This window comes from Schistocerca piceifrons, chromosome 1 (genome assembly GCF_021461385.2).
Source record: "Schistocerca piceifrons isolate TAMUIC-IGC-003096 chromosome 1, iqSchPice1.1, whole genome shotgun sequence".
NCBI classification, from domain to species: domain Eukaryota; kingdom Metazoa; phylum Arthropoda; class Insecta; order Orthoptera; family Acrididae; genus Schistocerca; species Schistocerca piceifrons.
In genome coordinates this window covers 138031895-138103983 of record NC_060138.1, presented here as the reverse complement: position 1 = coordinate 138103983, position 72089 = coordinate 138031895, and positions in this window count along the sequence as shown.

The following is a 72089-nucleotide window of genomic DNA, read 5'->3' as shown; positions in this document are numbered from 1 at the left end:
TTCAATAAGTAAGTCAACACATTTTTTTTCTCAGCCAATTTTGGTTGAAAAAACCGGAAATTTCTTGTGGAATATTTTCAAACATTCCCGCTTCGTCTCGTATAGTTTCATTGACTTCCGACAGGTGGCAGCGCTGTACGGAGCTGTTAAAATGGCGTCTGTAACGGATGTGCGTTGCAAACAACGGGCAGTGATCGAGTTTCTTTTGGCGGAAAACCAGGGCATCTCAGATATTCATAGGCGCTTGCAGAATGTCTACGGTGATCTGGCAGTGGACAAAAGCACGGTGAGTCGTTGGGCAAAGCGTGTGTCATCATCGCCGCAAGGTCAAGCGAGACTGTCTGATCTCCCGCGTGCGGGCCGGCCGTGCACAGCTGTGACTCCTGCAATGGCGGAGCGTGCGAACACACTCGTTCGAGATGATCGACGGATCACCATCAAACAACTCAGTGCTCAACTTGACATCTCTCTTGGTAGTGCTGTCACAATTGTTCACCAGTTGGGATATTCAAAGGTTTGTTCCCGCTGGGTCCCTCGTTGTCTAACCGAACACCATAAAGAGCAAAGGAGAACCATCTGTGCGGAATTGCTTGCTCGTCATGTGGCTGAGGGTGACAATTTCTTGTCAAAGATTGTTACAGGCGATGAAACATGGGTTCATCACTTCGAACCTGAAACAAAACGGCAATCAATGAAGTGGCGCCACACCCACTCCCCAACCAAGAAAAAGTTTAAAGCCATACCCTCAGCCGGTAAAGTCATGGTTACAGTCTTCTGGGACGCTGAAGGGGTTATTCTGTTCGATGTCCTTCCCCATGGTCAAACGATCAACTCTGAAGTGTATTGTGCTACTCTTCAGAAATTGAAGAAACGACTTCAGCGTGTTCGTAGGCACAAAAATCTGAACGAACTTCTCCTTCTTCATGACAACGCAAGACCTCACACAAGTCTTCGCACCCGAGAGGAGCTCACAAAACTTCAATGGACTGTTCTTCCTCATGCACCCTACATTCCCGATCTCGCACCGTCGGATTTCCATATGTTTGGCCCAATGAAGGACGCATTCCGTGGGAGGCACTACGCGGATGATGAAGAAGTTATTGATGCAGTACGACGTTGGCTCCGACATCGACCAGTGGAATGGTACCGTGCAGGCATACAGGCCCTCATTTCAAGATGGCGTAAGGCCGTAGCATTGAATGGAGATTACGTTGAAAAGTAGTGTTGTGTAGCTAAAAGATCGGGGAACAACCTGGTGTATTTCAATGCTGAATAAAACAACCCCTGTTTCAGAAAAAAAAAATGTGTTGCATTACTTATTGAACTGCCCTCGTACTTATACGTTTGTGACTATTACAGCGCCATGTATCACAAAGTGGAAAAAAGTGTTCCAACCAAAACATTCATATATCTTTACGCACTACACGAATATGTAATAAAATGGGGGTTCCTATTTAAAAAAAACTCAGTTGATATCCTGAACTATGGCAGCGCCATCTAGCGGACCAACCAAAGCGCCATTTGGTTTCCCTCTTCAAGATGGACGAGTTTCGTTCATTGTAGTTTTTTCGTTTGATGCTTATTTCATAAGATATTTAGCCCGGTCACTATCAATGGACCACCATGTATATTGGTAAACTTTCTTCAAGAAGTATTGTAGTAAAGTAATAAGTATGAAACAGTGACATGTAGTGAGATACGATGCAGCAGTCTGTGTGCGAATATACGACGAGGGTGTCCAGCAGTGAGCTACGGTGCAGGTAGCTCCACCGTGGGGCGGCGCTGGCTATCTGTGGAAGGATCTCCGCTGATGGCGCCTGCACACCCATCAGCTGTCCCGGAGTGATCACTCAGCAACGCGCATTAGCCCCGCCGTCCTTAATGTCGCGCCAGCTCCCCGGCTGTCTCCGACCGCACTCCACACTCCACACTCGACGGGCTACCAGTACTGAGTAGGCGAACAGTCGCAAACTGTTAACACCTGCTGCCTTACCCGAGTCTTCAGCGACCGACATTTACTACATTCTCCAAATAGTACTCAGTCCAAAGCTTAGTCGAGAATTTTGTGTATCAGGTAGTCTACATGGCTTAATTTATTTCTTTATTTAAAACGACATTTCAGCTACTGCCATTGTCAGATCTGTAACTAACATTACAGTAACATATAAATGGCAGGTGTTCATTATACACTGAAGCTGGTCTGTATTGGTTTGGTTTGTGGGGTTGAAGGGACCAGACTACAAAGGTCATCAGTCCCAAAGACTGAAGCGCCAAATAAACGGGTATAGGCATGCGTATTCAAATATGGAGATACGTAAACAGAAAGAAAACAGCGTTGCAGTCGGCAACGCCTATATAAGACAAACAAGAGTCTGGCGCAGTCGTTAGGTCTCTTACTGCTGCTACAATGGCAGGTTATCAAGATTTAAGTGAGTTTGAACATGGTGTTATAATCGGCGCACGAGCGATGGGACACAACATCTCCGAGGTAGCCGTGGAGGGGATTTTCCCGTACGACCACTTCACTAGTGTACCGTGACTATCAGGAATCCGAAAAAGCATCAAATCTCCCACATCGCTGCGGCCGGAAAAAGATCCTACAAGAACGGGACCAAAAGGTGACTGAACAGAAGTGTTCAACGTGAGAGAAGTGCAAACCTTCCGCAAATAGCTGCAGATTTCAATGCTGGGCCATCAACAAGTGTCAGCATGCGAACCATTCAAGGAAACATCAACAATTTGGGCTTCTGGAGCCGAATGCCCACTCGTGTAGCCGGCCGGTGTGGCCGTGCGGTTAAAGGCGCTTCAGTCTGGAACCGCGTGACCGCTACGGTCGCAGGTTCGAATCCTGCCTCGGGCATGGATGTGTGTGGTGTCCTTAGGTTAGTTAGGTTTAATTTGTTCTAAGTTCTAGGCGACTAATGACCTCGCATAGTGCTCAGAGCCAGCCCACTCGTGTACCCTCGATGACTGGACGACACAAAGTTTTACGCCTCGCCTGGGCCCTTCATCACCGACATTGGACTGTTGAAGACTGGAAACAATCTACCTGGTCGGAAGAGTCTCGTTTCAAATTTTATCGAACGGATGGAGGTGTATGGGTATGGAGACAACCTCATGAATCCATGGACCCTGCATGTCAGCAGGGGACTGTTGAAGCTGGTGCACGCTATGTAATGGTGTGTGGTCTGTACAGGTGGAGTGATATGAGGCCCCTGATACGTCTAGATATGACTCAAACAGCTGACACGTACATAAGCATCCTGTCTGATCATCCATTCATGCACACGTGCATTCCGACGGACTTGGGCAATTCCTGCAGGCAATGCGACTTCCCACATGACCAGAGTTGCTACAGAGTGGCTCCAGGAACACTCTTCTAAGTTTAAACACTTCCATTGGCCACGCAACTCCCGATGAACATTATTGAGGCTATCTGGGATGCCTAGGAACGTGCTGTTACGAAGAGATCTCCGCCCTCTCGTACTCTTACAGATTTATGGAGAGCCCTGTAGGATTCATGATGTAAATTCCCTCCCAGCAGTACTTGAGACATTAGTCGAGTACTTGCCACGTCATGATGCGAAACTAGTGCGAGTTCGTTTGGGCCCTACACGGTATTAGGCAGATGTACCTGTTTCTTTAGCTTTTCAGTTTATATTACCACGCGACAAAGAACTGAAAAGTTAAAAAACTCACACTCCAAATATGATAAGCTACCAGCAACAAGCATCGCAGTAACGACTGTTCTTTTACACTACCGTTTGCAGGATCATCAGAGAAACACTACGTGCAGCAAGCTAAACGGAGTAAACATGACGTGGCACATGTGCTCCTAATAGACTTTTTCATTCTTTTATTCACTGTATTTCTTCGTTTGCTTTTACTTTTAGATCATTATCACCTACACAAAGTCTTTAATCTTTAATGCTTAACTTGCTTTGAGTAAATCGGATACAACAGTTTTCCTCGAATATACGATGAGAAATAATGAGTCAGAAACGAAGGTTCAGAATTAAACCGTATGTGATATTGCGATAGATTAATTTAAAAAACAGTGAGTATAACAGATAGAGATAAAATCGTTGTGTAGGATACACACTACTAAGTACAGCTAGATAAGTAATAAATTTACGTTACGGACAGAAGTGCTACAAGTACGCCATACTTCTGACATATGCCCTAGAAGACCCGGTTACCGTTAACTTGTGTAAATCAAAACGCAAATTCGTATTGAAAGTTTTTATTAGTCCGGTGAAAGACGTACGGTAATGTTTAAAGCTCTATCTCAGACGGTATTATCGTTACCTTTATTTTTCTCTGAAAACTACAAGGCAGTGTAGTGAAACTTTGCTATCATTATCATAAAATCTGACTTGTATTATGAAAACCAATGTTCCGACATGCCAGTATTCAAACAGTTTATGGAACCCCCTAGCATCGGACATGTCAGTATTCTGATAGAGAACAAAAAAAAATAATAATTGCTCTTCCTATAAATCATGAAAAATTAATTCTCTGTTGCCTGATTGTGATTTTAAAATATTTCCATTGTCCCCTAATTATTTCAATGCTCCTGCACGAAATAGACAAATGGTTCAAATGGCTCTGAGCACTATGGGACTTACCTTCTGAGGTCATCAGTCCCCTAGAACTTAGAACTACTTAAACCTAACTAACCTAATGACATCACACACATCCATGCCCGAGGCAGGATTCGAACCAGCGACCGTAGCGGTTGCGCGGCTACAGACTGAAGCGCCTAGAACTGTTCAGCCACACCGGCCAGTCGAAATAGACAACTTACCTCCTTTTGCCGCTGCGACAGCATAAATATATTGTATCCAATTCAAAAGAAAAGTGCGATCCACGCAGAGAGCAATACACGGTCACAACTACTATTCCCTTGCATTGCCTTTATAGAAATTAAATGATTAGGAGGGATTTATTCAACAAGCCTTACGCAGCGTAAAAAATGACAAATGGTTCAATAAAAACTTTTAATTACTACATTCTGAAAATTAAATCTGCATACACTGATAAACTTTACTCAGACCTTTCTTTTCCTAGGGTACCTGGTTAGCAAAATCTTAATTATTCCCCAAGTCTATAACCAATAATCACATATCTGTTCACAACATAGACATGAATATTGTTTTCGATGTATGCATACACAAATCTGACAGAATCCCTCCAGTGCGCTCGCAAGCAACACCTACTAGCAGCAAAAGGAAAATTACCAAAAATTCTCGATTAATACCAAATTCTCCTCCGGTGTTACTAGCACTTTCAGGGCGGTCTGCGACCTCTTCTGATGTGGCTCCTCTCCATGCCACAAGGCGTCCGACTACCCTCAACTGTTGGCTCGCTACCACTCGCGACAATAATATCTCAGACTCAGAGTTTGTGCATGCACGAAACAGCGGCATCAGTAGCCACCTTCCCAAAAAGAAGGTTTTAACATCCACCTAACAATGTCTCAAACACAGTTGCTGTAAATTACCAAAACCCCTGTCATTACATTGAAGTCTAGAATATTTTCTCTCTGTCACAATTGGGAAACTATAAAATTTAAAGCGAGACAGATAAGACAGCAACCTCCAATAAACAGTTTTAAGTTTTAAAAACACCTGTAATTACATTGAAAAACAGAAGTACAGTCTTTTATAAGTAACAGTGATACTTAAAGGGAGACAGGCAGAAAGACAGCGGCTTTCAATAACGAGCTTTACCAAATTACCTTATTAAACAACCAGATGCAGTTTTTTGGGAGGAGTTGGGAAATCAGTAACCACTTAATGCAATGAGGAAGCTCAGCAAAATTCCTCATATATAACTGACATTAATTATAAAACATCTTTTCGTATGTCGAAACCAAGTGCAGGTTTAATGTTTGAGGGCAGCACAAAACGCACCAGAAAATGAAACAGGGGGGGGGGGGGGGAAGAGACGAGAGACAAAGGCAGTTCACTTAGCTCGGGTAGGACGGGGATGTTCTTCCGCTCTTTAAGAAGGCAAGAGACTGGGCCGTCCCTCTAGCGCCGAACAGGTCATAAACAAATCCAAGTAGTCTGCCCCAAACCACGCTAACATTGAGAGGCACCCACATGCCTTGCTCATACTGTGGCATCAAGCAGTCAGGCCTGCAAGATGAGTGGTCTGCCAAGCGAGTGGATTCATTCTTATTTATCGAGTAACATGAACTCTAGTACTCACACTTAAGTTACAAGTTATCCTCCTATATGATTAATACGCAACGGAAACACGCATCTGACTACCAGTAATTTACAGAACTCTGACTGTACACTACGCACTGGCAATACCACATTTTCTTTTTGTCTTTTATTTAACGGCTTTTGTCAACACGTGGCCACCGCACTGAATATGAATGGCGCACACATTATAAATTCGGGACATTATGACAACATACAATTCGAAGGAAAAGTCCGCCAATCTTTTTCTTTTCACTGTCTTATTTATTCCGACAAATTCTCTAACCTAAACACACAAATTCTATAGCCTACAACAATAACACATGAGAAATTCCGCCCAGTGGGCATGGCTTTACAATGGTGAATCTCTATATTATGGTCTCGTAATTATTTTAACGCTACTGTGCACTTTCTGGCTAGGATGGTGGATCTTTTATTATACCTCACACTTCGACTCTCACAATCATCACCACGAAACTTTCCTCCAGACCGAGCGGTACCGAAGGAACAAGCATAACCCACTAATCTTTTGAACTACCTCGCTACTCTCCCATGCAAACCACACATACCCAAATTACATGACATACACCACACTACAATATGAAATACTACACAGAGAATGGTCACAACATTATCACTTTCAGCTTTCCCACTTCAATTAATATTTATCCCAGTTTCACACGACACTGCCCCACTTTGTAATTCTACTTTCCTACTGTGAACTCTGGAGATATATGCACGTCTTCCTGTGCAATGCAAGCCAAGTGGCGTTGCTGGATAGACGGCCGACTCACCTTGATTCTCTCTCAGAGTTTAAATCTAGCGTCACACGGAATCATATGACACAATTTAACATTAAGAACATCACACACGCGAGTCCTCAACTGATACCATGGACGAGTACTTCTCTTTATCCTTTGTCTCATACACAGATTGAGACTCACACAGTACTCACCACGTGGAAGTACTCGTCTCTAATTTCAAGTCCTGCACACGCCATTTCTTAAATATTTCAACTTATGGTACACACGCTATTTCTTAAATATTTCAACTTATTGTACACTCGCTAGTAATTCAGCTTAACTTAAGCACACGAAAGTATTTCAACTTATTGCTACACGTGGTTTCATTGTGACCGTTGGTCACTTCCGAAGATTACTACAATCCCTTTAACATTACCTGCCTGACATTTAATTCTCCCCACAAAAGTTCCTGAAATAGAGAAATTATTATTTCAAACTACTCTTAAATATTCCACATGCATACCATGTCTCCACTCTTTCGTCATTACGGAGCACAACTAAAACAGGTCTTAACAGCACAAGATCCAGCGGCAGAGTGCTGAAATATGGCCGTTCTCGAGGTGCTCTCGCACCTCTGTCGAAGTGGGGGAAGCACCTTGCTATCGTATTTGTCAGCCACATTTCAGGCGCTCAAAGCTCTGGTAAATTTCATCTCTTTGGTCCCACCAAAGGTGGCCAAAGGATCGACTCAAAGATGATCATATATTCACATTCACTATCTGCGGTTAGCAGACGACCATACATTCATTCATTTCACAGATCTCACCAAACTTGATGTAGGGATTTACTTTGTGGGAGTGCACACGTGATCAATTAAATAAATAAATTGTCATTCTTTCCCACACTCGTATCCGGCTTCGCTGTATTAATTGAAATTGAGTTATTTTACAAAAAAAATGTGTTGTTCTGACAAAAATAATGAAGTATGTTGTACCTATTTTCAATGTTGGGCGGTACTGTACCCTTTCAACATGACCTCTAGGATAAACTACTTTGGGGGACAGACAGTGACCGCTTGTGAACCATACTCTCCACCGTCATCAGGGTTGACCGTTGAGCCCCTCACCATCAAAAGCATCAGGTCGCTCGCACGCTGCCCCCTCTCCATAGAAGAGAAAAGAAAAAAAACAAAAAGTCACTTCCCGGTGCTCATCGACCTCACTGATCACCAATCCGTCCCGCCTCCGTGCTTTTATTGTTAGCATAGGCGCCACTCACGAAGTCCAAAGTGAACAGGCAAAGACGATCCTAGAGGGAGGAAACCGATTGAGTATCGAACCCACATGTCTCACCATTGATGGCAGTGTGTTGGTTATAAGAATGCCAGCTGAGGGCCTACAATCAATCTGTCTGCATAGTGGACCTACACCAGGAGGAGAGATTTCATGTGACAGAAGGACACTCTCGTGGCTATCCCGCGCAGCCTCACTGCAGATCTGTGCGTCAGTCTGGTTATTCGGCCAGTTGTGCTGCCATTCATAAACAACATTCCAGGGTTGATTCCCAAATACCGCGATTGTAACCTGATATGTTCTACAGGGTGTCAACATGTCGCCTCGGTCTTCTCGTTGACCAGGACTGACTCCAGTCGAGCAAATATTGGACATTATCGGACGACAGCTCCACCGCCATCCACAAAAGGCTTAACTGTCCCTGGATTGAACAACCTAGTGCAATAGGCATGGAATTCTGTCGCAAAAACTTACATACAGCACCTGTACAATGCAAGCATATTTGCCTGCTTACATTTAACGATCTGGCGGTCACGCCGGTAATTAATGTACCAACATTTCACAATTGCAATGACTTACCTCTCACATTAAAGTGTGATATTGCAATGTTAACCACTTAAATATGTTAACAAGAAAAAGGTTTTCCCGAAATTTTCATAACTCTACGTTAATACCTTTTTAGCTTGTAATTTTTTCCCGTCAGTATATTTTCTGTAGTTGCCTTGTAATGCTAATCATTCGGATACATACGCAAGTAGTACACTTTAAGTGAATTTGACGTTTGTTGCACGAATTCTTCGTGGGGTTGCATTGTTACTGTCCAGCAGGACGCTTCACCATCCTCCACTGCCCTCTTTGCCTATCTCAGATGTTCTGTACTGTCTTGTCTTTATGAGCAACATACTAAACTTCGTGACCTATATAGTCTGTTCTTGATGTAAGATCACGTGTTTTGTAGATCGAAGTTCTTCCAGTGGCTGAGTTCTGAAACTGGGATCAGTCTCGACGCTGGGAAGACTTTCTCCTCTACTCAGGTTGGCGAAACGAGGCACCAAATCCCTCCAAATTCCCTCTGGAAACTTGCAGTGTCCGCCGGCTAAACTTGGCTGCGGTTGGTGCCCCGCCTCGGGTGCTTCAATCCCTCACACGAGGAACGCAGAATTGGAAGGACATACAGTAATTACGGAAAGAAACTGTCGCGTGAAATCGCTACAAAAGTACAAGCAGATCTACGAGGACGTGCTGGAAAGTAACGCCTCAGAATTTTTAATATGAAAACTGTCAATTTTTTAAAAATATAACAGACTTTATTAAAGTTCTACATCTTCATTTTTCGTATCTACATATTTAGTTCCCTATATAATCACACTAACGTATTTCTCCCAACGAGAGCTGTTTTTAACTATTACGTATTCAGTTAATGATCTTTGACTTCGAGCATGAATACGTGCATATCCTTAAAAAAAGTGTTAGTGATTTTCAAGTTTTTAAAAATTACGAATTGCCTTAATTCTCGTCCATTTCCGTTTAAAAGACTTTCCCTTTTGGTGCCTATTACATTAGCTAAGGAGTATTTCCATACTCTGGTTTTAAAATCTCCAAATAACATCAACTGTAATTTTTATTTTGCTCGCCCATTTTATTTTTCAAAATGGAATAAAATTATTTTGTTTTCTTTTACTTTCCTTGTTCCGGTGAATTTGTTGGTACTACTGTCAAGTACCCTCTGTAAAAGGTCGGTTTTCTAGTCATTATTTGTTCATTAATTAAACTGCATGGATCTACTTTAGATGCCTATTCTTTACTCACAAGTAAGGCCACTCCTACTTGTACCCTAGTGTCTTGCTATTCCCCGCTTAAAAACTCATCACATCATTAACTATCTTTGATCCTTTTAATTTTTTTCCTCATTCCCATTGCACCTAGGGTATGTATTTCCTTGTCTTTCATTTCTTAACTAACTCAGATTCTTTGTTAGCATGCTCTCTAACCTTCCAAGGTGCTATCTTTAAGCTGTCCCTTATTCCATGTCTTTTGTTCCTTGACCCCTCATCCTATGATCGACGTAATGTCTATCCATCCGGTTATTCCTGTGCTGAAGCGCGTAAGTCATTGTCTTTTTTACTAACAGAAGTTACTGGTCTGTAACTATATCTCTAGTCCTGGAGGTCAGAGAACTGTGATCTTGGGTGTTCTTCTCATAGAGAAACTGCTTTCACCAAGGCTGACGAACCTTCTCCGTCGTTGTGGACCAATCTTACTCCTGTTTCCTCTTCCCTTCAAGCAAGCGGTGTGCTGAAAAGTAATGCCTCCGAAGTTCTTATTCTGTTCCCTCTAGCTCTATAGGCCTCCGAATTGTAGCCTGTAACGTAGCGGTGTGTAACGTAACTTTCTTGGTGTGTGAGAAACAGCGAGTTTCTACCATCAGAAAACCTGTCTCGAATTGAAATACTTAGAGGAACGAAAGCTGTGTATGGTGATGAATGTATCGATATCAGTAATGTGCAACGTTGGGTTGTTCGTGCTCGAAATTAGGAAATAGTTGTGCTAACTTCAACGTGTGTGAAAGATCCCGGGATGGATGACCGCGTACGGCAACTGACGAGACTCATCGGAATCGGGATGATGAATTCATCAAAGAAAATCTTCGAATAACACAGACACAACTCTCTGGTATGTGTGGCATATCACGAGGGCGAGTACAAGTCACCACTGCAGAATTGCTGTACAGTATGTGCACGATGGGTGCATAGATTTTTGCTAATGTGTTCGTCAACCTGATGAGCGAAATGACAGTAAATCTGAGTTACACCTGTTGTATAAACAATTTTTAAGAAAGGAGATCGGAAAACAGAAATAATTATCAGCTGGATATAAAGTATATGCAAAGATTTTACTTTAAGGTTAAGACCAATAGCCGAAACAACTTTAACTGAAGATTTCGGAGTGGACATAGATTGAGACGAAGAACAATGAATAAACCATTTACTTTGAAGATGTTGGTAGATAAAAGAAGAAAATTTAAAAATGATACACACATAGCTTGTATCGACTATGACAAGGTGGTTAACAGATTAAACAGAACAAAGCTTTGGTCGGTATAACAAGAAACGGAATTCTGCGTCATCTGATAGGGCCACAAGAAGCTTATAAAATGAAACAAAACCAGAGAACAAAATAAGTAAGAACGACATTATAACTAACCAAGGAGTTAAAAAAGTTGCAAATGGTTCAAATGACTGTGAGCACTATGGTACTTAACAGCTGAGGTCATCAATCCCCTAGAACTTAGAACTACTTAAACCTAACTAACCTAAGGACATCACACACATCCATGGCCGAGGCAGGATTCGAACCTGCGACTGTAGCGGTAGCGCGGCTCCAGACTGAAGCGCCTAGAACCGCTTGGCCACACCGGCCGGCAGAAAGTTGCAATCTCTCTCCAGTTTCTTTAAATTTCTATACAAATGGCTTGATTAAAAAATAGAATGGTGAAACAAAAAATAATAAAGGAATAGAACTAGATCAGGACTACCATGTAAAAAGATTAATGTATGGTACTTTGTGAGTTCAACAACTAATGAGTGTTAGTGGATTGTTATTTGTGTGTGCACATCCCTAGTAGCACAAGCTGCTTTTTAACCGTATTGTTTTTATTTGGGAGAAACCGCTTTTAATTTTTATTTTCATTTTTAACAATCGTGTTTGGAGTGTGCTACATAATATCCACTAAAATGTTAACATGGATGTGCGATGCAGTTATAATGGAACATGACGTATAACAACAAATTGTCTAAATCCTCATTTGTAATGGGAAGTATAAATAATTATACTATATGTACTCTATGTAAAGCCATCACTTTACAGATCAGAGGATGACAGTCTTGACTGTTGAAACCGATAATCTGGAACAAATAGTACTGCGACCTGGGCTACTAAATTTTCTCCAAAACTGGCTGTTCCATGCTACGTTATGACTATGAGGCTTAGATAACAAACAAAGAATGCAAGGAGTACATAAAGATAACTGTGACGTCCCAAATGAAATTCCTCGGATCAGCTAAAGGGTGTAAACTAGAACATGAAACAAATAGCGAAGATATTAGAAATGAATTTAAAATGTTTGCAGTAACAGAAAAAAAATGAACACATGTAGGTAGATATGGAGGCAACATGTAGACATAATGCGGCGAAGCAGATATAAAAAAATTATGGAAGCTATACCTAGAGGAATAAGGGATGTAGGGCTACCCAGAAGGTGATGGGCTTAAGACATTGAAGTTAGAATAGGTTCCTCGAATCTGATCCATGAATGTTGATAACGACGATGGCCATGATTACGATGATGTATACCGAAAATCATATTTTTGTTGCCCCTGGAAATCCTCAGATAGGAACCGTGTCGATGAGACTGGATGATATTTTATAATATACGGATGAACCAGAAGACCATCGCCGACAACGAGGACGAGGACGACGACGACGACGTTCTTAACTCAGTGGACAAACTTCCAGTTGTTGTTCAGGAACACCTTCTGAGTATTTTGGTATAAAGGCCCACGTTTCCCAGATGCTCTTCACAGTGTTACTGCACTTCGTTTGAGTTCTTGCCCCAGTTACAAAACAGTCCTTTAGCACGTTTTCCCACAGTTTCTAGATCTCGTGCAGCTGAGAATTCGTCGGCACACATGACGGGGTGCTGGCGCACTTTGTGTGCCATGTCAGCAACTACATAGAACTACAGTTTGGACGGCAATGGATGGACGCTGTGGTCCTGCTCCGTGGCCAGCTCAATTGAAAGGCATTACACCAAAGGATTTCTTTCTCTGAGTGCATGTAAAGATCCCAGTTCGCGAGGCTGCAGGCATACTTGCATGGACCTGGTTGCTAGGAATATCGTAGCTGCGCAAATAGTAACGACAAACTATTGTGTGAGACAGTCGATGGTGCGTCGCTTTACACTCTCTCATAAGCATGGAAGTCGGAATTTTGAACGATGTCTGTGAGATACAGACTCAGATCACAATTTAGTAATGAGTAGGAGTAGGCTGAAGTTTAAGACGCTAGTCAGGAAGAATGAATCCGCAAAGAAATGGGGAACGGATTTACTAAGGAATGAAGAGAAACACTTGACGTTCTCTGAAGCTATAGATACTGCGATTATGAATAGTCCAGCAGGCAGGACTGGACATATGTGGAAAGCGCAATCACGCAATCACAGAAGTGGGGAAGAAAGCCTTAGGTACAAGGAAGGCCACTGTGAAGAAGCTGTGGATAACAGATGAAATGCTTTAGCTGATCGGCAAAAGAAAGAAGTACAAAAATATTCAGGGAAATTCAGGAATACAGAAAAACAAGTCACTTAGGAACGAAATAAACAGGAAGAGTAGGCAAGCTATGGTAGAATGGCTGCATAAAAAATGTGAAGAAACCAAATAAGAAACGATACTTCGACAGACGAAATACAGTACTACAAGTCACTTAGGAACAAGGTAAACAGGAATTAAAGAGAAACTAAGGCAAAATAGGTGCATGTAAAACATGAAAAAACCTAAAAAAGAAATGATCGTCGGAAGGTCGGACTCACCAAATAGAAAAGTCCACTGGTAACATCCACGGTCCACGGATTCACGAGGTTGTCTCCACACCCATACACGTCCATCAGCTCGATAAAATTTGAAACGACACTCGTCCGACCAGGCAACATATTTCCAATCAGCAGCAGCTCAGTGTCGGTGTTGACAGTCCCAGACGAGGCGTAAGGCTTTGTGTCGTGCAGTCATCAAGGGTACACGAGTGGGTCTTCAGCTCCTAAAGCCCATTTTGGTGATCGTTGAATGGTTCGACCGCTAACACTTGTTGATGGCCCAGTAGTCTATTGAAACCTGCAGCAATACGCGGAATGGTTGCGCTTCTGTCACGTTGAACGGTTCTCTTCAGTCGTCGTTGGTCCCATTCTTGCAGGATCTTTCTCCGGCCGCGGCGATCTCGGAGATTTTATGTTCTACCGTATTCCTGATATTCATGATTCACTCGTAAAATGGTCGTACGGAAAAATCCCCACTTCATCGCTACCTCGTAGATGCTGTGTCCCATCTCTCGCGCGCCGACTATAACACCACGTTAAAACTCACTTAAATCTTGATAACCTGCCATTGTAGCAGCAGTAATGGATCTAACAACTCCGCCAGACATTTGTTGTCTTATATAGACGTGCCGACCGCAGCGCCGTATGCTGCCTGTTTACCTATCTCTATATTTGAATACTCATGCTTATACCAGTTTCTCTGGCGCTTCAGTGTAATTTACATCGGTCCCTCAGAACTTAGAGTACCTATGTATATTGGCAGCACGTGTGATAATCAGAGCACGCAGGACGCGGCACCAGATGCTGGTACCTGGTGTAATCGAACCTGTAGTGGAACGTTGAAAGGGACCTGTAGCCACCTTTCATTAGTCCGGTAGCCCATTTTAACTAGTATTTCTCTTTCCTTCCTTGTTTCTCTTTTCTCATAATTATCATAGTGGTGTGATTGAATGAATGTGGTTGTGTGTCACGTTGCTAGACGGTGGCGTAGTCTGCTGCAGAAAGTCTGCGATAGTCGTACAGATTCAGCAGCAGTTGTACAGAATAGCCAACTCTCGTAGTGATCAAGTAGGCAAAGAGGTTTTCGCTACTTGTGAGAAATCCACCTTGGTTAGGTTGGTGGCGGAAATGGCATCTTTGGGTTTTCCGGGCCACGCGGAGCGTGGAAGAGGCTGGAGAAGAAGCGAGAGGCAGTCTGCCGCCGTTATGGGAAGCGTCCACGGATGTGCTCCAGGCGAAGAAGGGTGAGTTAGACTGACCGCGTGGCGCGTTGTTACTTGGCGAGGGGAGAGCTGTTAGCTTTTGGTCTCGCTTTTGAACTCCGAAAGATTGCGTTGCCTTGTCGCAGCGAGGAATGCAAAACTTTGGCAAATTTTTCTTTTAGTAAATTTCTATAGCAGACTTGGATCCACCGGAAGAGCGCCACACACAGGTGTCGATAAGAAGTGAGCACTCGCTTCTGTATGAATGTCTGTTTGCCTTCAGCTGTGCCTGTATAAGCTTTCATTTTTCTAAATTTTAATAGCTTTGCCTTCTCGTAAATTTTCCTTGCTTTATGTATCTTTCGTCCGTGGGGAGCCGGCCACGTGGTTGAACATTTAAGTTTTGTTGGGCTGCCTTCATCACTAACTGTCCGGTCTCATGTTTGTTTTAAAGAATGTTAACTGTTCATGATTGTGTGATGTGATATTGTTGCAACTTGGCCACGATACCTAGAAATTGCGTCTCCACAAACCACGTGGGCACGCGGGTGTTCTGCAAACGTGTATCGTTTCACGAGTTATTGCGATCAGTTATCAGGCATCAGCAATTGTATGAATGATTCACACCAATGATTTTAGGTGTAGATTATAACGGTGAATGTATCGATGCTTTTCGTTAATATTTCAGGAATTAATGTTATCAGAAATTGTGTACGTGCCTCCTTTTTCATGTCTTAGGAATACATGATTTTATCTACAATTTTCTCTTGCATTCCGAGGTTACGTTTTTGCACCTAAGCCACTCACCTCGTAGCTTTCCCGTTAGCACATCCAACGCGTTTCCTTACGCACAGGTCCAGTGATTAGTCTCCCCTTGTATTTTATAACAAATGCTTTAGATTAAGTCTTATTTTCAGTGTGTTGCTGAGAGCTGATCTTATGCAGTGTTCATGCATTTTATATTTTATTTTAAATGTTTGATTGTCGTGAACAGTGCACGGGCAATACTATTAATTACATCGTATCCACTATGAGCGACATCACAACGTATGCATTTTTGTGAGTTTTTGGTCTGTGATCAAATTAATTTATTTTCCGACTCGACCAAACCTTCGATTAGTTGTATGGTTGGTGGCGACCCTAATCTACTCAAGTTAACTTCACAAGTATTAACATTCCCAATAATAACGTAATAACCCGTAGTATGAGGTTAGTTACAACGTGACCACCTGCAATGAATTGCGCCGCATATCGCGGTTGACGAAGTCTATGCAAAGAGAGCGCCGATGGGCGCCCAGCATTAGCGCGGCTGGAGGGACGCGCGAACGCATGTCGCCGCTTTGTCGCCTTGGCGGCCTCATTAACACGTCGCAATTATTCTGGAGGGTCGGCGTAGGCGGGACCGGCGAGACCGCGGGCTGCTTGGCGGGTGTGTGCGCTACCCGCCTCGTTACCTAGAAGGTAGGCCGGGCCGGGCGTCATAGACGCGCTGACGTCAGCTCCCGCGGCCACGGAGTGCTAGGGGCAGCTAGACGCGGCAGGCAGACAGCGCGGGCAGACCGGCGAAATGTGTCTGCCGGCTTTTTTTCCGCCCGTCTCTCTGCAGTTACAAACTTCGTTTTTTTGAGGGAGGGTGCGCGCGAAGAAAACCAAGTAGTAGGGAAAGCTGCAGATGTGCACAGCTCGAGTTCTCCAAGTTTGCCAGAAAGTCCCTGCCAGGAAGGTTACAGAAAGTGGTGCCGGGCGTCTTTTGCGAGGAACTTTCTTTCATCCACTGGGGTTACAACTACATCTGCATTGTGCTTGCGATGCTTGTGAAAACCAAAATAACACTCCTTGAACATGAGTACTTTTCTGTGTGAGTGGCAGTGTATGTGTGTGTGAGTGACTGTCTGTAATAGTGTTGTGTGTTACTTTATATCCTCTACTCTTCTTGTATAAGCTGCACAAATACTAGGTCAAAGATCATAGGACCGCAATCATTACTGGAGGAAGGCAACATATAAAGTAAAGCTGCAGCAGACGTCACATGATTTTTTAACGATGACATTAAGTGCTGTTGGTTATATTAACCATTAACGACACAGATACTCAACTGCATATGGGTGCATATTATAAAAGCGTATATATGTGTGTATATAAGTATGTACGTACATTTCATGTCTCCTAAACTACTAAATCGATATTAACCAAACTTCGTACACATAGTGCTCAGAGCCATTTGAACCAATACCATCGCTACGTTCACTAAGGCAAGAATGCTTTTATTACATCTAAATTGATAGGATTGTAAATGAATATTACAGTCTGTTTCTCATGCCTTCATTATCTGAATAGAAACTGTGATTTAAAGATTCTCTTCCAAGTTATTTCATCGATGATTCCAAAAAAACAAAATTCTCATTTTTCTGTCGATTGTTTTAACTGATTGTATGTGAATTCGATAGGTCTTAGAAAGAGTTTCAGAATCACGAGAATACAGCAGTGTCGTAATTTTAGAGGCGTTAGCGAAGCCAGTAAAACAGATTAAATTAATAAGAATATCAAACATAAAAACAAAGATCGCTTTTATAAATTATTTGCTAAGAATTTTGTTGAGATTAACTTCACTTATTTCAAATTAAAATATAATCATTTCTTAATAACAGTCATATTTCAACACCGTAGCGATTTTGCTACATCATAAACTGTTCAAATGTGTGTGAAATCTTATGGGACTTAACTGATAAGGTCATCAGTCCCTCAGCTTACACACTACTTAACATAAATTATGCTAAGGACCAACACATACACCCATGCCCGAAGGAGGACTCGAACCTCCGCCGGGACCAGCCGCACAGTCCATGACTGCAGCGCCTAAGACCGCTTTTTATTTTTTTATTTATATTTTTTTTCACCTAGAACCGCTTTTCTTACGTAATGGAGTAACAATAGCAAACATAAACTGTTGCTAGCATTTTTTTTTATAAGACGATGTCCTTTATAAAATAAAATATTTCTGGGAAACGTAAATACGTGGACAAACATAAACTGCTTCTAGCATTTTTTTAAAAATTTATAAGACGATGACTTTTATAAAATAAAATATTTCTGGGAAACGTAAATAAGTGGACTTTTTTTTTACATAATAGTGAAAAAAATATCCTGCTTCTGTCAGTACAAAACAAGAACGGTCGACATTCCTCTTTTGGGTGCGTACCTCCCTAATCCCGTCATACCTCGCGTTGGTGTCGGGTACGCCTTCACGTCTGGTTGTGGATCCTCTCCACTGTCCTGGTCCTTTCTCGTTCTGATACTTATAGTCAATAATTACATTCTCCTACCCGGGACACTCCCTAAAAAATTTGCGTAATATGTTCGATATCTCGGATGTCTCATAAGCTGTGAGTGATATTCTTGAAGTAAGGCCCAAAAGTCGAGCAAATTCTTACTGTCGTCTCGGAAAAGATAACGCACAGTCAAACCTCGAATCCAAGTCACTGCGTTTGTCTCTGTTCGGCGATCACAGGTCATATCTGGGAGAAGTAGTATCCGTGGTTCTATTGCTTACGGCCCCACCCGAAGGAGGAAGGCGATCATTTTTTGGACCAAACACCATACGTCCGCCGAAGGCCCGCATATCAGCCGATGCTCCTCTGTGTCTATAACATTGCACTGCGGACACAGTGGCTCGTCCGCCATATGAATTGTAAGCAACCTGGAACGAGTCACGTATTTCCCATTTACCACCTGATACCACAGTGCGCACGTTCCCGTATCAAGCTGTGGGTGGTGAACTGTACGCCATACCACTGACCACGTAACTGTTGGTTGGCGGCGCTCTACGGCATTATTCGGCCGTCGTCGAGTCAAGATGTGATATATATCACGTGCCGTTGCCGTCCTGGTAGTCGGTAGTTCCATATGTACATAACTGTGTTCCACAAAGAAGGTTCGCATATGGGCAAGCGATGGTGAGATGTGAGCCACCGCTACCGGAGCCGAACGAGAAGGTGGAGCGAGTTCGTCTATCAAGCTGCCCGTCAGACTTGTCTGGTGTCGTGTCCACATCTTTATCATTGTGGTTACATAAATAGCCGCTGCTCGGTCGCGTACGTGGACTAGTCCAAGACCTCCACGACTACGAGGAAGGGTGAGGGTTTCGTATCCGACCTTAAAAAGCAGACCTGTGCTCACAAAATATCCTAGTGCCGCCGGCGGGCCAACACCACCGGCATAGGAAGAACTTGTGCCAGGTGGAGGATACGAGAAGCTAGATAAGTGTTGGCACGGGTGACCCGTTGTATCATATTCAGTGCCCTTAACCTGTGACTTCGGACACTCGCACGAATTGTTTGCAGAAGATGTCTGTAACTCAGTGCCGCCGTGCGTCGAACGTCTGTACTGAAGATAATTCTTAGGCATTTCATCGTGTTGATCCGCTGTAATGGTGCTGCACTTACTGTCGGGAGTCCTCTCCCGATGTTCATCGCACCCGACTTTGCCATGTTCAAGCGACTTCCCGTAGCCATACAATACAAATTAATCCAATGCAAGGCCACTCTTGCCTCGTCGCCTGACCGTGCTAAGAACACTAGGTCATCCGCGTATGTTCTGAATATAAACTTGTTGTGCTTTATGGTCACTCCTTGGAGTCGATTCCGGAGCCCGTAGAGCAGCGGCACGACAGCGATGGCATATAATATCGATGATAGCGGGCGCCCTTGTCTGACTGATCGTGAGATGGTGATGGGCCCCACCAAGCGTCCATTGATGAGCACTTTGCATGCGGCTCCGTGGAGTAGTCTCATGACGACGGTGACAAAACTTTCCGGAAACTTCATTTGCGTCATCACGTCCGTGAGATAAGCATGGCTCAGCCTGTCAAACGCGCGATCGAAGTCTATCGATACCAATGCACCCCGGAGACGACATGTTGTTGCCAGTGCGATAACGTCGCGGTAGTCGCTGAGTGCCGTTTGTATGTTGCCACCTCCTCCAAGCTGGGTTTGGTCGAGTGATATCACTTGGCGTATTACGCGTTTAAAGCGTGCTGCAAGTATCCTGTAGTCGCAATTAAGAAGGGTCAGTGGCCGGTAGGCCTGTATCCCTGTGCCGCCGGATGGCTTGTGGATGGGGATAATCATTCCTTCCACGAAGGAGGGTGGAAGAGGCACGTTGGGAGACATCAATTCGTAGTACATGGCAGTCCATCGTGGAGTCATGAGATCTTTTTTTTTTTGGTCATCAGTCTACTGACTGGTTTGATGCGGCCCGCCACGAATTCCTTTCCTGTGCTAACCTCTTCATCTCAGAGTAGCACTTGCAACCTACGTCCTCAATTATTTGCTTGACATATTCCAATCTCTGTCTTCCTCTACAGTTTTTGCCCTCTACAGCTCCCTCTAGTACCATGAAAGTCATTCCCTCGTGTCTTAGCAGATGTCCTATCATCCTGTCCCTTCTCCTTATCAGTGTTTTCCACATATTCCTTTCCTCTCCGATTCTGCGTAGAACCTCCTCATTCCTTACCTTATCAGTCCACCTAATTTTCAACATTCGTCTATAGCACCACATCTCAAATGCTTCGATTCTCTTCTGTTCCGGTTTTCCCACAGTCCATGTTTCACTACCATACAATACTGTACTCCAGACGTACATCCTCAGGAATTTCTTCCTCAAATTAAAGCCGGTATTTGATATTAGTAGACTTCTCTTGGCCAGAAATGCCTTTTTTGCCATAGCGAGTCTGCTTTTGATGTCCTCCTTGCTACGTTAGTCATTGGTTATTTTACTGCCTAGGTAGCAGAATTCCTTAACTTCATTGACTTCGTGACCATCAATCCTGATGTTATGTTTCTCGCTGTTCTCATTTCTACTACTTCTCATTACCTTCGTCTTTCTCCGATTTACTCTCAAACCATACTGTGTGCTCATTAGACCATTCCGTTCAGCAGATCATTTAATTCTTCTTCACTTTCACTCAGGATAGCAATGTCATCAGCGAATCGTATCATTGATATCCTTTCACCTTGTATTTTAATTCCACTACTGAACCTTTCTTTTATTTCCTTCATTGCTTCCTCGATGTACAGATTGAAGTGTAGGGGCGAAAGGCTACAGCCTTGTCTTACACCCTTCTTAATACGAGCACTTCGTTCTTGATCGTCCACTCTTATTATTCCCTCTTGGTTGTTGTACATATTGTATATGACCCGTCTCTCCCTATAGCTTACCCCTACTTTTTTCAGAATCTCGAACAGCTTGCACCATTTTATATTGTCGAACGCTTTTTCCAGGTCGACAAATCCTATGAAAGTGTCTTGATTTTTCTTTAGCCTTGCTTCCATTATCAGCCGTAACGTCAGAATTGCCTCTCTCGTCCCTTTACTTTTCCTAAAGCCAAACTGGTCGTCACCTAGCGCATTCTCAATTTTCTTTTCGATTCTTCTGTATATTATTCTTGTAAGCAGCTTCGATGCATGAGCTGTTAAGCTGATTGTGCGATAATTCTCGCACTTGTCAGCTCTTGCCGTCTTCGGAATTGTGTGGATGATGCTTTTCCGAAAGTCAGATGGTATGTCGCCAGACATATATTCTACACACCAACGTGAATAGTCGTTTTGTTGCCACTTCCCCCAATGATTTTAGAAATTCTGATGGAATGTTATCTATCCCTTCTGCCTTATTTGACCGTAAGTCCTCCAAAGCTCTTTTAAATTCCGAATCTAATACTGGATCCCCTATCTCTTCTAAATCGACTCCTGTTTCTTCTTCTATCACATCAGACAAATCTTCACCCTCATAGAGGCTTTCAATGTATTCTTTCCACCTATCTGCTCTCTCCTCTGCATTTAACAGTGGAATTCCCGTTGCACTCTTAATGTTACCACCGTTGCTTTTAATGTCATCAAATGTTGTTTTGACTTTCCTGTATGCTGAGTTTGTCCTTCCGACAATCTCATCTTTTTCGATGTCTTCACAGTTTTCCTGCAGCCATTTCGTCTTAGCTTCCCTGCACTTCCTATTTATTTCATTCCTCAGTGACTTGTATTTCTGTATTCCTGATTTTTCCGGAACATGTTTGTACTTCCTCCTTTCATCAATCAACTGAAGTATTTCTTCTGGTTTCTTCGCAGCTACCTTCTTTGTACCTATGTTTTCCTTCCCAACTTCTGTGATGGCCCTTTTTAGAGATGTCCATTCCTCTTCAACTGTACTGCCTACTACGCTATTCCTTATTGCTGTATCTATAGCGTTAGAGAACTTCAAACGTATCTCGTAATTGCTTAGTACTTCCGTATCCCACTTCTTTGCGTATTGCTTCTTCCTGACTAATGTCTTGAACTTCAGCCTACTCTTCATCACTACTATATTGTGATCTGAGTCTATATCTGCTCCTGGGTACGCCTTACAGTCCAGTATCTGATTTCAGAATCTCTGTCTGACCATGATGTAATCTAATTAAAATCTTCCCGTATCCCTCCTCCTCTTGTGATTCTTGAACAGGGTATTCGCTATTACTAGCTGAAACTTGTTACAGAACTCAATTAGTCTTTCTCCTCTTTCATTCCTTGTCCCAAGCCCATATTCTCCTGTAACCTTTTCTTCTACTCCTTCCCCTACAACTGCATTCCAGTCGCCCATGACTATCAAATTTTCGTCCCCGTTTACATACTGCATTACCCTTTCAATATCCTCATACACTTTCTCTATCTGTTCATCTTCAGCTTGCGACGTCGGCGTGTATACCTGAACTATCGTTGTCGGTGTTGCTCTGCTGTCGATTCTGATTAGAACAACCCGGTCACTGAACTGTTCATAGTAACACACCCTCTGCCCTACCTTCCTATTCATAACGAATCCTGTTATACCATTTTCTGCTGCTGTTGATATTACCCGATACTCATCCGACCAGAAATTCTTGTCTTCCTTCCACTTCACTTCACTGACCCCTACTATATCTAGATTGAGCATTTGCATTTCCCTTTTCAGATTTTCTAGTTTCCCTACCACGTTCAAGCTTCTGACATTCCACGCCCCGACTCGTAGAACGTTATCCTTTCGTTGATTATTCAATCTTTTTCTCATGGTAACCTCCCCCTTGGCAGTCCCCTCCCGGAGATCCGAATGGGGGACTATTCCGGAATCTTTTGCCAATGGAGAGATCATCATGACACTTCTTCAATTACGGGCCACATGTCCTGTGGATACACGTTACGTGTCTTTAATGCAGTGGTTTCCGTTGCCTTCTGCATCCTCATGCCGTTGATCATTGCTGATTCTTCCGCCTTTAGGGGCAATTTCCCACCCCTAGGACAAGAGAGTGCCCTGAACCTCTATCCGCTCCTCCGCCCTCTTTAACAAGGCCGTTGGCAGAATGAGGCTGACTTCTTATGCCGGAAGTCTTCGGCCGCCAGTGCTGATTATTTATCAAAATTTAGGCAGTGGCGGGGATCGTACCCGGGACCGAAGACGTTTTGATTATGAATCAAAGACGCCATCCTTTAAATGTACGATAAAATTCTAACGGAAACCCGTCGGGCCCCTGCGATTTGTGCGACGCTCCCATATCAAGCGCTTGCATTATGTCGTCAACTGTGACTTCACCTGTTACCTCCAGGTTGGCCGTCTCGTCGAGACACGCGGAGAGCGTTCGTCGGACCTCAAGAAAGGCTGCCTGATCGTGTTCCGTCCTAGAGATGACCGTAGTGTTCCACAAAAGCGTTGGCACTGTCTTTTTGCGTTGTCATACGGCGATTATCTGGCAGTACGACCGTCTGTATTAAGGTTCTGCGGCTACGTTGTTTTTTTCTGATAACGTGATACATCGACGGTGATTCTCCACGGACTCGTTCAAAGGCCCTTGCACGGATTGTGACACCCTCCAGACGGCGGCGCAGTATGGAAATTATTTGGGCCTGTGCTCGTTTTATACCGTCACGACGCTCCTGTGAAAGTGCTTGTACAGAAAGTTCGCGGAGCATCGTGAAATAAAATTCCGTCGTGTGTCGCCTCCACATCTGCTCTCTTCCGTATGCAATTAACGATCGGCGCAATGCAGACTTAACGCATTCCAGCCACCACTGCAACGTCGTCGGATATGTCTGGAGGCGTCGTTCACACACGTGCCAAGTGTCTTCGATTAAGCGTCTGCACTCAGGTTCCCTGAGGTGTGCTGTATTCAGTTTCCAAACACTACGACTCCTCCACACTCACTGACGACTCAAGGAGACAGTGCATATATATGCTATGTGATCTGAAAAGGCGACAGGCCACAATTCCGCATCGAGGATCTTCGAATGAGATTCATGTCCTGTATGAGTTGCCGCAGCTCCGGGCATGAAGTGTAACGTGGTTGTTGATCTCTTGGTGCGAGCACGCAGTTGAAGTCGCCTCCAAATAAGACATGTTCATATCGATCTAAGAATAGTGTTGCAATCTCCTCTGCGTAAAATCAGGATCAATTGCGCCGTCTGTCGGACCCCGACGGTGCGTAAATGTTAACGACCCGTACTCCCAGCACTGTGAGCGCCAGTCCTCGCGCTGACGGCAGGTACACCACGTCCTCGGCTACTATGCCGCTACGTAGAAGTATCGCTGTTCCGCTTCCGCCGTCGGTAGTAGGTGTAATGTATGTATCGTACTCATATGTATCGGGGAAGCTCTCAACACATACTCCCTGCAGAAGAACGATGTCGACATCTGACGCATGCAACATGTCTCGTAATAATTGCAATTTGACAGATGTTCTCATCGTATTAATATTAATAGAGGCTGTTCGATATGCCTGCCGCTGTTCCTCAGTGCGTTAAGCGCACATGAACGCTTATGTTAATTTGTGTGCCGCTGCTCGGCGACATGCTGTCTGTGCGGCGGTCGGCATCTTCTGCGTGGTTAACATCCGGTGGACGCAGCACTGGCCATTGCGGGTGCGTCGTCGGTCTGTGGGTCAGTATCGGATTCGTCGGCCCAGTTCCTGTGTTGGAGGTCCAGCTCCCGTCGTGTTTCTCCGGCCTGGCTGACCGAAGGCTGTGGCGTTGCTCCGGTGGGTAGAGGGACTACTTCCGTCGGCTTTCCGTCCGGTGTGTCTGTATTCAACCCCTGTCTAGCATGATTCGCGTCGTGCTGCTGTGTGGGAGGTAGAACCTCCCATTGAGCATCCGGATGCACTGTATCGACATTACACCCAAGTCCGTCTGACGTGGACTGCAGTAAGCAGGTATCCGACGGCGCTTGTCGTCGTTTCTTGTGGCGCTTCGGCGATCGTTGTTTGCGCGTGTGCGCCTCCGTTTCCGAGTGCGGAAGTGACTCCCGGTGCTCAGGGACGAAAGCACCTGTGGGCACAACCGTAGGATCAATTTCCATACCTCCTACCGATCCTTTCCGTTCAGTTAAGTGCGTCGTCCTCTCCGGACCGGTAGAAGTGTGTCTCGTTTCGTCACTGGGGGCGGTCTCTGCTGCAGTCGGTTGCCGTAAACTGTCAGGATTCTGTAGCTGGTTATTCTTAAGGATGGGATCTATTCGAAATGCGTCCGCATACGTTAGTGTCAGCGGCGTCAACGTGGACTGAGGCACGGATTCGCCAGTTGGAACTTGCACTATCCTCCGCTGCATACACTCGGAACGGACGTAGCCCTCTTTCCCGCACCCTGAGCATGTTTAGGGTTGTCCATCGTAGATGACTATTGTTGTGGCTTGGCAAGACAGCCAAGCCACTATGAGGAAGCCGAAAGGCACGCGTTTAAGCTCACGCAGGCTGGCGTGAGGTCTGGAAAATGACAAGGAATTGAGACTAGCAAAAAAGGTACGTAGCTTCTGGAATACTTAACTTTAATCCATAATTGGTGAACATCGGTCTGACGGTACATGCATCACAAGATAAATAGCAAATGATAATGGCCCCTTGCTAGGTCGTAGCAAATGACGTAGCTGAAGGCTATGCTAACTATCGTCTCGGCAAATGAGAGCGTAATTTGTCAGTGAACCATCGCTAGCAAAGTCGGCTGTACAACTGGGGTGAGTGCTAGGAAGGCTAGACCTGCCGTGTGGCGGCGCTCGGTCTGCAATCACTGATAGTGGCGACACGCGGGTCCGACGTATACTACCGGACCGCGGCCGATTTAAAGGCTACCAGCTAGCAAGTGTGGTGTCTGGCGGTGACACCACAACTATAGCTCTACATCCGCCGATGAACAAGTACGAGGGTACATGTTGTGTCAGTTCTATTCTGATTTGACGCACCACATTGAGAACGGGGTAAGTTGTGAAGTTGGACCATTTTTTCTCAACGTGGCTAAGCACTCTTCCATATGGGAGTAAGGCGTCAATGACCAAGTCAGACGGAACATCAAAGGATAGTTCGAAAATACGTATGTTTCGTAAGCCCAGTCCTGCGTGATCAATAGTTACTTCTCCAACATGTCCATCAGAGTGACGAAATTTGAGTCCATGTTTAGTATCTCGGATGATTCTGTCACGTACTGCATCGTTAATCAACTTGACGTAAACGACACTGCTTACTATGGAGAGGTGTATTCCGATAAGCTCGTTGTAGTCAAGTTTAACTTTGTCTCGTAGGAATCTTTCGATTTCGTAGGGTTTCGGTCTCGCATATTCATTCGAAAAACTAATCTTGAGAGTCGACTTTCGGTCTGCATGTGCCATTCTATTTCGAGTCGTCTAAACGCGTGAGTAGGCCGAAGAGGTAAACAACAGCGCGAGCGCGAACTTCTCCGGCAGGGACGTAAACAGACGTCCGTGCCGTAGCACCGCCGAAGGCAGACTGTGACCGCTCGGCTAATGCCGCGCGGCCTACATCTTAATCTCACAGCTTACATTCATTTTGTCTTCAAGTGAGAGAATTCAAACAAATTTTATTATAGTAAATTCATTACATACAGAAGTAAAACATTTTCAGAAACAATAAAGTTAAATTGCTCCTTCAGAGCTGCTGACTGCAAATCTTTTTGGAAATTTTTTTTATAAGGGGCTGTCATAAGGTAAGATAAGAACCAGTTTATGACCTAAGGCTGAGGGCTAATAAAACTGTAAGGTAGGCAGTGAAGTGATTGTAGTGTGTGTTTGCCTTCGCTGTGTGTCGAAATAACTGCAAATCGAGCCCCGTTATCCACATATTGCTTTGGGGAGAGGTCCATAATAAATTAGCGATCTTAAAATTAAATTTACGTTCTGTTAGGTTACGCATGGTTACAAATAATTAAACATTCTGTAAGTCAGTATAAAATTTATAGTTTTGAAGTTCAGAGTAAATGCTGATGCTCAACTGAGCGGGAAAAGTCTTCAGTTCCACTGGGAGAAGTGAGCCGTTTTTTGCTGGTGTGGTGGGAGGCCCGGGCAACGGTTCTCTAGTAGTTCGGTCGCTGCAGAAAGAGGCCAGCGCCAGAAATACTCGGAGCGCTGTTAAGTCGGCGAATCAAGCTTCCTTCGGTCATGTAAACCATTATTCTGCATGTGTCAAACATTTCAGGCGCCAAAACAGCTTTCATATTAGATAAAATTGAGATTTTCGTAGTGAAAAACAAATACTTTCCTTGATACCAAAAATTTCAAAAAGTTCGATTACACGCAATTCGTGTACTTTGATATGGAAATTGGTCATAGGTTGCAATCGGTGGGTGCAGTTACAATGGACAAAGAGAAAGAGAGAGAGAGAGAGAGAGAGAGAGAGAGAACGCTACTAGCAGGACTGGAATAAATGTATATCCAGGCAACCATGGGTACTCAGCTAGTTTTATGATATTATCGTTATTATTAATAATCGTTAATTATGGAAATTTTTAGTTTTTACTCGTATTTTTAATGTCCTCTTCTTTGCAGTGTTGCATTATTAATTCACCATCAGACTGTTTGATCACGTGGCGATGTGGCCTGTTTGAGGTGGCGAGAAATATAAGATCCGAGCAGGTTCCGTCATTTCTGCCAATTTTGTGCTTCCCTATGTCAATGGCATCCCGCTATCTTCCTCAAGCCTCTGTTAAATTTGTGCTTTTGTCTTATTCTCGCTCTTTTTTTTAATTTTGGCTCAAATCTAGTTTTTCTTTTTTTACCATCTGCATCTGTCATCCCTTCTTCTAGTGACGTGATTATCCTAATGCCATTTCAAAGTATTTACTCTTTCCACTATGTCCGTCTGATGTCCATTACAGTTCATTATGTACAGGGTGTTTCAAAAATGACCGGTATATTTGAAACGGCAATAACAACTAAACGAGCAGCGATAGAAATACACCGTTTGTTGCAATATGCTTGGGACAACAGTACATTTTCAGACAGACAAACTTTCGAAATTACAGTAGTTACAATTTTCAACAACAGATGGCGCTGCGGTCTGGGAAACTCTATAGTACGATATTTTCCACATATCCACCATGCGTAGCAATAATATGGCGTAGTCTCTGAATGAAATTACCCGAAACCTTTGACAACGTGTCTGGCGGAATGGCTTCACATGCAGATGAGATGTACTGCTTCAGCTGTTCAATTGTTTCTGGATTCTGGCGGCACACCTGGTCTTTCAAGTGTCCCCACAGAAAGAAGTCACAGGGGTTCATGTCTGGCGAATAGGGAGGCCAATCCACGCCGCCTCCTGTATGTTTCGGATAGCCCAAAGCAATCACACGATCATCGAAATATTCATTCAGGAAATTAAAGACGTCGGCCGTGCGATGTGGCCGGGCACCATCTTGCATAAACCACAAGGTGTTCGCAGTGTCGTCTAAGGCAGTTTGTACCGCCACAAATTCACGAAGAATGTCCAGATACCGTGATGAAGTAATCAATCGTTTCGGATCTGATAAATGGGCCAATGATTCCTTTGGAAGAAATGGCGGCCCAGACCAGTACTTTTTGAGGATGCAGGGACGATGGGACTGCAACATGGGGCTTTTCAGTTCCCCATATGAGCCAGTTCTGTTTATTGACGAAGCCGTCCAGGTAAAAATAAGCTTCGTCAGTAAACCAAATGCTGCCCACGTGCATATCGCCGTCATCAATCCTGTGCACTATATCGTTAGCGAATGTCTCTCGTGCAGCAATGGTAGCGGCGCTGAGGGGTTGCCGCGTTTGAATTTTGTATGGATAGAGGTGTAAACTCTGGCGCATGAGACGATACGTGGACGTTGGCGTCATTTGGACCGCAGCTGCAACACGGCGAACGGAAACCCGAGGCCGCTGTTGGATCACCTGCTGCACTAGCTGCGTGTTGCCCTCTGTGGTTGCCGTACGCGGTCGCCCTACCTTTCCAGCACGTTCATCCGTCACGTTCCCAGTCCGTTGAAATTTTTCAAACAGATCCTTTATTGTATCGCTTTTCGGTCCTTTGGTTACATTAAACCTCCGTTGAAAACTTCGTCTTGTTGCAACAACACTGTGTTCTAGGCGGTGGAATTCCGACACCAGAAAAATCCTCTGTTCTAAGGAATAAACCATGTTGTCTACAGCACACTTGCACGTTGTGAACAGCACACGCCTACAGCAGAAAGACGACGTACAGAATGGCGCACCCACAGACTGCGTTGTCTTCTATATCTTTCACATCACTTGTAGCGCCATCTGTTGTTGAAAATTGTAACTACTGTAATTTCGAAAGTTTGTCCGCCTGAAAATGTACTGTTGTCCCAAGCATATTGCAACAAACGGTGTATTTCTATCGCTGCTCGTTTAGTTTTTATTGCCGTTTCAAATATACCGGTCATTTTTGAAACACCCTGTACATTTCAACATTGCAGCCCAGTGAGCAATCATGATAATCTAATATATAAGAAACTATCATCCTCGATTGCGGTAATGAAAACAACCTTTACCTAGGTTTCAGCCCTAATAATTGAGCTTTCTTCAGAAGATATACCTGAATCTATAATTTGTCGAAGAGGGCATGGTCTAGAAATAAAACTAAAAGAGCCTGAATACGCGTAGTCACATTTTAAAAATGCGGTACATATGTGCTAGGCCAAAACCAAGACATAAGCTCTGGCGTGCGCCTCGTCTCCATGGACGCCGTGTGGTGGGCCTCGCGAGCTCACGTGAAACTAAGTAGGACTAGATAACGCCTTGCAAATCAACATGGCGGGGAACATTGCGCCTGTCTAACTGAGACCGTGACTGTCCAAGATAAAAGACCAGCACAGTTATATCTTAAAACAAACAACTTATAGAAAGGTTGAACATCTTAAACATAAAGCTTCTGCACCAGGTTATGAATAAAATGTAACAAACTACGCATGGATTTATGTAATTCCGAACACACTAACCCGACTTACACTATTAGAATATATCGGGCCCTTTCACAACGAATGATGCATAACGCACCCATCGTTATTAATGAAAGATGACATAGGACATTAAACAGCGAAACTGTAGTATGTAAACGCCATAATGTAACAATCCCGGTTAACCTGTACACAGCTGGTCGAGTAGGTGTTTTTATCAGTTGATGTAGATCTACTACTTATTGCTGACACACACACACAACGAAGAATATTATCAAAATTAATTTATTTTATCTTATTACTAAAAATAACGCGTGAGTGAACGAACAACGCCACTTCATTGCCATGTAATAGCAAATGACCAGCATAGGTCAAATTATGCTTTACGTGTAAAAAATATGGTGATTGCGTGAACGGACGTGCAACGCCCTTTCATCGCCCTTATAATCTATTGACCGACAGAGGTCAGTTTCACTAAGCGCTACAAAAGAGAATTATCGCCTCTTATATTAAAGGCTAGTGTTAAATAGATATGATATGATATGATAAAACGTGCTTGGCCAGAAAAGACACATAGGAAAATTTTATGGACACTTAACATGGGAAAATGACATGTTCTTCACAGGGAAGAATTAAAAAGAAATAAGAGATAGCTACGGATACGCCGATGTGCGTGCCATAAATGGACAATGATAAAGTCATCTCTGGATTGCAACTACAAATAAATGTAAAGGGAATTAAATCCATAAAGGTCGAGACGGATCAGCTAAACTTCATCTTGTCACCTGAGGCTCCGCTCGTAGGCTAGTAACCACTTATATGAATATGACAACTGTCTATGGGATAGATGCGGGCATCTTAATTATTTAAACACCATGTGTGCCACATTATGTAAGCAACTTATGTGGAAAGACCACCTGATGGGAATCATATATCAAAATGTCACGTTCTCAAATGCACCCATGCTAGGCACTACCTTAAGGGATGTCTAACATTAAGTACATCAAACACCCACCATCTGTGTCACACCGCCACCGAAATACTGCTCGGCTCCTGCAGAGCAACCATTATCTGGTCGTGATATTCTAAATAATGGCATACGACATTCACAATTCATTATGTTGGTTTTGCCATAGGTCCTTTTTAGACCAACTTCAGAAATGGCTGACACAAGTTCGCCACTTAATATTTGAAGCTCATCCACAATTATTGTAAACAGAACGTTATCGCGAGAAAGCCTCAGGATGTTTAAGAATCTCATTTCCAGAAATTAGATTCGCCTTGTTCTCCAATGCAGTTTAGACAATGGTTTTTCTCTAAGTGGTGTAAGTAGTTTTGGAGATAAAGTCTCGCGTCTCAATTGGGAATACATTGATTTCAAAAACACTCACAAACGCTGTGGAGATTTCTTGTTTGTCACGCAAAGTTTTACTACAGATCTGTCTTGCTCCTTGTTCTCTTAGAGTCTCAAACACAGCTTGGTGGGTGATTGAGTTGGTTCAAAAAATGGCTCTGAGCACTATGGGACTTAACATCTGTGGTCATCAGTCCCCTAGAACTTAGAACTACTTAAACCTAACTAACCTAAGGACATCACACACATCCATGCCCACGGCAGGATTCGAACCTGCGACCGTAGCGGTCGCGCGGTTCCGGACTGAGCGCCTAGAACCGCTAGACCACCGCGGCCGGCAATTGAGTTGAATATGTATGTATTCTTAATTAAGGGGACATGTTTTGCAATGTGTATGACGCTGCAAATAAATAAAAATAAATATCCAGAAGAGTTTAAAATACTGTAAATCTATTTTTATCCAGACGAATAGTAAAGCAGTTGACAATCAGTCACATGTAGTCTCTGGTCATTGCTACACTGCTAATAATAGCACTTCTACCAGTTTCTCTTCTCAAATCGGATTCTAACTCTTTCTGCTGCTATTTCCGTAAATTTTAGAATACAAATTCCTTGGTGTATCTGATAAGTAATTTTAAAGAAATTCCAATGTGTAGAACTTATGATTTTGTACACCAGTAAGAAAATATGCTGCACACTCTTCGGAAGAAACGAGATGTTCCATTCCGCCACACCCACATAAAATGGCAGCACGAAATTACATTATTTTTTTCTGTTTGTTTAGAATTTGTAAGCATATGACATAGTCGATTCAATCTGGACGGGCTCAAATGTCCGGCACAGCACTTCTTTGTGCTATCACAGACTGTTTCTTACAATAGCAACGAATCATTTTATAACGAAGAAATATCAATTTCTAAAACCTCTAGTTTCTCCGATACCAGTTATCAAATTTCGGAAAGCACGAGAAAGCTTAATCACTCTCTTTCATAAACATCGACATTCCTAGCAGATGAAATAATTACAGTTACATTCAAAAAATGGAGGTTGATAGCAAAATATTTGAAATTAGTATTGTCATTAGGAGATTCTGTACTTTCAGTTACTGTGAAGAGTCAGACACAGAAAAAAATTACAACGGTTTAAACGGTTCGGGAAATATTGGAAGATAACAGCTGACCCAGGATCTGTATTTTGATCTTAACCCAATAATATCAAATATTTAAATATACAAATTGTCGACTTCATAGGAGGATATAAATTAGACCTCGGAATCAAATGTCAGTTAAAAATAAGTTGTAGATTAACAGCTCCTTTATGAAGTTAGGGCATGTGATAGTGTTTGTCGGTTTTGAGAACTAGAAGCCAAGTTTCCATAAACTTCCTTCTTCTTAACTTCCACAATGATCAATAACAAGCCTAATACAACAGTGTAAAATTTTATACACGGCTGGAGCAGCAGCTGTAGAATAGTAAACAGTCAATCAGTTGAAAATTGGAAGGCTTATTAAAAACCCTTTACCATGATTTCTAGAAGCTTTCTTAGCACAACCTTCCAATTTGTAACTGATTGAGTGTTTACTACTTCTGCAAGAAGACTAATAAAACAGTACACCACAAAAGCATTCATCACACACATTTTTAAGGTATCACAATGAGAGAGTAGTATCGTATCTCAGTACAGTATTGTAGACCATCATACAAATACCCAAGAAAATAGGTCAGATTCTAAAACTTAGTATTAATGTGCACACATTATGCCCTCAATCTATAAGATGGGAGTGGTTTTAAATTTCATTCATAATGATGGCAAACTACGTGTTAATCATACCACAGAAATTTTTCCCCACGTTGGAGTCGATTGCAGTTTACACGACTAACACACAAATTGCTGAAAGTATGGATTGAGCTTAAATCATCATCGATATTTAACGATATACCTTGCTCGATGCAATGTTGACTAGCTTGCGGAGTATTCATGTAGATGTACAATAGTCTCGGTTGTGGAAACATTTTTGAAAGCATTTGTCTGCAGTGTAGCTGAAAGGTGGATGATGAACAGATAAAACATAAATAAGACGAAAGAAGAGGCTTGCTGAAGATTAAATGGGTAGATCGAGTAAGTGATGAAGTGCTAAGTCGAATTAGGGAGAAAAGAAATTCAGTGCACATCTTGACTAAACGAACTGATAGGTTGAGTGGACATATCCTGGGACACGAAGCAAAAGATATTATAGTATGTCAACAGAGGGCTACGTAGAGGTAAAAATTTTAGTGAATGGTCATTGCTTGACGATATTAAGTTGATGTAGGTTAGAGTAGTTACGCAGAGCAGAAGAGAAATGCAGGGATGGTGTAGAGTAGAAAGCTGCATCAAAACAGTCTTCTGACTGAAGGCAAGTAGAAAAATGTTGCAGTGCACCTTACTGGAGGGTGGAGGGGGTGGGGGGAGTGTGAAACGTCATAGATCTACATCTGTCAGACATCACAGTTTTCTATCCTTGCCCCGTAAACGCCTGTTACTGCAGCGGAATATGCATTATATACGCAGAAGTGGTCTTCACTCTTTTCTCAATCCCTGGACCTTTTTTGTATTTTCACCAACAAGTACTCACACCAAGTCTATGAATCGTATGAATGCAGAAGTAGATGGTATATTGCTGAATATACAAGGTCATTATAAATGATTGAAGCTATATTATTTGACTTAGCTATATTATTTGACTTACTGTCAGATACTTATAAAGTTCTTTAAGACATCAAGTGCTCCATGCACTGTCCTTCAAATATCAGGCTGACAATCAAGTTCGGCGCAGCATGTCCCTATCAAACTGTTCAAAAGCATTGTTGATGCTAGTTCGCAGTCCTGGTAAGTTTGTTGGTAGCGTAGGCGTAACCCCACACGTAACCCCACACATAACCCCACACAAAGAATCCCATGAAGCTACACCGTGAGAGCCTAAAGACCATGACATGAATTGTTGATTATCAACCAGACCACGAACCGATTCACCGGTCTCTCAATTTCCTGTTTAAGAATTCACGGACATCATGATGGAATTGTGATGGAGCACCATGCTTTTGGCAGATGAGGTCCACACTGTCGCTCTCCAGTTGTGGCATGAGCTGACTTTCCAGTATGTCCAGAAACATGTGTCTTCTCGCAGAAGAAAAAAGGTGCGTAAACATTAAACCGTAAGACTGCACGGATCTATTGGTGAATGATCTTTCAAACTGTCGGATGTTCAGCTCTTCACTTCCTCTATTCGTCAGCTTCTATAGGCTACGTGCGAAACCCGCACTCACGCTGGCATCCGTGTTACACGCACTGTAGGCCAACCAGTTGATTTCCTCTTGCAGAGATATCCTGATGCTTTGAACCGCACGTACAGTTGGAGTATGTTTGATATGAGTCTCGAGGCGGCTGCAACAATAGAAATCTTTCAGAGCTTTTCTATTTGAGTGTTGCATTTTGCGACAATATCACAATTAGTGTAGTTAAAGTGAATTTATGAAATTGCTTCAATCATTTATAAAGACTTTATACTCTTGTGTCCGGATACAATCAGTGTGGAATCCCGTTACCTACTGAATCGATACCACGATTTTGTGACAAGACAGGGCTTTTTACTGAATGGTGAGTCTCGACAATATCGTGGTTCGAAAATTTCAAATAGCACAACAAATCGGAAAATATGAGACACAGATAGATGCGATTATTAGATGCACTGACGTCTGCAGGAATGTTCAGCCAAGCTACCTCTATACCCGCCCAAAGTTGCGAAGGTGTTGCCGGCGCAGGATATTGTGCACAAGCTGACCTGTCATATGTCGGGCGATCTGTGTAGCCATATTGTTCGCTGTAATAATGCAGAATATTCTTCAAACCAGTCGCGAACAATGGTGGCTTGGTAACATGGAGCATTGTCATCCATAAAAATGTCATCGTTGTTCGATAACACGAAGTCCATGTATGGTGCTAATGGTCTCCAGTAGCCGAACCCAACCGTTTCCAGTCAGTTGTCGGTTCAGTAGTATCAGAGGACCCAGTGCAGTCCGTATAAACACAACCCAAACCATTCTGGAGCCAACACCAGCTTGCACAGTGCCATGTTGACAACTTGCATCCATGGGTTTGTGGGGTCTGCGCCACACTCGAACCTTATGATGAGCTCTTAATAAGTGAAATCTGGACTCATCTTACCAGTCCACGATTTATCAGTCCAACCGATACGGTCGCGAGCCCAGCAGAGGTGTTGCAGGCGATGTCTTGCTGTTAGCAAAGGCACTCGGATCATTCTTCTGTTGCTATAGCCCAATAAGGACAAATTTCGCCCCAGTGTGTTAACAGATACGTGCGTCGTACGTCCCACATAACTTATGCGGTTCCTTCATGCTACGCTGTTCGTCTGTTAGTGCTGACGACTCTACGCAGACGCCGCTGATCTCGGTCGTTAAGGTAGTCGGCCACCGCGGTTGAGTAGTGAGAAGTAATGCCTGAAATTAGGTGCTGTTGGCACACTCTTGAAACTGTGGATCTCGGAATATTGAATTCCTTAACGATTTCCCATGTGTATTCCTCCACTACACTACTGGCCATTAAAATTGCAGTTGATAAACGAGTATTTGTGGTTCGAAAATTTCAAATAGCACAACAAATCGGAAAATATGAGACACAGATAGATGCGATTATTAGATGCACTGACGTCTGCAGAAATGTTCAGCCAAGCTACCTCTATACCCGCCCAAAATTGGGAAGGTGTTGCCGGCGCAGGATATTGTGCACAAGCTGACCTGTCATATGTCGGGCGAACTGTGTAGCCATATTGATCGCTGTAATAATGCAGAATATTCTTCAAATCAGTCGCGAACAATGGTGACTTGGTGAGTCTCATTATACGAGAAATGACATGTGATAACATTTTCGCGAAATTTGGGTGCATAGATACTGAGAAATTAGTACCCCGAACAACCACATCTGGCCGTAATAACGGACTTGATACGCCTGGGCATTGAGCCAAACAGAGCTTGGATTGGTGTGTACAGGTACAGCTGCCCATGCAGCTTCAACACGATACCACAGTTCATCAAGAGTAGTGACTGGCGTACTGTGACGAGCCAGTTGCTAGGCCACCATTGACCAGACGTTTTCAATTGGTGAGAGATCTGCAGAATGTGCTGGCCAGGGCAGCAGGCGAACATTTTCTGCATCCAGAGAGGCCCGTAAAGGACCTGAACATGCGGTCTTGCATTATGCTGCTGAAATGAAGGGTTTCGCAGTGATCGAATGAAGGGTAGAGCCACGGGTCGTAACACATCTGAAATGTAACGTCCACTGTTAAAAGTGCTGTCAATGCGAACAGGAAGTGACCGAGGCGTGTAACCAATGGCACCCCATACCATCACGCCGGGTGATAGGCCAGTATGGCGATGACGAATACATGCTTCCAATGTGCGTTCACCGCGATGTCGCCAAACACGGATGCGACCATTATGATGCTGTAAACAGAACCTGGATTCATCAGAAAAATGACGTTTTGCCATTCGTTCACCCAGGTTCGTCGTTGAGTACACCATCGCAGGCGCTCCTGTCTGTGATGTAGCGTCAAGGGTAACCGCAGCCATGGTCTCCGAGCTGATAGTCCATGATGCTGCAAACGTCGTCGAACTGTTCGTGCAGATGGTTGTTGTCTCACAAACGTCCCCATCTGTTGACTCAGGGATCGAAACGTGGCTGCACGATCCATTACAGCCATGCGGATAAGGTGCCTGTCATCTCGACTGCTAGTGATACGAGGCCGTTGGGATCCAGCACGGCGTTCCGTATTACCCTTCTGAACCCACCGATTCCATATTCTGCTAACAGTCATTGGATCTCGACCAACGCGAGCAGCAATTTCGCGTTAGGAGAAACCGCAATCGCGATAGGCTACAATCCGACCTTTATCAAAGTCGGAAACGTGATGGTACGCATTTCTCCTCCTTACACGTGGCATCATAACAACGTTTCACCAGGCAACGTCGGTCAACTGCTGTTTGTGTATGAGAAATCGGTTGGAAACTTTCCTCATGTCAGCCCGTTGTAGGTGTCGCCACCGGCGCCAACCTTGTGTGAATGCTCTGAAAAGCTAATCATTTGCAGATCACAGCATCTTCTTCCTGTCGGTTAAATTTCGCGTCTGTAGCACGTCTTCTTCCTGGTGTAGCAATTTTAATGGCCAGTAGTGTACCATTCCGCGTTCAGTGTGTCAGTCTCGGCGTGCGAACATAATCACGTCGGAATCACCTGAGTACAAATGACAGCTCCGCCAATGCCCAGCCCTTTTATATCCTGTGGAAGCAATATTACCGTAATTTGTACATTCGCATATTGCTGTCCCGTCACTTGTCACCTCAATGTGGGTACCGATGGATTACTTGTCCTGTGTTACACCACAATATATTTCCAAGATGTCCTAATTCTATACGATTACGTTGAGGACCGCAGATCCCTCCCGTGTCTACATAGTTCCCTGGAACAACAGCGGCATATACACGAGTGTGTAGAATTGTAAGGACTCAGGTAACTTTCTCATGTAGGACGATGGAACTTGGACCATACATGGGAAGAACTGTTACAGTGTAGTACCAAAGACAACTGAAAGAAATACGCAGTGATACGAAGAGCAGTGAGACTTTTATTCAAAGGAAATCTCTGCACGATAGCCACCGAGATTTTGGATGATGCCCTGGTCACTACAAAGAGCGGGACATGGTCGTTAAAAGGGTGTCTGATCACCATGGATGGAAATGCATCCCCTGCAACTTATTCCCAAGCTGGCCACAAGGTTTCTAATTAGTTCTTGTGGTAGGGCGTTCCACTGATCACCAGCGCATTTGACTACCGCTGGATATTCGTTGCTGCAATACGTCACACCAACGCGTCCCACACGTGATCGGTGGCAGTCATGACGGAGAAACGGACAGGACAGTCTATTCGCCCAATATCCTATAGCCCCTGTAGTTCTTCCATCTGTGGTGTTCGATGCGGACGCGCATTGACATCCATAAAAATGAAATCTGGGTGCACCTCTAAAAAGAAACACATGTAGAATGAGTACAGTATGAGGATAACGTTCACCTGTCAGTGCTCCGTGTTCAAAGATTTGGAGGACGGTAACCTATGCACGTTATGCCTCCCCGCGCCTTATCAGCTGGACGGCAAAATGATCATATGGTGAAAGGTTGTATCTCATATTGAGCCCAGAAACATTGTCGAACATGATCGTTTTGCTGGTCCAAGCGTATGGTGTGGCGAGGCATAACGTGCATAGGTTACCTTCTTCCAAATCTTTCAACTTGGGACACTCATCGGTCATCGGTTTTGTGAGACTGTACTCCTTCCGCATGTGCATTCTTCAGGGCTACATTCGGTTCTGATTTAAAATTTATTGATCACACTTCCCGACTGCGAAGAACCCCTTCCCAACGTTGTGGCCGGTTTGGAGAGCACGTTTCATAACATGTACTGTCGTCCGTGGTGATCACACACCCTGTTAAAACGTGGAAAATGATTAAGAAAGCATATGCAGTTGGGGAACTTTCAAGAATTCATGTTTACCTGTGGCACAAAAAGTCTCGTGGAGGCAGAGGTTCAGCGGAAGACGATCCCAGAGCTCGTCTACAGCACATACCGATGTGCAGGCAGTTATTGCATGAAGACTGTCATGTAACTGTGCGTGCGATATCAGAAGAATTTGAATCGTGATGTGAGTCATAAGATTTTACGCGAAGATTTAGAGAAGTGAAAGTTATAGCAAAACTCGTGACTCACACGCTAGCAGACGAACAGAAAGAGGAAAGACTAAGAATGTCTGTGCAGCAACTGGACGTGATCACACATTTCTGTCAAAGATTATTGCAGGGGATGAAAGCCAGTGCTGCCGATATGACTTTCACTCGAAGCGTCAAAGCGCTGAATGGCGGAGTCCTGGATCACCAGGCTCGAAAAAAGTCAAACGACAACCTTCGAACACGGAGATAATGTTGGTCGCATTTCTTTATAGTAAAGGAATAGTTCACCATGAGTATGTTCCTCCAGGTCCAACAGTGAACTCTATACATCAAAGCCTTGAAACGTTTTCGACAAGCAATTTGACGTCGTCGCGATGATTTGTGACACTTTCAGGACTGGTTCTTACTGCATGGCGGTACAAGACCCTATACTGCTTTATCTGTTGCCGAGTATGTGGCCAGAAGTTCTGTTATTGCAAACACACATCCGCCTTATTCGCCCGTCCTCTCGCCATGTGACTTTTTCTTGTTTCCGAGAGTGAAAAGACGACTGAAAAGGAAGTTTCATCAAGATATTGCAAACATCCAACAGGCTGTGACAAATGAGCTTAGAAGCATCGCAATTGAAATTTTCGCTGCTTACTTCGAAGACCTCCAGAAACGTTGGCAGCTGTGTGTAGATAGCCAATAGGAGCTAGGAACACTAACTGGTAAGTGCAATTTTCTATTTTTTAAAAAAAAACCTGTCCTCGAACATTTCTCAGAAAGGGAGCTCTGCGTAGACATCTAATGCCACATACCTCCTCAAACCTACCAACAAACGCAGAGTCAGTGATGTATTTCGTTCCAAAAATGGACAGACAACCTACTGAGCAGGTGGTCAGAATGTTTTGGCTCATCAGTTTTTATTAACTTTTGTACAATACGTACGTTTTATTACTTTATTTACTATTTTATACTTTCAAAAAATAGATGTACATAAATCATTTAAGGTGGATGCAACTAAAACTGTGACTAATAGTTACTGTATTTCTACAATAATAATTTACATAATCTGATCGCAGATATTTTCTAACTTTATATATGATAAAAGTGGAATTGTGAAGGAGGATTGCCGGCCGCGGTGACCAAGCGGTTCTAGGCACTTCAGTCCGGAACCGTGCGACCGCTACGGTCGCAGGTTCGAATCCTGCCTCGGGCATGGATGTGTGTGGTGTCCCTAGGTTAGTTAGGTCAGATGTTAAGTCCCATAGTGCTCAGAGCCATTTGAACCATTTTTGGAACTGTGAAAAGTCTTTGACTTCTGTAAATTACTGTGATTGAATGAATGCTTTATTCTAGGAATGTTATCACTTCATTTCAATGAGTTACTACTGAAACCTCGTTCCGACAATTGAAATCCATTTAAATAACTTCTCAAGGTGAATGTGAGGTCATATGTTCAGCAAAGCTGTGCTGCGTCAGAGCTGAAATGCCTTAATGATTAAACATTAAGGCAAGCGTTCACTCTTTCGTTTTGCGTCGTGATTATAAGCAGCAGGGAGTCCAAATTTGTGCCATTGCGGCGCTCACTGTGTGCAAAACGAACGGGTAATGAATTAGTTGTACTTATGAAATTGCGTAATCAAATTAATTGCTCTAAAGGTAACGACCGTGCTGCAGGCCTTCACATTTACACATAACTTGTATGGTAATAAATCTTTAAACTTGAAAAGTGAGATTCAGACAGTTGCAAGACAAACGCTGGACGCAAACCGGATACTTAATATCATATATTCATAAACCCAGTAGCTACAACCCCAACGTTTAAACGTCACAGTCACAGTTCAAAACTCGTCCACAATCGGACATAATCCTGTCAGTTGCAAACTGATTAAGATGTCGGCCCACGATAATGTATTCTGGCAGTTGCATCCAGTGGCTGCACAAAATGTCAGACAGTACAAGACCCATCCATTACAGTTCTCTGCGTCTCACTGGGAACCAATTAGGTAGAGTAAGTCTTCTCCATTTGGCAGAGGTCGCAACGCTCTGTTGCAGTGTTACGTCATATGTTATTTCTGGTTGCGTGCTGTCACGCAGCGCATTATTACGTAAGGCTAAATGTTTTCACACTTTCAATAGAATTCGTAGCTTCTTTATTCACGAAATGAAACAAGAAATTCAATATAGTGGAAAACGGATCTAACCAGTGGCATCGATTGTTGCTGCTTGCTTTACACTTGAACTTAGTTCAAAAAATACAGAAATTCTTGCTCTAAGGACCTAAATTTATAAAATGTTATGGTTTTAATGTTTTGACTTATGTATACAGGTAAGTATTTTATTACTGACTCACAGTTAAGGCTCATACACATGTAAATTTAGTAAGCCATGTATTTTCTTATTGTAACTGCAATAAACATTATTTGTGACTGTTTGCTCTATCATTTCATACTTGCAGTAAATGTGACCGCTGTGACATCGATTTCACATGGAATCAAATCTGTTAATTAAAATGATGGCCGAGGCTAAAATGTTCTGCATATAACTGCGTTAATGTTACCTAATCTTCTCCTTGCTCCTGAAATGAAAAAGTTGCACTTCTCTATGAAATGCTACAAAATTCAAACAACTAATTTTCACTTCCAGTTACGTAAACATGTTCTCCACGATGCAATAAAACTGTTCAGTATCTTAAACAGCAATTCAAAGATCCCAGTGGAATGCTAATAATTCCGTAATTTCTAGCTACTGTCTCAATGGAAAGATTGCTGTAATCCATTGTGACCGAGCGGTTCTAGGCGCTTCAGTCTGGAACCGCGCGACCGCTACGGTCGCAGGTTCGAATCCTGCCTCGGGCATGATGTGTGTGATGTCCTTAGGTTTAAGTAGTTCTAAGGTCTAGGGGACTGATGACCTCAGATGTTAAGTCCCATAGTGCTCAGAGCCATTTCTTGAACTGCTATAATTTAGTTCCGGTACATTCTGAAAAACACTTGTTACCTGCAACGTAGCATGCGTTTTCTTATGTATCTTTAAGTATTTCAAATAATTAAAGATTTAATTCAGCGAACAACACAACAAGATCCTTGCCCTGCCGTAATCTAAATGTATTACGTGAGTCGGTCAAAAATATGAACAGTACATAATTCAGTTCAATATTTCCCGTTCAGCAGCTGTGGTGCTCCGACATCCATGGCTGTCCAGGTGCTGTCGCCCTACTGTTGTTGGTCACGCAGTCTAGGCCAGCTAATTTTGTTTTCCCCAGCACCTCTGAATACCTGGATACTACGTGACTTAGTTTTTTTTTTCTCTAGATCATACGAGGGGCATTCGATATATTATGCAAAACATTTTTTTTTGAAACCATATTCTCTTTATTCAGGATTCAAATACACCGTATTATTCCCCACTCTTCCGGCTACAAGACTGTGTTTTCCAACATAATCTCCGTTCAATGCGACGGCCTTACGCCGCCTTACTGGAAGGGCCTGTATGCTCGCATGGTTCCACTCCAATGATCGACGTCTGATCCTACGTTTTACTGCTTCAATAGCCTCCTCATCATCGACACGCTGCTTCCCGCGCAGTGCATTCTTCACAGGGTCTAACAAATAGAGGTCGGAAGCGGTGAGTTCCAGGCTTGTAAGGTGGACGAGGAAGAGAAGTCCAATGAAGGTTTGTTAGCTCCCCTCTTGTGTACACACACAGGCCTTGTCTTTTCATGCAGAAGGAGAAGTCGGTTTGCATGTTTATGGCTGCGACAACGCTTATTTTTCAGTTTCCTGAGTGTCAGCCGCGACCTTGTTACAATGATGACAGCCGCCCCCCCCCCCCCCCAACGAGTCATCGTGCTTTTGTTCGTTGTCGAGCCTCCGTAGACATTCAACAGGCGACTACGAATATCTGTGATGGTCTTGTTGTCGGCCAAAAAAAACACAATGATGGCTCTATGCTTGGAAGGCACCTCCGTTAGAGACGCCATTTTGTAGGCCATGTACAGCGCCGCCACCTTTCGGAACTTCGTGGAACTATAAGGGCTGAAGCGGGAATATTCAACGATGTTCCGTAATAAATCACGCAGTTTTTCTACCGAAACTGGGCGAGACAAAACTTGTTGCTTTACTTACTGTACACCCATTGTACTTTCACACACATCAGCATACGACATCATCAGGCTGCTCTACAATACTGTTCGCCACATTCTCCAGCCTTGTTATTTGTACCAGGATTAAATTTTCGTAATAACGGTCGTCACAGGTGAACCATTACGACGTATCCGTGAAAAAAGAAAAGAAAAGAAGCAATGAACCATTCTCCTTCGGTGTAGGAGTGCAGACTGGATGCCTAGGTATGCTTTACAAAGAGCTGCATCCTGTGGAATATAGCGACATATCCAGAGACGTATTGCTTAACAAGTGCCTGAGACACGTCCTTTTGCTTACTGAAGGATTTTCTTTACGAAGCCGGCCGCTGTGACCGAGCGGTTCTAGGCGCTGGAGTCCGAAAACACGCTGCTGCAGCGGTCGCAGGTTCGAATCCTGCCTCGGTCTGGATGTGAGTGATGTCCTTAGGTTTAAGTAGTTCTGAGTCTAGGGGACTGATGGCCTCAGATGTTAGGTCTCATAGTGCTTAGAGCCATTTGACCATTTTCTTCTTTACGAAGCGCTGTTTACTAGAGCACGCTACCCTTAAACGTTCTGTTCGACCTCCCTCTATCCGCGATTCCGCATCTTCCAGTAATATGGCAGTGCCATTCCTCCAAGAACTGTCCAAAATCGATGCAAGGGACTCTCTACGCGCCACAACAGGTGAATGGCAGCACAATTCCATACACCCGTACTCCGAATATCCCGAATAATATTTTTTTTCAACAGTTTTCTGAATAATCTGACTTCCTCTCGTGAGCCAATGTAGCAGATACACCCTACGTCCCCTATTATTGTGCATCTTCATGTTTTCGCGGGCATTGACTCTTCCACTAAATTTCGACTGTGCAGCCGCATAAGTTGAGCTCCTTCTTCTAAAATTTCGGCAGGACATGCTTCAGGAATCTTCAGAGTGACCCGAAAGTGACCCTCCAGCACTCGTTTCGTCCTTTGAGACACGCACACCACGCCACTGCTCATTCGGCCACAGATACGCAGGCGCCAAAGACGTTCTTCGGCGGCAAAGAAGTACAATGTGCATAAATTATATCAATAACTGCTCAGTCGATCCACGCTAGGATGTCGATGCTTCAGTGTGAGTTACAATGTCGCGACATCTTTGTAAGTTTATTACAGAAAGCGCCAGATTCCTTGATTTATGCATTAATTACATTCATCGCAAACCAAATTTCAATTTCTTATTTCGTCAGCGAATCCCAGAAAGACTAAGCGGACGGGTGAGCGATCGATGTGCTGACACTCCGACCCTTCATACCGCTTCCAAATGACGCTATTGGCAGAGGATGACAGGGCGGTCGGTCGGTCCCAGTTGGCCCGTCTGCAGCCAGAACGGAGGTGGTATCATTGTAAAAATATCTATGAAACTTTCGTGGCGCTTGCGAAGATTAACCATTTGTCGCTAGAGCCTTTTAGTCAGAGAGCCTGAAAAATGAGCACAAGTCATTTCGAAAGCTGTTTCAAAATTTTTGTTGGGCATTTGAGTAAGGTTACGAGAGAACGTTTAGCGTTTAATATCTTGTAACATTGTCGACCTCTTTCTAGGTTGAAAATTCCTGATACTGACTATGAGCTCAACCCCGTCTCCACACTTAGTCGCTAAGTTTATCCACATTAACAGGCTACAGAAGGTCTGTCAAGTTCGGTTTTAACAGTGGATGTGGGCCGTGATTACACTAATGACAGTGAGTTCATACACTGCTGGCCATTAAAATTGCTAAACCAAGACGAAATGCAGATGATAAGCGGGTATTGGACAAATATATTATACTAGAACTGACATGTGATTACACTGAGAAATCAGTACCCAGAACAACCATCTCTCGCCGTAATAACGGCCTTGATACGACGGGGCATTGACTCAAACAGAGCTTCGATGTCGTGTACAGGTACAGCTGGCCATGCAGCTTCAACACAATACCACAGTTCATCAAGAGTAGTGACTGGCGTATTGTGACGAGCCAGTTGCTGTGCCACTATTGACCAGACGTTTTCAGTTGGTGAGAGATCTGGAGAATGTGCTGGCCAGGACAGCAGTCGAACATTTTCTGTATCCAGAAAGGCCCGTACAGGACCAGCAACATGCGGTCGTGCATTATCCTACTGAAATGTAGGGTTTCGCAGGGATCGAATGAAGGGTAGAACCACGGGTCGTAACACATCTGAAATGTAGCGTCCACTATTCAAAGTGCCGTCAATGCGAACAAGAGGTCACCGAGACGTGTAACCAATGGCACCCCATACACTCATGCCTGGTGATACGCCAGTATGGCGATGATGAATACACACTTCCAGTGTGCGTTCACCGCGATGTCGCCAAACACGGATGCGACCCTCATGATTGTGTAAAGAGAACCTGGATTCATCCGAAAAAATGAGGGTTTGCCATTCGTGCACCCAGGTTCGCCGTTGAGTACACCATCGCAGGCGCTCCTGTCTGTGTTGCAGCGTAAAGGGTAACCGCAGCCATGGTCTCTGAGCTGATACTCCATGCTGCTGTAATAGTCATCGAACTGTTAGTGCAGATGGTTGTTGTCTTGCAAACGTCCCCATCTGTTGACTCAGGGATCGAGACGTAGTTGCACGGTCCGTTACAGCCATTCGGATAAGATGCCTGTCATCTCGACTGCTAGTGATACGAGGCCGTTGGGATCCAGCACGGCGTTCCGTATTACCCCCCTGAACCCACCACTTCTATATTCTGCTAACAGTCATTGGATCTCGACCAACGCGAGCAGCAATGTCGCGATACGATAAACCGCAATCGCGACGGGCTACAATCCGACCTTTATGAAAGTCGGAAACGTGATGGTACGCATTTCTCCTCCTTACACAAGGCATCACAACAACGTTTCACCAAACAACGCCGGTCAACTGCTGTTTGTGTACGAGAAATTGGATGGAAACTTTCCCCATGTCAGCACGTTGTAATTGTCGCCACCGGCGCCAACCTTGTGTGAATGCTCTGAAAAGCTAATCATTTGCATATCATATCATCTTCTTCCTGTCGGTTAAATTTCACGTCTGTATCTCGTCATCTTCGTGGTGTAGCAATTTTAATGGCCAGTAGTGTATGTTTCCCGAGTTGTCGGTTTCCAGAAGGAACAGAGTTGTCCCGCTCACCATCAGGTAAAGGCACACTTTGTGTAGTAGGTTGATTCAAGCATCGTGATAAGACGCCTGATCCTGAAACCGATACTATTTAAATTTGACATTTACACCAAGAGCTGCATAGAAGAAAAAGGAGTAAATGGAAAATGCTATGGTTCTGTGTAATTTCAAGCAGCTCCTCAGCTGCAATATGCCTTTTTTTTTATTTTATGGATTCCTCCATTGCTTCTTGGTAGAAAAATTCCATATTGAAGTTAGAATAAGAAGTACACTACTTTTGATGTGAGTAGCGTCTGAAAAGCACACTAATTCTTAGGTAACCAGACATATAAGCAAAGACACAATTCAGTTGTGTAGAATGTTGTGATGTTTAATTATTTATTATGCTTAACTTTGTCCATTGTGTAAAGCGTAATTTCAACTTTAAGAAACTAATGTTGAAAAATGGCTCTAAGCACTATGGGACTTAATTTCTGAGGTAATCAGTCCACTAGAACTTAGAACTACTTAAACGTAACTAACCTAAGGACATCACACACATCCATGCCCGAAGCAGGATTCGAAACTGCGACCGTAGCGGTCGCGCGTTTCCAGACTGTAGCGCCTAAAACCGCTTGGCTATTCCGGCCGGCAAGCAAATTTTATGCATAACATTCTATAAAAGTGGATTGTATCTTTGCTTTTAGTGTATAATTACCTAAGAACTAAACCTTTCAGACGCTAGACAGTTGTTTCCTGAAGATGGAGAAACAAGCCAAAAAGTAGTTTGAAAGAAATAAAAATCAGTGGAACAAAAACGGTGTACTTGTCACTCAACCTTAATTACGAAAATGATTTATTGGAGTCTTTCTTAACGAAGTTAAGAACACGTTGTGAAACCGGTTCATTTGGTTAGAATGCCCCTAAGCACAAGCCTTAAGTGCGTCATCTCACGATACGGTATATGATTTTGCTTACAGATGAAAATTTTCTTATAGTCTGGAAATAATAGACTCGACATTTTTCAGCCTGCATGAATGGAGGTCGCTGTTGGCGTATTCGTATTTCAAAGCTGCCTGACGTACGGAATTATCACAGAGTAGCGCTTTCGTGACGACACCCACTAATGGAGTAATCTCACTGAGATCCGTCGCGCACAGGGATTTAAAAGCTGACTCGGAGAGTTATTTTGAAACTCTGTCCTCAGCGACAAACGGAACGTTTTTATCAGGGCCAAGCAGACGGCATTCCTTTTGCACGCTTTATCAACGCCGAGGTAAGCAGTTTTCAGAGAGTATCCGCTACGTAAATATTGTACATACTGCCGCCAAACCAAACTCTAAATTCTTATTGTTGCTACATACTGAGCGTTGTCAAGTACTACAAACGTAAATTAAACAAACAACCCTTTTTTTTGAAGTAACTGGAAAAACGTGTTTCTTTAAGCTGTCAAAGCTAAAGACGCAATTTACTTGTTGCATATACGTTGATGCAACAGGTACATGATTATCATGGATGTGGATCGAAGCGAACGGAATGGATTTATGAGGATTGGCGTCGTCGTGTCAGAGTTACGCTGGTGGAAAAAAAAGACAAAAGTTACCCTGCCAAGTAACATAGCTCGATGAAAATTGCACCATACGCAGAAAGGCCTGCTACAGTATAGTACAGAAGTTTACTGAAAAGTGTACACAATGACAGGAACAAAAATTACACTTTTATTCAAAAACAATAATTACACCAAGGCCACCGCGATTCATGGTAGACCACTGCATATTATAAAAGGCGAGGCATGATTCTCATATGCTTTCTTCATCATTTTCCACGTTTCACCAGGGGTTTTCCCGAGCTCTCTAGCTTCCGTAAGTATCATATGTGATACCTCCAGTCTAAAATTTTTTTAACCGTTTTTCGGCCGCTTTAGGGAGAGGGCCTGCCGGTATCACAGAGTATACATTCAGCGCATTCTGTTCGTCGTTTGTTTAAACTTCTTCAGGCCATCAATAGGTGACAGCAGCAGCTGTAAAGTGAGTGTTACGACGGCACGCACCATGTGGGGAATTAAGAAAGGTAAATATTCTTATCTTTTGCAATTTCACACATTTAGAAGCATATTTATATTCCCAAATGGTTCATTCATCCTGTAAATAAATAGCTCTACCGAGAAACCACTCATCATGAAGAAAATGTTCTACTTAATTGTAGGTATCATCCCTGATAACTCTTGATTTTATTAATATAAATCTCCTGTCACTGGTTACTAGGTTATAGTGGCGCGCGTGTTTGTTTCTTCATTTTTTGTTAAATGTTCCTCTGTTTGCTACCGTTATCTTGTATTAAATAACATGTTTCTCTTACATGTAAATGTATTAGGTAATTATTGTATTACTTTAATGAAACTAATGTACTTAGTAATCCCATTTTGCCCTGCTGTAGGGCTAACTGATGAAGAAATAGAGGAACTTTTGGCAGTGGAAGATCCAAGTTTTTCTGAATTTGAGGTCTCGGAAGAAGATGATGATCTTGATATAGTTGTCAGCTCACAAACTCCAGCAGCTGATGAGTCATCATCCTAATCAGATGACGATGGGGTACCTCTGAGTAAGATCCAACACAGAGGTACAAAAAGGGGACACACAACAGAGTAAGTAGTTGCTTGCGACAAATTTGTATGGCATATTTAACGTATAGTGTGCAAAGATTTATGTTATTTTACTGTAATTTCTATGTTTAATCCAGAAGTATCAGAATTTGCAACACCTGAAATTTCATCTGTGAAGTCATCATCTGCATATTTTACGCAATATATTGACCAACATCGTTTGATGATGCGGTTTATAATATAAATTTACGCCATGTTACACTAACAGGAAAGTCAGTGGTCTGTGCTGGAGCAGAATTAAGAAAGTTTTGGGGGGTTAGTACGTTGATCGCATTACTGGCGTTGCCTAGATTGAGAATGTGTTGGGAAAGGCGAAATGTTAGCCACTGATTGCATATACAATTAGCAAGGACAGGTTTTGCCTGATAATAAATAATCTGTAATGGCTAATGACAATGCAGTATTAGAGGAAACCAAACGAAGTGACAGTTATTGGAAAATACTACCACACCTTGACAGACTAAGAAATGCGTTTCGAAATCATCCCCGAGCAAATCATGCATGTATAGATGAGCAAATGATACCGTTTGCAGGTCAAGTAAGAAAAAGACAGTATGTTAGGGGTAAACCTCACCCAGTTGCTTTGAAGAACTTTGTGTTAGATACATCCAGCGGTACACCACTTGACTTTTTGCTATGCCAGGAAAAGAGTAAAGATATCACTTCTGGAAAACCTTGGTACTGGAGGGCGTGTTGTTCTAAAGCTTTCAGAGTCCTAAACACCTGGGTCACTAATATACACTGGTGGATACTTCACATCTGTCTTGCTAGATAGTTTCCTAACTCATGGACCAATCTTGGCAACTGGGACTATCATGGCTAATCGTCTTCCAAAAGCCGTAAATGTCAAGAGAGGTTTAGATCTGAAAAGGGAGGGCAGAGGTCTTTTTTATCAGGTTGTAAGGAATGATGAAAAAATAGCTACAATGAAATGGTTTGACAATAAACCTATTTACGTTACCTCTTCTTCTGTTGGTGTTCATCCCACTGTCCAAATTCAACTTTGGTCAAAGAAAGATAAGGTTCATATCCAAATTCGAAGGCCAAATGCAGTTACCAAATATAACAAATGTGGTGTCACCGCCAGACACCACACTTGCTAGGTGGTAGTTTTAAATCGGCCGCGGTCCATTAGTACATGTCGGACCCGCGTGTCGCCACGGTGTGATCGCAGACCGAGCGCCACCACAAGGCAGGTCTCGAGATACGGACTTGCATTTGCCCCAGTTGTACGGACGACGTAGCTAGCGATGCACACTGTCAAAGCCTCGCTCATTTGCAGAGCAGATAGAATAGCCTTCAGCTACGTCAATGGCTACGACCTAGCAAGGCACCATTAGTAACATTGCATGTATCTACAGAGTCTCACTTGTATCGTCAAGAGCGATGTACCACAAGTATGGATTAAAGTTAAGTATTCCAGAAGCTACGTACTTTTCTTTATAGCATTCATTACGTATCCTGTTTCAGACCTCACGCCCATCTGCGTGAGCTTAGCGCGTGCCTTTCGGCTACTTCCGTGGCGTGGCTGTCTTGCTACGCCACAACAACAAATATATGGATGGTGTGGATCTCCTGTACAGCGTAGTGGGAAAATACCCAATGAGAAGCAGAACTAACAAATGGAGAGTACGTGTGATCCACCACTTCACAGATTTTGCTGTTGCAGTAGCTTGGCTAGAATATAGGCAAGCAACACAAAGTAATAAATTTATGACAACAGACGTCATGGAATATCAAGCTTTCATGCTTCATGTTGCACAAAATCTTATTTTCTATGTTGTACCAGAAAACGAGCAAAGATCAGCCTCGAGCAATGACGATGAAGAGGATGATGATGATGAAGGTCCACGTGCAAAACGGGAAAGCTTTACCGTCTTTTTTGCCATTCAGGGTATTAAATGCTAAGCACATGCCTCAGATGACGAACAACATACAGAAAAACAGAACAAAATTCACGTTAGAGAGTTGTAGAGGTCTAACATTTGTACGATGTAGCACATGTCAAATGTTCCTGTGCTTTACATCTGAATGAAACTGTTTTGCCCTTTTTCACAGAAAGTGAATTTGAACTTATGACACGTTTCTCACACAAAAACAGGATCATTTCATATGTTAAGAATAATTTTGTTGTAACACTCATATGTATTACTTTGTATTGACATAGACCAAGATATCACATATGATACCATCTGAAAAATATATGTAAAAATGAAAATAAAATTTTTCTTTATTTTTGGCTTATTTGTGTTTTTGTCGCTTTTAAATATCAGTTTCAATAAAATGAGACTTCGCACCAAACTTCAGGACTCTACAGGTTAACGCAGAACTGAAAAGTTCACACTTCGCTAATAATCAACATCCATGATATCAACGTAAATAATGCGCCAAGAACCCAGTGTGGTGCTAAGTACAGCCCTGCCATGTAGTGAGTTTGAACGGAAACATGGCCAAGGTTATTTGTAGGATGTACACATACCGGATAAAATAAAAATAAAAATGTTACTTCCTTGTTCGTATTGCAAACTCAGAAATAAAAAAAAAAACACCTCTCCAGGAACTTCTCTGACAAGGGATTTAATTTGGGTAAATAACGTGTTACGGCGTAACGTCAAGCGCCGACACGGAAGTGAAGAACGCAAGAGCAGAGTTGGCTGTGAGACGATGTCAGCCAGTAGCCCGCTGACTACGACCGCACCACGACAGGAGCGGCCTCTAACGAAAGAGAATACAAGCGCCGCTTCTGAAAACCTCGGCCAGACAGTAGAAGATGGACACAGGTAGACCCGGACTGTAAGAGAGCTCCCGAAGAGCTGTTACTTGTGATCCATATCCATTACTTTCATGGACTTTCTATACAGCGAAAGACATTGATTATTTACATGTCGCCAACAGCTTGCGACACAACATTGTAAACCAAAGTTAAGTATTGTCAGTCCACTTTATTGAAATAAAAACCATTAATGTGATTTGCTTGAATTGTTGTATAGCTATCCAGGAAAGCAGCATCCTTTGGGCACTGTATAACAGACGAGTGGGCGGAACCCCACATAACGGGCCGCTGATTCGTGCACGCGCCGACGACGCCAAACAGCAACCCAGTTGAAACTTCCTGGCAGGTTAAAACTGTGGCCCGGACCGAGACTCGAACTCGGAACCTTTGCCTTTCGCGGGCAAGTGCTCTACCGACTGGGCTACCCAAGCCCCGTCCTCACAGCTTGCCCGCGAAAGGCAAAGGTCCCGAGCTCGAGTCTCGGTCTGGCCGACAGTTTTAATCTGCCAGGAAGTTTCACATCAGCGCACACTCTGCTGTAGAGTGAAAATTTCACTCTAGCAACCCAGTTGGTTTGCACAGGATTTACGTCAGGCGAATTTGGTTCCCGAGACATCACCGTGAGTTTACTACAAAGCTCTTTAAATCACTGTAGCACTGTTCTGGTTCAAATGGCTCTGAGCACTATGGGACTTAACTTCTGAGGTCGTTAGTCCCCGAGAACTTAGAAATAGTTAAACCTAACTAACCTAAGGACATCACACACATCCATGCCCGAGGCAGGATTCGAACCTGTGACCGTAGCGGTCGTGCGGTTCCAGACTGAAGCACCTAGAACCACTCGGCCACATCGGCCGGCCACTGTTCTGGCTCTTTGACACGGACAAATATACTGCTAAAAGATGACATCGCTGTCGGTGAAGACATCACGCATGAAGGAATGCAGGTGGTTCGCAGCTCCTAGCGAGTCTTGAATTACTACCACAGGTCCCATGTAAACGCAGGAGAATGTTTCCTATAGCACAACACTGCTCCCACCAGCCTGTGTCCGTGGTGCGCTACACGTTTCCAGCAGCCGTCCACCTCGATGACGCCGCTTGTGGAGACAACCAGCAACCTAGTGTACCAAAAATATGATTTATCCGACGAGCCAACATGTTCCCACAGATCGACGGTCGAATCCTGACGGCCCCGTACCAACTGAAATCATTACTAACGATGTCGTTGGGCCAACATGTGAACACGTAGTGGTGGTCTGCTGCGGATCTCCATGTGCAACAGTGTACGATGAACGGTGTGCTCTTTCCGCAGAGATGCCACAGATGCCCATCCATCCTTCTTCTACATCTACATCTACATCCATACTCCGCAAGCCACCTGTCGGTGTGTGGCGGGGGGAACCTTGAGTACCTCTATCGGTTCTCCCTTCTATTCCAGTCTCGTATTGTTCGTGGAAAGAGGAATTGTCGGTATGCCTCTGTGTGGGCTCTAATCTCTCTGATTTTATCCTCATGGTCTCTTCGCGAGATATACGTAGGAGGGAGCAATATACTGCTTGACTCTTCGGTGAAGGTATGTTCTCGAAACTTTGACAAAAGCCCGTACCGAGCTACTGAGCGTCTCTCCTGCAGAGTCTTCCACTGGAGTTTATCTATCATCTCCGTAACGCTTTCGCAATTACTAAATGATCCTGTAACGAAGCGCGCTGCTCCCCGTTGGATCTTCTCTATATCTTCTATCAACCCTATCTGGTACGGATCCCACACTGCTGAGCAGTATTCAAGCAGTGGGCAAACAAGCGTACTGTAACCTACTTCCTTTGTTTTCGGATTGCATTTCCTTAGGATTCTTCCAATGAATCTCAGTCTGGCATCTGCTTTACCGACGATCAACATTATATGATCATTCCATTTTAAATCACTCCTAATGCGTACTCCCAGATAATTTATGGTATTAACTGCTTCCAGTTGCTGACCTGCTATTTTGTAGCTAAATGATAAAGGATCTATCTTTCTGTGTATTCGCAGGACATTACACTTGTCTACATTGAGATTCAATTGCCATTCCCTGTACCATGCGTCAATTCGCTGCAGATCCTCCTGCATTTCAGTACAATTTTCCGTTGTTACAACCTCTCGATACACCACAGCATCATCCGCAAAAAGCCTCAGTGAACTTCAGATGTCATCCACAAGGTCATTTATGTATATTGTGAATAGCAACGGTCCTATGACACTCCCCTGCGGCACACCTGAAATCACTCTTACTTCGGAAGACTTCTCTCCATTGAGAATGACATGCTGCGTCCTGTTATCTAGGAACTCCTCAATCCAATCACACAATTGGTCTGATAGTCCATATGCTCTTACTTTGTTCATTAAACGACTGTGGGGAACTGTGTCGAACGCCTTGCGGATGTCAAGAAACACGGCATCTACCTGTGAACCCGTGTCTATGGCCCTCTGAGTCTCGTGGACGAATAGCGCGAGCTGGGTTTCACATGACCGTCTTTTTCGAAACCCATGCTGATTCCTACAGAGTAGATTTCTTGTCTCCAGAAAAGTCATTCATAGAGAAGAACCCCACGTTCTGTGAAGAGTCGTGGATATCCAACCAGTTAGCGTCTAGTGGTAATTTCACTGTCCTTCTACCGGTTTCTGTATATGCAGACGACAGTAGCACGTGGCCAATCGACCATCTACGCCGTTTTCGACATACTCGTTCACAGGCTGTGTATAATAATAATCCGACCTTTGTCCAAGTCGGATAACTTAGTCTATTTCCGCATTTGCAACCCATATCTTCGCTATGGTGATCCCATGTAAATGCTCCACTTAAGTATTTTTGCTACCACGTCACATGCCCGCAAGGCCACCAGATGCCAACCAACGTCGTGGTGGGCAGTAGTTATAAAGGATTGGCTCATTAGTATATGTTGTCAACGCACCACGCACGTAAGGAGTTCGCTGTAGATTGGAATGACATACACTGAAACCAGATGTGTAGTAGCTGTAAACGGTGGCTTCAGTTTCAACTCAACGCTTGTATACAGGGCGAGGCATTTAAAACTGTTTGTCGAAATATTTGTCGAAATACACATCGGGTTAAAAGAAAGTGGTATTAACCGTTGTTTACCTCGAAGAAGGACATCCATTAATATAACGCCCGACTCCCCTGCACCACCCCCGGGGGTGGGAGGGGGGGTGACATTGAAATCTTAAATAGGAACTTTATTTTTTATTGCAGATTTGAATTCTTCGTGAAAAGCTATGTAACTATTGTATGAAATATTTCTTTCGTTTCATGATAGGTGCCGCTGTTATCGAAAAAAATGGAAATGAGGTGACAGTTGTCTCAAAACGGAACTATGTCAAAGAAATACACATCCGATTAAGACAGTCGAAGTACTTTTCTGATACTTTTGATAATTCTATCACGAGACACCTCCCACAATCGAATAAGGTACCGCTCTGTCCGCGGTCAGACTGTACATGTTATTTCAATGATTCGTCCTGCACACATCCCGTCGCAATTAATCCATTATGTTAACGATTGCAGAGAGGGTCGATATCATTGCCGAGTATTTTGAAGCTCAGAAATGTTGAGGAATCTCGCCAAAGGTACGCTACTCTGTTTAATGATAGGGATGTTCGTCTGTAACAAAGTTTCACAGAGATCACCTCCTGTTTACTGAAACGGGAAGTGTTACACCTAGTGAAAGAGTCCGACAGCGACCAGTGAAAAATGAAAATATCCCAGTGGATGTTGTAGCTGCGGTTGCTGCAAATCCTTACATTAGTTCGAGGCAACTGGCGCGAGGTTCAGAAATTTCGCAAAGAAGTATTCTACGCATACTACATGCAAACAAATGGCATCCATTTCACTTATCGCTGGTTCAAGAGCTACATGGTGACGATTTTCACAATCGTCTGAATTTCTGCTACTAGATACAGGAACAACTGGCAATCAATAATAATTTCATTACACAGATGCTTTTTTGCGATGAATCAAATTTTAAAATCATGGTGAAGTGAATCGACATAATACGCATTATTTTGGTGCGGTGTTTTAGGTACGCAGGTAATTGGCCCATACTCCAAAGAAGGTCAAATGTACAGCGACGTTGTGGAAAATGGACTAATGGACGATGTTCCACTTCAAGCGAGACTGGATATGTGGTTTCAAAAAAATGGCTCTGAGCACTATGGGACTTAACTTCTGAGGTCATCAGTCCCCTAGAACTTAGAACTACTTAAACCTAACTAACCTAAGGACATCACACACATCCATGCCCGAGGCAGGCTTCGAACCTGCGACAGTAGCGGTCACGCGGTTCCAGACTGTAGTGCCTAGAACCGCTCGGCCACCCTGGCCGGCGTGGTTTCAATACGATGGATGTCCAGCGCATTATGTACGACGAGCTCGCGAAGTTCTGAATCGAAACTATCCGGGTCGATGGATTGGACGAGGAGGTCCTCAAACGTGGCTCGCACGTTCAGTCTATTTGACTTCTGCCGATTTTTTCCTGTGGGGATGGCTACAAGAGAGAGTTAACATAAATGTACCAACACCGAATTCGCAATGAATGTTCAAAAACTAGCGCAGATACACGAATTCATATCGGATTGTCATTCAGACACAGAGTTGCAATGTGCATTAGAAACAACGTACAACATTTCGAACATTTGCTCCATTGAAACACTTGTGAGAGGAGAGGGACTCACAGTAATCAACCACCCCTAAGTAGTGAGAGGCAAGGGGGCTCACCAAAATCAAGCACCCCGAAGGGAACACGTTCTACTACGTCCACGTCGTTGTTCCTTGGTAACGCTAAGTGTATTCTAAGAATGCTTTGCAGGAGGGTAGACGCTGTCACAAAATAGCATTTTCCCAAATGTCAAATAATGTACTTTGGTTTTCCTAATTGGATGTGTATTTTTGTTGGGTATTACCGTTTCGCAACAATTGTCACCCCATATTCATGTGTGCCGATTACGGCGTCATCTATCATAAAATATTTCATACAAAAGTTACATTTCTTTTAAGGAGAATCCAAATCTGCAATAAAATATAGGGGTTCCTATTTAGGATTTCAAAGACACCGCCCATCCCCCACGCGGGGCTGATGCAGGGGGGTCGAGCGTTATGTTAATGAATGTCCCTCTTCGAGGTGAATAACGTTTTTTTAACCACTTTTCTTTAATCCTATGTATATTTCGCTAATTATTCTGGCGAACAGCTTTAAATGCCTCAACCTGTATTTCATTCTTTCTTTCGCTTGTGCCTTTTTCCCGCAGGTGTCTGTCGTTGGGCGAGGCGTCCGTTATCATCACAACAAGGTCACGCAAACCGGTCCTATCTGGCTCGTCGCGGCCGGCTGCACACAGCTGTGACTCTCGCAGTGTTGGAACGTGCAGACACTCTCATTCGAGATGATCGACGGATCACAATCAACCGCCTATCGCTGCTCAACTAGGGGTCTCGGTTAGTAGTGCTGAAAACCCTCCACCAGCTGGGTACTCAAAGATGTTTGCCAGCTGGTTTCCTCGCCGCCTAGGAGAAGATAAAGTGCAAGGAAGGATCATGTGTGCGGAATTTTTTGCCAATTTTTTGACGAACATAGTCAGAAGCATTGAAACAAAGGTTCATCACTTTGAATCCGAAACACAACGGTAATCTATGGAGTGACGCCACACTACCTCTCTTCCGAAGAGAAAGTTCAAAGCTGCACCCTCAGCCGGTAAAGTCATAGCGACGATCTTCTGGGAGTCTGAAGTGGTTATTCTGTTTGATGTCCTCTGTCACGGTGCAAAGATCAACTCTGAAGTGTGTTGTGCTACCCTCAATAAACCGAAGAGCCGACTTCAACGTGTCGTCACCACAAAAATGCAGACGAACTTTTGCTTCTTCCTAACAAAGCAAGCCCTCACACAGTTCTACGAGCCGAGAGGAGCTGACAAAACTTAACTGAACTGTTCTTGCTCATCCGTCGGCATGGTTAATCAGATTTGGTGATCTTAGATTAAGGGGTGAATGGATGCCCTTCCTGCGTCCACCCCGTACTCCCAAGGACGGAATTAGTGTACCCCAACTGTCTGTGTCTAGTGTAATCCATGGAATAGTGCGAAAGTGTTCATATGTCTGCGAGCCATGTAACTGAGGCGGGACATGGGGACCAACCCGGTATTCACGTAGGGGGGTGAGACAAACTGCCTAAAACCACATCCAGGCTGGCCGACACACCGACCGTCGTCGTTAATCCGCCGGGCGGATTCGATCCGGGGCAGCGCACCTACCCGAGTCCACGAAGCAGCGCATTTGCGATCTCTGCTAACGTGAAATGCCTCAACCTGTGTACAAGTGATTTAAATGTTCTAACTTACACTGACTCACATTTAAAGCTTATGCTACTGTACATATAATAAGGTATGCATGTTATTGTAACTGACTCTTTATATTTCTTTTAGTGGCTAACATGCCTACAAAGCGAAGACAAAAGAGAGAAAGGAAGAAACAAAAACGGTAGAGTGAGTGCCTGGAATCCGACAAGGTGCGGCATCGAATCCCGTCCGGATCATAGAAATTCTCAGTTTGCCTTTAATCTAATCTTCACTTTTCAACAATGTGGGGAATGGCCTGAAACGCCGATTGATATGGATTTCGCGTTAAACAGTTGCTGTCCTTTCCGCAGTTTCATAACTGGGATAAGGTGAGAACGGACAAGTCCCTGGAGTAGCGTCCAATCGAAAGACAGTCACTCGACTAATGGGCCACACGAAATTATTGTTATTAGTCGGCTGTAAACTTGCCTGAAAAGGAAGAAACCTTCGCTTACTTTTAACATACATCGATGAACTTCTCACCTACATTTCATATGAAGTAAATGAAATTTAAAAAAAAGTAAAGGCAAAGAACGCGACAGTAGACCACATCCGGTATGAAGACCAGTGACAAATATCTTGAGTCCATGTCGCCATTTAAATATCTAGGAATCAATACCGCGAACAGATGTGAAACGGGGTGAAAACATGAAACCAGCGGTATAGAGGTGAACCAAAGTTGTAAGAAAAATTGTGGGAAAATGTGGTGCGCCTGCGCAGGAAAACGGATACATAGCAAGTGTGACCAATTGCAGAGTGCTGCTCCAGATTTTGGAGCCTTTATCATGTAGGTATGGAAGCAGGCAAGGAAGGAATGCTGAAACGCGCTGCTAGGGATGTAACGGGTCAGTACAGCCCTAGCGAAAGTGCGACGGAAATGCTCTTTCTAATTAAATGTGAATATTCGGAAGATTGGCGATATCACTGCGGCGAAACCCTTTTGGGTAACTTTAATAAATTTCCCACGCTATGTACACATAACTGCGACGGCGCTGTGGAAAGTAATGCCACAGAATTTTTTGTGTGGAAACTTAAGGCTTTTGAAATAAACGCTATAAACATTCTACATCCTTATTCTTCCGTTCTGCACATTTGCAGCCCTCTGCTGCTAGAGGGCTCCGAATTGTAGCGTGTTACATGGCGGTGTGTTACGTAAGTATGTCGGTGCATGAGAAACAGCGTGCTGTAATCTGATTTAGAATTCGAAGGTTTCGTCCACACATAATGGGCTCTCTCTTTCACCTGACAATGGCAAACCAAACACTAGCGCTGCGACATCAGCAACAACCCGACACTTTGGGTTCAGTGACATCGATCATCGTCCATACAGTCCCGATTTGGCCCCATGCGATTTTTATCTGTTTCCACTACTTAAACAACAACGTAGACTTCACTTTGATAGTGGATGAAGCGGTGCAAGCAGAGGTCAGGCTGTGGCTCCGTCCAGAAACGTTCTACAGTGACTCTATCAATAAACTGGTCTCTCGTTGGGGGAAATGTGTTCGTTGCCAGGATGAATATTTTGAGAAACAGATCTGCAGACATGACGAATAAAGATGTAGAATGTTAATAACGTTTACATCATTTTTTGAAAAAAAACTTCAACAATTTTCAAATATAAATTCAGAGGCATTACTTTTCAGCACGACCTCGTAACGTGATGGAAAGTCGCAAGCACCGTACAAATTGTCAGTTTACATAGCCACTTTAGGATTTTTTATTTGACTGCGGTGACGTAACTCTAAGAATTCGACTATGTGTAACGAGTGTCATACTGAACAACATTTTAGATAGATCTGACGATGGCTCGGTAATAAACCGAAACTGTTTATCAGTAAAGAAATTTTTTTTTCTTGACGCCGGATTTTAAAAAAATGGTTCAAATGGCTCTGAGCACTATGGGACTTAACATCTCAGGTCTTCAGTCCCCTAGAACTTAGAACTACTTAAACCTAACTAACCTAAGGACATCACACACATCCATCCCCGAGGCAGGATTCGAACCTGCGACCGTAGCAGCCGGATTTTTACACGCATAAAAATTCCATTTATAAATGGCTGCAAATGGTCTCCTGGTAGCCGAACGTAGCCATCTCCAGTAACTGACCGTTTCAGCTGGACTAAATGATCCATTCCATTCTACGTAAACATAGCTCAAACCATTGTGGAGACACCACCAGCTTGCAAAGTGCCGTATTGACAACTTGGGCCCATGACTTAGTGGGGTCTGCGCCATACTTGAACCCTGTCATCAGTTCTTACCAACATAAATTAGGACTCATCCGACCAGGCCACGGTTGCCCAGTCGCCTAGGGTCCAACCTATATGGTCACGGACCAAGAGAGGCGCTGCAGGAGAACTGTTCGAAATGGCTCTGAGCACTATGGGACTCAACATCTTAGGTCATAAGTCCCCTAGAACTTAGAACCACTAAAACCTAACTAGCCTAAGGACACCACACACACCCATGCCCGAGGCAGGATTCTAACCTGCGACCGTAGCAGTCCCGCGGTTCCGGACTGCAGCACCAGAACTGCACGGCTACCGCGACCGGCCAGGCGAACTGTTAGCAAAGGCATTCGCGTTTGTTCGTCTGCTGCCATTGCCCATTAGCGCCATTGACACCTCTACGCAAACGCCGCAGGTCTCGATCGCAAGTGAAAGCCTTCGGCAACTGCGTTGTTCGTCGTGAGAGATGATCCTGAAAATTGGTATTTTCAGCACAGACGTGTATCTCACAATGTAATTCTCTTTAATTCTTGCAGTAGGCGTTAAGGCACAGAAACCAATAATAATTGAGTAAATTACTGCTGTTACGTTCCCCTATTAAATTTTTTTCTAAGACTGCTTTGAGGTTCACGTATACTTATGTTCAGTATTTTTAGTTAAAAAGGTTGTTTAAGAAGTAAATCACGACGGGCGTGTTATGCACGACGCATCATTAAGCATAACTGATTTTTCGACTGAGCTGCAAAGATCTTCTCCAATCTGAGTCGCAATTCCACTCCCTACTGAATGATTTATTTATGTATTGTGCCTTATTTCCTTTTTCCTGTCGAGCACGTCCCAAGGCAAAGACACCTTGGATTTTATACATACCTGATGTAGATAACTTCTTATATCAATTTACGCTCAAGCGCCAAAGAAACTGGTATAGGCATGCGTATTCAAATACAGGGATATGTATCCAGACAGAATACGGCGTTGCGGTCGGCAACGCCTGTATAAGACAATAAGGGTCTGGCGCTGTTGTTAGATCGGTTACTGCTGCTACATTTCTGGATTTAAGTAGTTTGAACTTGACGTTGTAATTGGCGCACGAGCGTTGGGCTCAGCTACCCAGAGGTAGTGACGAAGAGGAAATTTTCCTGTACGACTATTTCACGAAAGTAACGTGAATATCAGGAATCCAGTAAAATATAAAATCTTCGACATCGCTGCGGCAGGAAAAAGATCCTGCCGGAACGGGACCAACGACGACTGAAAAGAATCTTTCAACGAGACGACATTTCAACCCTTCCGCAAATTGCTACAGATTTCAATGCTGGGTTATCAACGAGTGTCAGCGTGCGAACCATTCATCGAAACATCAACGATATGGGCTTTCAGAGTGAAAGGCCCACTCGCATACCCTTCGTGTCTGCACGACACACATTTATGCCTCGCCTGGGCCTGTCAACACCGACGTTGAACTGTTGATGACTGGAAACGTGTTGCCTGGTCGGAAGAGTCTCGTTTCAAATTGTATCGTGCGGATGGACGTCTATGAGTATGGAGACAACCTTATGAATTAATGGACCCTGAATGTCACCAGGGGATTGTCCAACTTGGTGGAGGGTGTGCGATATGGGATTCCTGATACGTCTGGCTACTACTCTAATAGATGACACATACGTAAGCATCCTGTCTCATCACCTCCATCCATTCATCTCCATTGCACATTTGGACGTGCTTGGTCAATTCCAGCATGGCAATGTGACACCCCACACGTCCAGAATTGCTACATAAGGCCTACACGAACACTCTTCTGAGTTTAAACACTTCTGCTGACCCATTATTGAGCACATCTGGGATGCCTTCTAACGTGCTGCTCTGAAAAAAACTCCACCCCCACGTACGCTTACGAATTTGTGGACACCCCTGCACGATTCATGGTATCAGTTCCCTCCAGCACTATTTCAGACATTATTTGAGTCCTGGCTAATGTTTTTACGTCTCTTGTGCGTGCTAGGGGGGGGGGGGGTGCCCTATACGATATTAGGTAGGATTACCAGTTTATCTGGTTCTTCAGAGCACGAATCAAGGGAAACGTATCTTCTGGCAGCGAACCAACATGATTCATGAGTACAAAGGTTTCACCACAGATAGTTGTACCAGCTGGAGCTATCGTGTATATAGGTATGAAAACTCTTAAGATGTCTGGTATTAAAGTGCCAGTATTCTACCATGTGATCGTTCATGTGAAATATTCTCGCTTGTTAAATGGGCTCAACATGGAAAGTGGTTCGTATGTCAAAGAATGGAGACGAAACACGACATTTCGCATAATGTCAAAGCTAACGTTTCGGTGCCGAAATAAACGGCGTCTAGATGTAACAGTAAAGCAAGGGGCTAGAAAACGCACGAAATGTTTCTCAATGTGTCTGGCAAGCCAGACAATAGTCTGTCCGTAAACTGTTTTTATTTCGGTAAGCTTAGTTGCAGAGACCAACAGCAGAGAATTTACGCATTATGTTCAAAAGGCACCTCCTACATTTTTTCAACAGTGAGGCGCACCTCGTTCTGTAGACGAATTAACAAAATTTAAACACGCTACAGAAGTAATTCGATGCAAATGGGCAGAACTTTCTCCCTGCGGAAGCATTGTTCTGGAGGCTGAGATACGACCGCAACAACCACAAGGGAACCGAAAAAAGCAACATCAAAAACAAACATTACATCTTTCCACCGGCAAGCTTTCATAAATGGTCGACCGTGTCTGTCCCTCACAACTCTTGTGTTGCTGGGAGGCGCTATGCCCTTTCGCTTGCCATTTTGCTTCATGCAGACGACTAGAAGCACTTTTTATGAGGAATAACTGAGGGGCATTACACCGGTATATCTTTCCAGTTTAGTTTCCAGTCCTTTGTACCGGCATTTCAGTACATCATCGTTACTGTTTCACAGCTTTCCAATAAATGATTTTGATATGTTAACAATTTAAAACGTCATTCGTCTCTTTGCACTGTGAACGCTGCAAGTGTAATAAAAACTTCTTCGTTATGTGATAAATCCTTTGTTTTTTGTTTAACCAACATCGCTGGATGGCCTCTAACTACAAAGTTACCTGTAAAAGTCGTTGTGCAGAGACACATCAAATAACATTCCAAAAATTCCTCATATGTGTTCGTTTGCTCTCCAGAATTGTCCTGTTGAGATATCTTGTGCAGCTGGCTGTTAGGTGGTCCTCCTATGAAATTTACGCTGGCCATTAAAATTGCTACACCATGAAGGTGACGTGCTACAGACGTGAAATTTAACCGACAGAAAGAACATGCTGTGATATGCAAATGATTAGCTTTTCAGAGCATTCACACAAGGTCGGCGCCGGTGGCGACACTTACAACGGGCTGACATGAGGAAAGTTTCCAACCGATTTCTCATACACAAACAGCAGTTGACCGGCGTGCCTGGTGAAACGTTGTTGTGATGCCATATGTAAGGTGAAGAAATGCGTACCATCACGTTTCCGACTTTCATAAAGGTCGGATTGTAGCCTATCGCCATTGCGGTTTATCTTATAGCGACATTGCTGCTCGCGTTGGTCGAGATCCAATGACTGTTAGCAGAATATGGAATCGGTGGGTTCTGGAGGGTAATACTGAACGCCGTACTGGATCCCAACGGCCTCGTATCACTAGCAGTCGAGATGACAGGCACCTTATCCGCATGGCTGTAATGGATGGTGCAGCCACGTCTCGGTCCCTGAGTCAGCAGATGGGGACGTTTGCAAGAAACAACCATCTGCACGAAAAGTCCGACGGCGTTTGCAGCAGCATGGACTATGAGCTTGGAGACCATAGGTGCGGTTACCCTTGACGCTGCATCACAGACAGAAGCGCCTGCGATGGTGTACTCGACGACGAACCTGCGTGCACGAATGGAAAAACGTCATTTTTTCGGATGAATCCAACTTCTGTTTACAGCATCATGATGGTCACATCCGTGTTTGGCGACATCGCGGTGAACGTACATTGGAAGCGTGTATTCGTTATTGCCATACTGGCGTATCACCCGGCGTGATGGTATGGAGTGCCATTGGTTACGTGTCTCGGTCACCTCTTTTCCGCACTGGACGTTACATTTCAGATGTGTTATGACCCGTGACTCTACCCTTCATTCGATCCCTGCGAAACCCTGCATTTCAGCTGGATAGCGCCCGATCGTATGTTGCAGGTCCTGTACGGCCAGGGGAGTTCTGGATACGGAAAATGTTCGACTGCTGTCCTGGCCAGCACATTCTCCAGATCTCTCACCAATTGAAAACGTCTGGTCAATGGTGGCCGAGCAACTGGCTCGTCACAATAAGCCAGTCAGTACTCTTGATGAACTGTGGTATCGTGTTGAAGCTGCACGGGCAGCTGTACGTGTACACGCCATCCAAGCTCTGTTTGACTAATTTCCCATGCGTATCAAGGCCGTTATTACGGCCAGAGGTGGTTGTTCTGGGTACTGATTTCTCAGGATCTCTGCACCCAAATTGCGTGAAAATGTAAAAACATGTCAGTTCTAGTATAGTATATTTGTCCAATGAATACCCGTGTATCATCTGCATTTCTTCTTCGTGTAGCAATTTTAATGGCCAGTAGTGCATCTGAAGCGTGATTCCTGTTAGCCCTCACATGAGTACTTTATTTAAGTCCAAAATTGTTGATTTGTTGTCTTCGAATAGGAATTTATCCATTTATTTCGCGTTGCTTCTAAATTTTGAGGAAATTAAGCAGATTTCTTTCGTGGATCATTCCGTTGGATGTGGAGAAGTCACTGCGCAAGGAAACTGTAGCGAAATGCATGAAAACTTGCAGATGGTTGGTTGAGTTGGGGGAGGAGACCAAACCGCGAGTTCATCGACCGTATCGGATTATGGAAGAATGTCGGCCGTGCCCTTTGAAGGGAACCATCCCAGCATTTCTCACAAGTGATTTAGGGAAATCACGGAAAACATAAATCAGGATGTCCGCAGGCGGGTTTGAACCGTCTTCCTACCGAATGCGAGTCCATTGTGCTAACCACTTCGCCACCGCGCATGACGTTTGGTGCAGCGCCGCCACGCATGACGTTTGGTGCAGCTGACTTTGAACATAAACGAATGCAGCGTATTGCACACAAATAGGTGGAAAGACCCGTTATTGCTACTCAGTCAGTGCAAACTATCAATTCAGTAAATATTTCAGGGTATGCCTAAAGAGCGATTTAAAGGCGATTTAAAGCGGAACGACCATGAAATAATAATGACAAAAAAGGAAGATGTCAGACTGAGATTAATTAATAGCTGTCTGTCCATGAAGGAGGGTTGGTTACAAAACCAAAATCTAATACTTGAATATTCCTTGTCAGCTTGGGACTGATATCAGATAGGATTTATAGAGGAGGTGTGAAGAAGATCATGACGTGCGTATCTCTACAGATTTGCTCAATAAGCACGAGAACGTCACTGAGATGCTCATTGAGCTACAGTGGCAGATGTTACAGGACAGGCACAGGCCCTGTGCGACTCGCGCTGATGCCGTTCATAGCTTGGTATCTTGTAACAGCGATAGTGGTGTCTCGTTTTCTTAGTGTGTTCACTGGCGCCACTACGTTTGCTCGCCTTGTCTGTCCGTGAGTAGCAGCACCAGCGCTTATCGATAGCGCGTACTGTGGTACGACCATTGGAGCGGCCTCTAGTATTTCCTGGTTGTCGTGTGTCGAGCGAGTTGAGTTGGGTCGGAGCAGTAGTGAGGTCCGGACAGCCAGTACACACATGCACTGTCCGACGGAAGGATGGGGTCGCGAGAGTGTGTGACCATGTCAAGGACCGTGATATTCGAGTAGTGCAGCTTTCAGAGGTGTGTGTGTGTGTGTCCTCCCGTCAAAGTGACCTCATGGCAATGTCAGTCGAAGATTTATACTGGGACCTTCCCGTGCCAGACCAGAGTGGGGGACGACCATTGGTTGGTCGTTCGGTCGTTCGTCGCAGCGGACGACGTGCATTTGGTCTTCTGACCGCTCCTGGCTTCTCTGTGTTTGTGCCGACTTTTATAATTCGTCCGTGTTATTTCACAGTGACTGGTTTTAATATTGTGAGTTGTTGGTGGAATTGTTTTCCCGGATCCGTGTGTGTCACGTGCTTTTGAATGAGCAGTTATTTTAAAGCTGTCTGCCTGCTGAATTTGGAGAGGAGTTACGAACTGAGATCAGTTCGGTTGCGGCGCAGCAGCGAGCAGGTCCGTGCAGCGCGAGGACAAGCCAGGGCCGCTGGCTGCGTGCTGCCACTGCCGGATCGAGAAGGGGTAGGGCGAGAGTGAACCCCGGACGCTTAGGTCGAGTGAAGAGTTAACTGTTAATGCAGCTTCGGTTATTCTGAGATCTCGCCTTGGTCGGTGGGTTGTTGCTCCCAGGACCGCTAAGCATGGCGGCAACGAGTGAAGCGTTTCGAGGTGGTGAAATATTGCATCCGTCTTTCTTTACTCGTTATTCATCATTGAATTTAGTATTATTCTTATTAGTGAAGTGCAACCAGCAGCATTTTCTGCCTTGTGGCCGCTAACGCCCCAGTCACCTGCCCTGGAGGTTAGCATACTTTTCCGGCAGTGTATCTTTCCTCATCGTGTTTATGCTGTCCGACATGGAGTATAGGTCGACAGCCTCTTGTATTGTACTGTGCATATTTTTTGAGAGGTCTATCTTGGTTCCAGTGTTTCCTTCGGCCTTGGGTTTTTCCACCCCTGCCTTAAAATATTCTACCGTTGTACCGATGATCGGACGTTAGGTGGATTGGTTAGTCGGTCGGTCGGCACATAAGCGGCCCCTACTTTGAGTTGCCATCCTGTTACGTGAGTACAACTCTTGGCTGCCTGTCTCACGTTAACTTATGTTTGAGTTACCTTCCCAGGCTGACCCTTGGAACACTTGCTGAAAACCGCTTGTCCTGATTCATTAGATTGTGATGTGTGTTTTGAGGACTTTGTAATTTTCTAATTGTTGTTGGTGTGGCCTTCAGCCAATTGTTATTTGAAATTGTTTGTGGCCTTCAGCCGAGCAATAATTTCACTTCTTTCGGGGTAAGGCCTTCAGCCGTGTTACAGTATGTTTTTTAAGCAAACTTGTTTTAAAAGCAAGGTATTAATTTTAAAAGTGCTGTTTGCAATTGTTCTTCAAATCACAAACGGCTGAAGGCCTGAATTAGAAGTTTTTTTGCGGCCTTCAGCTCAGCAATAATTTCACTTCTTTCATAGTAAGGCCTTCAGCCGTGTTACAATAAGTTTTTCTAAAGCAAACTTGTTTTAAAAGCAAAGTATTTGTTGAAATGTACGCTATTTGGAACTGTTTTCCTGACTTCTAATTCAGGCCTTCAGCCTTTTGTTATTTGAAATTGTTGGTGACGTTTAGCTGAGTAATAATTTTACTTCTTTTATAATAAGGCCTTCAGCCGTGTTACAGTTTGTTTTAAAACGAAGTATTTTTCTTAATATGTGCTATTTGGAATTGTTGTTCTGACTTCTAATTCAGCCCTTCAGCCGTTTGTTGTTTCAGGCTATTGTTGGTGGCCTTTCTCCTGGAATTTTTTTCCTGTGATAAGGCCTTTAGCCGTCATACAGTCAGTTGTGTTTTTTTAGAGATTTTTCTAAAATTTTAATTTCTTTAAATAATGTTTACGTATTAGTTGTGCAACCGAGAGTAACTGATTACGGCCCCGTCCACAATCTTACCTTATTCTGCCCCATCCAGAGAAATCAGCTCTCAATGTGATTTGCTGTAAAAATTCCAAGACCGTACATTTCCAGACAATGCATGCTTCCTCCTGCAAAGATAATGCGAAATCCCATTGGAGTTCAGGCCTACCATTCGTGACTGGAGTGGTACACAAATCAACATCCACCATACACCATAGGATGGTTTGCGGAGTGTATATGCAGATGTACTGTAGTTCGATTCATGAATGATGGCAGTTTAAAGCACGGGTGGTAATTGTATTACTGAAACTTCCTAGCAGATTAAAACTGTGTGCCCGACCGAGACTCGAACTCGGGATCTTTGCCTTCCACGGGCAAGTGCTGTACCAACTGAGCTACCGAAGCAGGACTTACGCCCGGTACTCACAGCTTTACTTCTGCCAATACCTCGTCTCTTACCTTCCAAACTTTACAGAAGCTATGCGCTTGATAAAAGCGAATATCCTGGAAATTATGTTGACCATTTCTCTATAACCTCCGATTTATTTATATTAGCCAATCCTTGCAATTCTTATGTAGTGTAAGCATTTAGTTTTGATGAAGTCAGAGTTCGGCGACATTTCATGTTTCCAAACGTGCCCTAAACTGCGGCTTCTCTCTCCATTTCCTAGATGATATCCATAGAAAGAAACAAGGCGTTCTACGTTTTGTGCACAATAGTGCCTTCCTGCACTTGGCTAAAAACAGCGTTCCTTCACTTTTCACTACTATAAAATGGGCCTTACGCGGCTCTACAAAAGAGAGTCCGGTGGACTTCATGACACTGATCTGCACCTCTCCTGGTGCGTCCTTCTGAGAACTGCTCCAAGGACTGTCCCTCTGTTTGGCTACATTATTCCGCTCTCGCCAGTGAACTGCCACTTCACACCATTTTGCTTTCACCGTCCTCATACTTACCAAAAGCGTGCAAATTGAATAAATGTAAAACACGGTAAGTGAATACCAACCGTCACTAGCACTGTTACGTTTCTCGATGTCGATTAACTTTTGCAGACTAATGGGTCTTTACATACTGATTTTATATATGTTACCGGACAGTACAGAAAAACGGTCGCATTAAATCATCGAAGTTCTAACCAGCCAGAGCACATGATGATGGATAACATTTTAAATGTTAATGAGAGTGTGAGCTTTTTGGGCCGGCTATTTCACACGTAATTAATCTGGCTACTACACACGAAAGACCTGTGATGAAAGTGCGTCAGGTCACTGAGCTTTTGGCGATGTCTGACCGGGAAGGCATGGGGAGGTGACAGTTTTACAGGGCGTTTGGGAGATCGCGATGGCAACGTGGTTTATGAGTCGGTACGTACTTCATGGCTCAAGATGTTAGACGATATCCACCACGAGGGCAATCAGATATCGCCTGGAGCCTATTGAACCAACACTCTAGATTCGGCGGCACCTCCTCCTGGCATCGCCAGGCTCTGAAAAATTAGCATTGCCTCATCATTATCATTCAGCACCGCGGCGCACCCCAACCTGTTGCTCCCGATGCGACCAAATAGTTTAGGACACGTGCTACCGACACGTGCTACCGACGGTCCTACGGATCTGGATACATCATACCTGAAAGTATGCAGCCAAGGCTGGAAAAAATTGAAGCCTTGGCGTGTGAGGCGAACAAAAGTGATTTTAAGGTAGACACAGCATAAGACAACTTATGTTTCAGATTTCATATTTCCAGATCTGTTTTCTTCATTTTTAGCAGACTGTCACTGGCAAAATGGGCCTTCATGGCGAAGAGAAATCTGATTATATCAACCATAGGTCCGAATTTGAGGTAGAAATTTATGAGAATGTACGTTTGGAGCACAGCATCGTATGGTAGTGAAGCATAGTCTGTGGGGATACCGGAACGGAAGACTATCGAAGCGTTCGATATGTGGTGCAATGGGCGAATGTTGAAAATTATGTGGACTGATAGGGTAAGAAAGAGAGGAAAGTAATATGTGGAAAAAACTGACAAGGAGAGAGGACGGGACATCTGTTAAGCCACCAGGGAACAACTTCCACTGTAGTAGAGGAAGCTGTAGACGGTAAAACTTGTAGAGGAAGACAGAAATTGGAATACAGTCAGCAAGTAACTGAGGACAGAGGCAGTAGATGCTACTGAGATGAAAAGGTTGGGAATGGAGGGGAATTCGCGGCAGACCAGTAAGAAGACTGACGACTAAAGCACACGGTACAGTTATATCGTTCTATATACGGATGTCTGCAAGCAAGTGAATGCATTCGGTTGTTTACTTGTTTTTCCTGGCTGGTTTTTCCAAGTGCACCTTTTCCAGTGCGTTGTGGCCGACTGCTTCTAGGCGCTTCAGTCCGGAACCGTGCTGCTGCTACGGTCGCAGGTTCGAATCCTGCCTCGGGCATGGATGTGTGTGCTGTCCTTAGGTTAGTTATGTTTAAGTAGTTCTAAGTCTAGGGAACTGATCACCTCAGATGTTAAGTTCCGTAGTGCTTAGAGCCATTTGAACCACCGCCTGTATCCAGTAGGGTAGTTAATTCAGATCATCCATGTCGTCTTTCAGCGGATCCAATACCGAGACAGGGTGCAGGTCTTTTTCTCAGCACCTGAGACGACGGGATATAGGAAAATGCCACAGCGGACAAAAAATCCAGAGAAGCTCTTAAGAACGGTGATGTGCGTGGATGTGCCGTCCAGTTGTACCCCGTCTTCTCATTGTCTGACAGAAGAATCATGCATCAGGGGCAGCGACCAACACACTGTGGTCTCTAAAAATGACCGTGCAGGCATGAGGGACTTCACGCCAAGCACACCGATGGAAGGAAGTGCTCCTCATCACACTGCACGTAGGATACTGCCCGCTAGCACACGGTTTCCTCATCTTGCGGAAGGTTTGTGGTGAAGTTTGTGGTGTTCTAGTTTCAGTACAGCATGTCTGCCCACCATTCTCGCTGACACCGACACCAGTGTAACAGAGGTTTTGAAATTTGGTGGACTTAGGGACTTCTTACTTTAAGCGCGGGAGAGGAAGATCAGCGTTCTCTGGAAGGATAACTTGCCCATATAGTTTCGTATTTTTATTAACCGGTTTTCAGTCTAACAGGTTAACGCATCTTGACAGCGGTTTATTGTAACTGCTATGTAGACTTCCGTGCATTATAAGCAATTCCATCTGTGGGAACAGCTTTAGTCACCCCAAGTCCGTCAAGTGAATGACATGTTGTGCACACTCCACATCCAGCAATATCATCATTATAATCATCATTAAAATATGCTTTATTTTTACTGCCAAATATTTTTCTCGGTAACAGATTTTTTGTCGATATTTAACTCGAAACAAGTACGAAGTTTCAAATATTTGTCTCCTACAAAACACACATGAACATTCAAAGTTCCAGATACGCCAATGATCTCTAAAACATAACTAAGTATAGCAAAATACTATTTTATCTTGAACCAGAGTTACGTAATTCTTGAAACAGACGAAATTTTCACGTCAGAAAAGTTCCCTAGTTGGGAAAGCTTCGCACAGTGCTTTGAATAGCGAGAGTAACGCAGTGGGAGCTGACAATGCCAGACGCTCACTCGTGTGTTGACGGCGGGAGACTTCCAGCACGGCAACTTGAAAACGCGCTAATTACATAACTTCTGGTATTCTGGGGCAAAAAAAAGCCACTAGAAACGGAGACAGCAGAGCGACTGAGCGGCTGTATTGATGGCTT